Source organism: Peromyscus maniculatus, chromosome 5, assembly GCF_049852395.1.
Source record: "Peromyscus maniculatus bairdii isolate BWxNUB_F1_BW_parent chromosome 5, HU_Pman_BW_mat_3.1, whole genome shotgun sequence".
Taxonomy (NCBI): Eukaryota; Metazoa; Chordata; class Mammalia; order Rodentia; family Cricetidae; genus Peromyscus; species Peromyscus maniculatus.
The window spans coordinates 41955207-42027295 of record NC_134856.1 but is presented as its reverse complement, the minus strand read 5'-3'; the positions used below and the strand labels follow the sequence as shown (position 1 = coordinate 42027295).

At 40.3% G+C, this 72089-nt stretch overlaps 1 pseudogene; it reads right to left on the bottom strand.

The window, feature by feature from the left end:
* Positions 1–26790: 26790 nt before the first annotated feature.
* Positions 26791–34678, bottom strand: LOC102924509 (mitochondrial fission regulator 2 pseudogene; annotated as a pseudogene).
* Positions 34679–72089: the final 37411 nt, after the last annotated feature.

Genomic DNA, 72089 nt, shown 5'->3' with positions numbered 1-72089 from the left:
GTCTGGGTTACTTCACTCATTACCTTTTCTAGTCCCATCCATTACCCACAAAGTTCATGATTTTATTTTTCTTTAACATTGAACAGTAGTCAATATTGTTTTATGTAGCACATTTCCATTATCCACTCACCAACTGAAGGGCATTTAGAGTTTCCTTTTCTAGTTATGTGAGTAGAGCAACACTGAGCATGCCTGAACAAGTATCTGTGGAGTGGGATGTTGAGTCTGGTTATACGCCAGAGTGGTATAGCTTTCTCATATTGTAGATTCATTTTTAGCTTTTTGAGAGTTCTCCACTCTGATTACCAGTGGCTGCACCATTATGCAGTCCCACCCACAGTAAGTGAGGGTTCTGTTTTCACCATACTCCCTCCAATGTATGCTGTTGGTTGTTTTGAATTGTATGTATCATTAAGTCATTCATTTGTGCTTTTTCTGACTTTTTAATGCAGACATTTGGAGCCCAAAGTTTTTCCCTCTAGGTCTGCTTTCAGTCCCGGAGTTTTGGTTGTGTTGTGTTTTCATTCTCATTTACTTCTACAAAAAGTTTTCTTTCTTCCTTCTTTGGCTCATTCAGTAATTAGTTGCTTAATCTCCAGGAGTTGGGATATTTACTAGAGATTTGTTTACCATAAATTTTAAGTGTTATTGCATTATAGTCAGATAGAATACAAGGAGTTATTTTAATCCTTTTGAATTTGTAAAGACCAGGATGTCGTCTAGTTTAGAAAAGCTTTTATAGTAGCCCATCCTGATCATCTCAGCTGCCACCCAGGCCCACATCCATGGCCTTGGGTTAGCCTACCCTAACATCTACCCCATCTATATCTGCTGGAGTTCTTAAAGTAACTGGTCCTGCAGAACGATACTCACAGGATCTCCATGACTTGGGTGGCCACAGGATAGCTAAGAGGAGTTCCAATGAGGGTCCAGTGATGATGGTGTGCCAGAGGCCTTGAACCAGACCAACGACTTATTTGCAACTCACTTGCAATCAACATTTGCAAGTGAGGCTGTATAGAAAAAAGTATATACTGTGTGACAAACCTTGGCTCTCAATGCCACAAATCAAATGAAGAGGTGTTGGAGAGGCAGGAAAGACAGAGGAGCAAAGAGGTTCTTTTTTAATTGTTTATTTAGTTTGGTTAATTTTTGGGGGGGGACATTACAAGGGTGAGGGGAGGATATGGGGGTAGGAGGTGAGCAGAATTAGGGTACATGATATGAAATTCCCAAAGAATCAATAAAGAAATTATGTTATTGTTTTAGGGTTTTTATTGCTGTGAAGAGACACTACAACCACAGCAACTCTTATAAAGGAAACATTTAATTGTGGTGGCTTGCTTACAGTTCAAAGGTTCAGTTCATTATCATCATGGTGGGAAGCATGGCAGCACGCAGGCAGGTGTGTTGCTGGAGAAATAGCCAAGTGTCCTACTTCTTGTAGGCAACAGGAAGTCAACTGGCAGGCACACTGAGGGAAGGTATGAACAGTGACATACTTCCTCCAATAAGGCCATGCCTCCTAATAGTGCCACTCCCTTTGGGGGCCATTTTCTTTCAAGCCACTAATTTCCACTCTCTGTTCCTCAAAGGCTTAAAAAAAATGCATTTAGTCTCACATCAAAAGTCCTCATAGTCTATAACAGTTTCAAACTTGTTTCAAAGACCAAAGTCTCTTCTGAGATGAATGGCAATCTCTTAACTTCTTGTAAAAATTAAAATAAAAAAAGCAGATAACATACTTTCAACATATAATGGCACAGTGCTATTTATTTGTCGGTGTTATTTACCAAGCGCAAGAAAACATGAGGTACAATGGAACCCACTATAAGAGTTTTTATTAGGGAAGGGAAAGGGTGGAAGTGACCTACCGAAAAGAAAGGTGGGGAGGGTGGAGAGAGAGAGGTGCACTTTATCTCTGGCAAGAGGGAGAGAAAGTGGCCAACAGGTAGAGCCTGCTTCTATAGGTCACCTCACACATATGTATATGGGCTTATGTAGCTACACCATGCATGCACATAGATTACGTGATCACGCTGCATGCAGATTACGTGACCATGCTGTGCAAAGATTACATAGGACATAAGGCCCTGGAGTGACTAAGCATTTTGCCTGACTGCTGACAGTGCATGCGTGGTCATGTGACTCCAGAAGTGGCTAGGAATAATAACACATAAGATATGCATTACCATTCCAAAACACAGGGAAGGGAGCATAGCAAGGAAATACTGGACAAAAACAAGACCAAAAACCAGATGAGCAAATTCCACAGTCTGCATCTCCATGATGATGTCAAAATGCTCTTCAGATCTCCAACTCGGTTCAGCTTTGTTGACTGCAAAGCACTTCTTTCTCTTCTGCTGGTTCTGCTCCCTGTTAGCAGATCTCTTTGGCAGGTATCCCACAGCTCTGGCATCTCTAACATCTTGGGGTCTCCAAGGCAATCCAGGCTTCTGTAGCTGGAGTTTTTCTGGTCCTGCCTGGGCCATGGTCAGGACAAATCTCTCTCATCTGCCAGTCCCACAGCCGCTCAGACCAACCAAGTAAACACACAGAGACTTATACTGCTTACAAACTGCTGCAGCAGGCTTCTTGTTATCTAGTTCTTATATCTTAAATTAACCCATATCTATTAGTCTATAAGTTGCCACGTGGCTCATGGCTTACCAGTATCTTACATCTTGCTTTTCATGGTGGCGGCTGGCAGTATCTCTCTGACTCAGCCTTCCACTTCCCAGGATTGTCCTCTCTCCTTGTCCCACCTATACTTCCTACCTGGCTACTGGCCAATCAGTGTTTTATTTATTAACCAATCAGAGCAACACATTTAACATACAGAACATCCCACAGCAGGCTTCAACTTCACAGTTTCAGGCAATGGCCTCTCTACTAGGCCTCCATTCAGGGACACCCCTAACACATGCCTGGCCTCAGTGGCTTTCTTTAGGCGTGGAGGCAAATTCCATAACCTATTTCTTCTGTCCTTAACTCTAAAGTCAGAACCACCTGGCTGAAGCTGCCATGTTCTGCTACTTACTGGGGCTAGAACATGGCCCCCTTGTTCAATTACATCTTCTCCAGCTTTCTGTCCTTCATTGCCTAAGCCTGGCTGTCCTGAAACTTGCTCTGTAGACTAGTCTTGCCTCAGACTCAGAGATCTGCTAACCTCTGCCTTCCCAGTGCTGGGATTAAAGATGTGCCCCATCACACCTGGCTCTAAGCTTTCCTTTAGTTTCTTTTCACAAGTTAGAAACTTAGCTGGGTGGGATCTTGCCCTGAGGTCATCACTCCCATTATTCTATTTCTTAATCTGATTCTCTCCTTGAACACAGGATTTAGCTCTCTTCCACTTCCTAGTGCTCTTTTTCTCCTCAAAAATTTAATTTTATGCCGGGCGGTGGTGGCGCACGCCTTTAATCCCAGCACTCGGGAGGCAGAGGCAGGCGGATCTCTGTGAGTTCGAGGCCAGCCTGGGCTACCAAGTGAGCTCCAGGAAAGGCGCAAAGCTACACAGAGAAACCCTGTCTCGAAAAACCAAAAAAAAAAAAAAAAATTAATTTTATAATAGACTCTGCTCAGCTTGCTCCTTTTCATTATAAATCTTCATTAGAGCTACCACTAATAACACAAAGTCCATGCTAGGCTGTTTTGAGATTTCTTCTGCCAACGGAATTAATCCAAACCTTTCATTTTAGCCTCAGGCAGACACTTTGGGCAAGGGCAAAAAGCAGCCACTTTCTTCACCAAAATATCACAAGAACCAGTCTCTGGGCCAAATACTAAAATTCTTCTTCTCTGAAACCTCTTTAGGTAGCCCCCCACAGTTCATCAAATCACCCTCAGTACCACTGTCTTCCATGTTCCTACTAGTATGGCCCATTAAGCAGCACTTAATACATTCCACTGCTTTCTTAACCCATACTCCCAAAGTCCATATTTCTCCATACAAATGGTCAAGTCTAGCACAGCAACACCCCAGTCCCTGGTACCAACTTCTGCTTTAGTTAGGATTTCTATTGCTGTGAAAAGACACCAGGGCCATTTCAAATCTTACAAAGAAAGCATTTAATTGGGGTGGCTTGCTTACAGTTTCAGAGGTTCAGTTCATCATCATCATGGTGGGGAACATGGTGGCATGCAAGCAGATGTGGTGCTGAGCTGAGAGTGCTACATCATGTCTTGCAGGCAACAGGAAGTCAACTGAAAGTCACACTGAGGGAAGCTTGAGTAAAAGAGAACTCAAAGCCCACCCCCCCTCCATGGTGACACACTTTTTCCAACAAGGCCACATCTCCTAATAGTGCCACTCCCTTTTGGGGGCCAATTTCTTTCAAACTACTACAGTTATAAAAAGAAAGGAAGGCCGGGCGGTGGTGGCACACCTTTAATCCCAGCACTGGGGTGGGGGGGGCAGAGCCAGGCGGATCTCTGTGAGTTCGAGGCCAGCCTGGTCTATAGAGCGAGTTCCAGGAAAGGCGCAAAGCTACACAGAGAAACCCTGTCTGGGAAAAAAAAAAAAAAAAGAAAGGAAAGAAAGAAAGAAAGGAAGGAAGGAAGGAAGGAAGGAAGGAAGGAAGGAAGGAAAGAAAGGAAAGAAAGGAAAGAAGAAAGGAAAGAAAGGAAAGAAAGGAAAGAAAGGAAAGAAAGGAAAGAAAGGAAAGAAAGGAAAGAAAGGAAAGAAAGAAAAGAAAGAAAAGAAAGAAAAGAAAGAAAAGAAAGAAAAGAAAGAAAAGAAAAAGAAAAGAAAAAGAAAAGAAAAAGAAAAGAAAAAGAAAAGAAAAAGAAAAGAAAAAGAAAAGAAAAAGAAAAGAAAAAGAAAAGAAAGAAAGAAAGAAAATTGTGTACTGCTCAGTGTAATGTATATTCTTTGGTGTTTGGGTAGAATATTCTATAGATGTGTTAAGTCTATTTGATATCAATTCTGATGTTTCTCAGTTTATTTTTTGTTCAGATGACCTGTCTGTTGGAGAAAGTGGGTTATTGAAATGATCTATTAGGATGGATTGGTGTTAATCTGTGTATTTAAATCCAGTAGTACTTTTTTTTTTTTAATGAAATTGGGTGAACCAGAGTTTGATGTATATGTGTTTAGGAGAGCAGTGTATTTTTGGCAACTGTTCTCTTGATCAGAATGAAGTGTCTCTCTTTATCTCTTCTTATTAATTTTAGTTTGAAGTCTATTTTGTCAGATATTAGGACAGTGATGCCTGCTTGCTTCCTGGTCCCATTTGATTGGAGTATTTTTGTCCATACTTTTAATCAAAGGTGGTACCTATCTTTAAAGCTAAGATATGCCGGGCGGTGGTGGCGCACGCCTTTAATCCCAGCACTCGGGAGGCAGAGGCAGGCGGATCTCTGTGAGTTCGAGGCCAGCCTGGGCTACCAAGTGAGCTCCAGGAAAGGCGCAAAGCTACACAGAGAAACCCTGTCTCGAAAAACCAAAAAAAAAAAAAAAAATTAATTTTATAATAGACTCTGCTCAGCTTGCTCCTTTTCATTATAAATCTTCATTAGAGCTACCACTAATAACACAAAGTCCATGCTAGGCTGTTTTGAGATTTCTTCTGCCAACGGAATTAATCCAAACCTTTCATTTTAGCCTCAGGCAGACACTTTGGGCAAGGGCAAAAAGCAGCCACTTTCTTCACCAAAATATCACAAGAACCAGTCTCTGGGCCAAATACTAAAATTCTTCTTCTCTGAAACCTCTTTAGGTAGCCCCCCACAGTTCATCAAATCACCCTCAGTACCACTGTCTTCCATGTTCCTACTAGTATGGCCCATTAAGCAGCACTTAATACATTCCACTGCTTTCTTAACCCATACTCCCAAAGTCCATATTTCTCCATACAAATGGTCAAGTCTAGCACAGCAACACCCCAGTCCCTGGTACCAACTTCTGCTTTAGTTAGGATTTCTATTGCTGTGAAAAGACACCAGGGCCATTTCAAATCTTACAAAGAAAGCATTTAATTGGGGTGGCTTGCTTACAGTTTCAGAGGTTCAGTTCATCATCATCATGGTGGGGAACATGGTGGCATGCAAGCAGATGTGGTGCTGAGCTGAGAGTGCTACATCATGTCTTGCAGGCAACAGGAAGTCAACTGAAAGTCACACTGAGGGAAGCTTGAGTAAAAGAGAACTCAAAGCCCACCCCCCCTCCATGGTGACACACTTTTTCCAACAAGGCCACATCTCCTAATAGTGCCACTCCCTTTTGGGGGCCAATTTCTTTCAAACTACTACAGTTATAAAAAGAAAGGAAGGCCGGGCGGTGGTGGCACACCTTTAATCCCAGCACTGGGGTGGGGGGGGCAGAGCCAGGCGGATCTCTGTGAGTTCGAGGCCAGCCTGGTCTATAGAGCGAGTTCCAGGAAAGGCGCAAAGCTACACAGAGAAACCCTGTCTGGGAAAAAAAAAAAAAAAAGAAAGGAAAGAAAGAAAGAAAGGAAGGAAGGAAGGAAGGAAGGAAGGAAGGAAGGAAGGAAAGAAAGGAAAGAAAGGAAAGAAGAAAGGAAAGAAAGGAAAGAAAGGAAAGAAAGGAAAGAAAGGAAAGAAAGGAAAGAAAGGAAAGAAAGGAAAGAAAGAAAAGAAAGAAAAGAAAGAAAAGAAAGAAAAGAAAGAAAAGAAAGAAAAGAAAAAGAAAAGAAAAAGAAAAGAAAAAGAAAAGAAAAAGAAAAGAAAAAGAAAAGAAAAAGAAAAGAAAAAGAAAAGAAAAAGAAAAGAAAGAAAGAAAGAAAATTGTGTACTGCTCAGTGTAATGTATATTCTTTGGTGTTTGGGTAGAATATTCTATAGATGTGTTAAGTCTATTTGATATCAATTCTGATGTTTCTCAGTTTATTTTTTGTTCAGATGACCTGTCTGTTGGAGAAAGTGGGTTATTGAAATGATCTATTAGGATGGATTGGTGTTAATCTGTGTATTTAAATCCAGTAGTACTTTTTTTTTTTTAATGAAATTGGGTGAACCAGAGTTTGATGTATATGTGTTTAGGAGAGCAGTGTATTTTTGGCAACTGTTCTCTTGATCAGAATGAAGTGTCTCTCTTTATCTCTTCTTATTAATTTTAGTTTGAAGTCTATTTTGTCAGATATTAGGACAGTGATGCCTGCTTGCTTCCTGGTCCCATTTGATTGGAGTATTTTTGTCCATACTTTTAATCAAAGGTGGTACCTATCTTTAAAGCTAAGATATGCCGGGCGGTGGTGGCGCACGCCTTTAATCCCAGCACTCGGGAGGCAGAGGCAGGCGGATCTCTGTGAGTTCGAGGCCAGCCTGGTCTACAAAGTGAGTTCCAGGAAAGGCGCAAAGCTACACAGAGAAACCCTGTCTCGAAAAACCAAAAAAAAAAAAAAAAAAAAAAAAAAAAAAAAAAAAAAAAAAAAAAAAGCTTCATAAAGCTAAGATATTCTTCTTGTAGACAAACTAGGGGGATTTTTGTTTTTTGATTCATTCAGTCTGCCTATTTTTAATTTTTATTGGAGAATTGAGGCAATTTATATTTAAAGTGACTATTAAAATATGTATTTTAATTGCAGTCATATAATTTTTGATGTTTGTGTTATCAGTGGTGTTTTGTGTTTTAATAATTATGGTTTTGTATTTCTTCCAACAATCTCTCAGCTATACTCACTTCTCTCTTTAGCCTGAGATATTGCTTCCTATTGTTTCTGTAGGTTTGGTGTTAGATACAAAATTTTTCAGGAAAGTTTTTCTTTCTCCTTCAGTTATGGTGGATAGTTTTGCTGGGTAATATTAATCTAGGCTGGCCAGCATGGTCTTGTAGGACTTGGAGTGCATTGCTCTGGGCTCTTCTGGCTTTCAAAGTTTCCATTGGGAAATTATCTGTTATTCTGATAGGTTTTCCTTTATATGTGAGTTGTTTAACAATTTCTTCCAATATGAAAACATTTTGTCCTGCAGGGTGGCTCTATAAGCAAGAAGCCAAACAACTCAAAATAGCTTGAAGAACTCCCCCAAACTGACCAGATTCACTAAGCCCCTCCATGCCAGAGTAAGCAATAAAAGCTGAGAGTCCCTCTGAGACAACCGAGTTGTGAAGATGACTCAGAAAGCTAAGCTACACAGAAGACCTTCAGACAAGCTGCAAAGAAGACTCGGAGACCAGCCCAGCTGCCTGATGAAGCAGGAACCAGCTGAGCTGCTGGGAAGAGGTGTAGGCCAACTGAATCACTTGGAAAGAACACCCTCTGACATGTTGAGCTACCAGCGGGCTATGCAGTGTGCTCTGGGTTCCTAGCTTTTATGAGCTGTCACCCATGGGTGGGTTTTGATGATGCATGTGTCTTTTAATTATTTCTGCTCCTGCAAGTAACTGCTACCCATATTCCTGTTAATAACCCCAATAAAACTCATTGGCTCACCAAGTTGGACTTTGGTGGTATCCATACTTTGATCTGTTGTGGGATCCCTAGATGTGGTGACTAGACATGTTTGTTGCATCTCCCCAGGAAAAGTTTTGTTACACAACAATGTGACTAGTGTTTTTTTTTTATTTTTTCTTTTGTGGTGTTCAGTATACTTCTTTTGTTCTGTACACTTGGTGTTTTAACCATGATAGGCTGTGGGATTTTCTTTTCTGTTGTTGTCTATTTGGTGTTCTATGCAATACTTTTATCTGGGTATGTGTTTCCTTAGTTTCTACTTCTTTCCTACTTTAAGGCTTTGCTTTGAGCTCCCTAATTGAGTTATTGGGTTTTACAATTCTACCTTTATTTTAGTTTGAGTCTTCTTCAGTGTTTCTATTTCCTTATTGAATTCTCTTCTCAAATCCTGGATTGTGTTTGTCATTTCTTTATGTTTGTCTTTTGTGGGAGCCTCATGACTTGTAATTTCCTTAAATTCTTTTGTCTTAATTTGATTGGGCTAGTTTATTGTGTCTTCTTGAGTTCTTTGGGAAAGTTTATAATTATTCTTTTAAATTCTGCATCCTGGTGTTCATCTAGGTGATTCTCATTGGCAAATATTTCTACAGAACTGGGAGGTTTGGAGAGGAGGTACTGGCATGATCTATGATACTCTTTGTATTTTGCATTGAATTCTGGGCCTGTGAATTTTTATGGCCTCTCATAGTTATTGATTTAAAAGACTGTTTCTTTTCAATACCCTTACAAGAAAAAGACAGAGAAAGATTTGCTTTTACAGTGCCTACTTACAATAATTCTCAAACGGTTAAAAGATTTCAATGGAGGGTCCTCCCTCAGGGAATGTTGAATAGCCCAACTCTGTGCCAATACTTTGTACAACAGCCATTGGAAGTGATACGTAAAAAATTTCCTAAATCTATAATTTATCATTATATGGACGATATTTTACTAGCTGACACAAATGCAGATACTTTAGAAATAATGTTTGAAGAAGTAAAGAAAATTTTGCCTTGCTGGGGATTACAAATTGCTCCTGAAAAGATACAAAGAGGAGATTCTATTAATTATTTAGGATATAAAATAGAGCTACAAAAAATTAGACCCCAAAAGGTGCAAATTCGGAGAGATAGACTACAGAGTCTTAATGACTTTCAAAGATTATTTGGAGATATTTCTCATCTACGAACTATTGTTGGGGTAAAAAATGATGAACTGACTAATTTGTTCAAAACCTTAGAAGGTGACAAGGACTTAAATAGTCCAAGAGAATTATCACCTGAAACTGAGAAAGAATTAGCCTTGGTAGAAAAGAAAGTGCACGAAGGACACGTGGATCGTATTGATCCAAAGCTGGATTGCATTTTGGTTATTTTACCTTCTAGGCGTTCTCCTACTGGAATATTAATGCAGAGGGAAGATATTATATTGGAATGGATATTTTTACCAAATAAACCAAATAAAAAATTAAAAACTTATGTGGAAAAAATCTCTGACTTGATTTACAAAGGAAAACTGAGACTTCGTCAATTAGCAGGCATAGACCCAGCAGAAATTGTCATACCATTAACTAAGGAGGACATTGAAAAATTATGGACAGAAAGTGAACCTTGGCAAAGAGCTTGCAGTAATTTTTTGGGAGAAATTAACAGCAAATATCCCAAAAGCAATAGAATTGATCTTATAAAGAGAGCTGATTGGATCTTGCCTCGAATTGTACGGCAAAAACCCATATCTGGAGTTCGTACATTTTATACAGATGCCAACAAAGAAGGAAAGGCAGGTTACAAATCAGAAAATTTAAGTAAAGTGGTTCAAAGTCCGTATAATTCAGTTCAAAAATCAGAATTGTATGCTATTTTGTTGGTTTTAATGGATTTTTCAGAACCTCTCAACATAGTAACTGACTCTCAGTATGCTGAAAGAGTGGTGTTACATATTGAGACTGCAGAATTTATCCCTGATGCTTCAGAATTAACTTCACTATTTATTCAATTACAAGATACAATCAGGAAAAGGAATCATCCTTTATATATATTTATATATATATTATATATTTATATATATAATATATATTATATATTTATATATATTATATATATATATATAATTTCTGAGTCTGATATGGACAGAGCAGATGGAGCATTAGAGAGGATGTGTGGGAGCTGGTCCCAGAGCTTGGGAACTTTGGGGAAGAATCATACCAGGTGGACAAAGGGGACTAGGATGTGCCTCCCTGTCGAAGCCTGGAGGTGGGGGTGGATCTAGATGGGTGCAAAGGTTGGATATGGCATGAGAGGGTCCTGTGGGTTAAGTAGGGTGGGTTCTGTCAGGAACCTAGAGATTGGTTTTGGTACAAGCACAGGTAGTCAGGACCCACCCTGGACACTAGATTTGATAGGTTAGGGGCAAGTACCTGGAGGGAAGGGTCAAGTTGACTCTTTGGGATAGACCCTGGAGAAAGGATGTGGGAAGTCTGGCTGGGTAGAGAGTTGGATGGGATTCGGGAGGGACTTGTGGATGGTGGCAGGTAGCATAATCTTTAACATTATTTTAAAAATTGTTCTTTATGAAGAGGTTTGAGGGTAGCAGGTATAACTCAGTGGTAGAGTGCTTACCTAGTGTACTGAGGCCCTGGATTTGATCCCCACAAGAGCAGTTTCAGAGTAAGACAACTCCCACACTGGTGTGTTGTTTTTGTTTTGTTTTTCAGTTGTTCAGTGACATTTCAGGAATCCAGACTGTCACTGTTCCACACTGTAATCCTAAAAGCATTTGCCTTTGTTTTCAGACAAGGGTCTCACAAGGTGACCTCTTCAGTTTGTCTTTAACATGGCATCCAGCAATAGAAAATATCTCTTCTTATTTGTTTCTCACTAAGAGTAACGAGATCCTTCTCAGTAGCCTTCCAGCACACTTCTCTTCATAATGTATTCACAGGTCACACCCCTACCTCTTAATTACTGCTCATTTGGAGAATGAGCTCGTGAATTTTCCAGACAGAGCTTACATGAATGACAAATTGTCCCTGAGGGATGGGTTGTGTCCCTTGTATGAAGTATGGAAGCCCAAGCAGAATCGGTGCGTTCCTAATAGACGCCTCCACTGTTACTCTGCATGATAGAGTATTTGTCTTTGCTCTTTAATCTCCATGGGAAGGAGACTCAGGTTGGCTTTGACACTGCTTACTCAACTGTTGTCCGTTAACTCTTTGCCTTCAGTTTGCTAGACAAAGGTCAGTTTCATTCTTTGTCCTGTTTTTAATATACTTTGATGGTGAACTGCTTCTGCCAGTTTGTTTCTGTGATGGGTACAAAGTTCTTGACGCATCACAACTAAAGATGGCAAGCGCCGGTGAATATCAGTTTTACCTAAGGCAGATCACAAATGCAGGCGGCATACTAATTATAGTTGCTTTCTGTAGGTGGTTTTTATCCAGGGGCCAAAAGTAAATTTATAGTGTGATTATATATGACTTGAAAATACACATCCTTCCTCTCAAAACTTAAAGCAGTTAAAAAAAAAAGACACTTTTTGCTTTTAGTTCAGATTAGCTGATTTATTTATTAGTAGTAGAAACAAGTGAACCAAGTGTGGGAAGGGATGAAAGGAAGAGCCCTGCCTTAGTTACTTTGTATGTTGCTACAACAAAATACCGCATCCAAGCAGCTTGAGGAAGAGCTTTTTGTTGTTGTTTTTGGTTTTTTGAGACAGGATTTCTCTGTGTAGCTTTGCACCTTTCCTGGAACTCGCTTTGGAGACCAGGCTGGCCTCGAACTCACAGAGATCCGCCTGCCTCTGCCTCCCGAGTTTGTTCTGCTTAGTTTTAAAGAGGTAGAGTCCATCATGGTGGGGAAAGGATATCAACATCAGCATGAGCACAGCCAATCACATTGCACCGCAGACAGGAAGCAGGGAGAGACTGGAAGTGGAACTATGAAACCTCAAGACATGGTCCCCACTTGACTCTAACAGCAAATCTCTACCTCCTTAAAGGTTCCACAACCTTCTCTAACAGCACTACCATCCGGAGACCTAGTGTTCAAACATGCAAGCCTATGAGGAGCATTGCACATTGAAACTCCAAGCCAACAAGTATCATTCGTGAACAAAGGGGAATGCATACTCCTGTGAGAGAGAGGAGAGCCAGGTGGGGTGGCACACTCCTGTGACTCAAGCTCATGGGAAGAGACTGAGGCAAGAGGATCAGAATTGTGAGTCCACATTCACAAAATGGGGAGGATATTTAGGAACATGTATGGACATTTTTAATGTTCATGTTTGATCAGTCCATATACCTTCACTTTAAGAAAAAAGATCTGATTAACAAGAACTTGTCTTTCCACATTGGCTTCATCTAGAAATAATTTTTATAAGTAATTTACATTGTGTTTCTATAAATGCTATAAAATTGAAACAATACAGACTGCAGTCATAAAGGGAAGAAATGTGATGTAGAAGGAAAGGGTGAGAATTCATTGCAGAAGAAAACTACCCCCACCCCACCCCCTACCCCCCACCCCCCAACCCCCCCACCCCCGATCAACCAGCTCAATAGGCATCTTCTTGGTTTCGTACCAACATTTTCTCTTGAGTCTTGGAAGGCACTATTTAGAGTATTGCTTCTGGGAAACCTTGCTAAAAACCACTAATGTGGTTAACATGATAGAACAGATGGCAGACACTAGACATGTTTTTTGTATGTATCCATGATACATGAGATACTCAATGCAGACTTGTCTCTATTATATTTTTAATGTACTATAGTTCTATTTTTTTAATGCTTTGGATTTTTGGGCAATGTTTTAGCAAACATTTGGTTACATGTGCCCCATTTTCTGTTTCCCCTTGAAATACCAAATGTGAGTGTGATGGACTGCTTGACCTTGAGTGCATGTGCCGTCTAGGAGCTGGTCATTTTCATCAGTTTTTGTTTTCTTTGCCCGTCAATTTAGATAATTTCTGTTGAATCGTCTTCAAATTCACTGATACTATCCAATCTGCTGTTAATTCCACTGAGTGATTTTCTTTCTGATTTAAAAACAAAAATTGTAGATATAGAATCTTCCAATCATAGGGTTTCCATTTGCTTTTGACTTTATTTTCAGTTTCCATAACTCTGAAATTCTTTATATTTGCACTCCTTGTACACTCAGAAAGGTGAACAGACTCAATGGAACCTAAAGGCAACTTGTAAGGACTACACTGAGGGTGATGATTCTGGGAAGGAAAAGTATATTATCTCATTAAAGGGTTAATTATTCCTCCTACCTCTTTAGCATAGTTTAAGGTAAACCTAACCTCCTGGTGGTTGACCAGCCTAATTGTATTATCTCTTAAGGGAGGGAACAGTGGCATATCCCCACCTGGAGATAGATTCCATTGTTTGGCTACCCTTAATGGGCCTTTAGACTACTCTATTAGCCCTGACACCTGGGTGGTCAGTAGGTCTCTTCCTGTTGGCAGCTTCTCCTTAACTATTATATTTTTCTTTGCTTATACAGGTTTTTTTTTAAATTAGTTCTTTGAGAATTTCATATGATATATGTTGATGGTATTCATGTCCCTTCCCCAACTCCTTCCAGATCCAGCTCTGCCCCTTCCCTACTAACACAAATTTGTGTTCTCTCAATCTCTTTGTGTGTGTGTGTGTGTGTGTGTGTGTGTGTGTGTGTGTGTGTGTCTTTCTTTGTCTCTCTCCTACCCATCAAGTACAATTTGTGTTGCCCACATACTCCTGGATGTGTGGCCTTCCACTGGAGCATGGTCAACCTAGTTAGTGGGGGCCATACTCTTAAAGAAAACCAATGGGTGGTGGTGGCCCCTGCCTTTAATCCCAGAACTTAGAGGCCAGCCTGATCTATAGAGCGAGTTCCAGAACAGGCAGAACTGTTACACAGACAAACCCTGTCTCAAGAAAAAACAGGATGGTGGAGGAGGGGAGACCAACTCTCTCTCTCCCAGTGCTGTCAGTGGCCTTAGCAACCTTGTGCCCCGCTTCCCCATCCTGTAAAGTTTTATTAAATATTACCATTGTAAACAATGTATTTGGGAAATTCTTGGTTCTGTTGTGTTCCTCTGAAGAATGTTTGAAATTTTCTCTAGAAAATAAGTATTTTATAAGTAGATCTTGATTCTGTAGATTCTGAAGGTTTTGCTTCAGGTTTTTTGTTTTTGTTTTCTTTTGTTAGGAATGGAACTTTCAAATTAAGGTATGTTTCTTCTGGGGTTTCTAAAAAGTCTGAGAATATTTAGTAATTTTCTCACTCTTTAATGTGATTCATCATTGGGAAGCTGCTAAGTTTCTGCTGGTTCTAAATTTCTCGGACCTTAACTGCTTATGCACAGTTGAAGAGTCTACCAAGGATCTCAAAGGAATCCCTCCTCCTCTCCTACTGTTTGGGTCTTTTTTAGAGATTTCCTGCTTCAATTTCCAGCTGCTCCAGCAGCCTGACACTTCAACTTCTGACTCCCACCCCAACTGCCAGTGTTTGGGTAAGTTCTATTTCCTGTGTGCCCTGGAGCCCAGGGAGTAACCTGCTAGGAAAAATCAGATCAACAGAAATGCCATCTACTGGCATAGTGCTGTCTGCTTCTGATTGTTAAAGAATGTTTTCAAGTATTTTCTTATATTTTAGAATGTATAATTGTTATAAGGAGGGTTATCTAATTTAAGATATTCCATTCTTTATGAAAGCCAGAGTAACTAAAGTAGTGTTTATCTTTTATTTTTTAAACTAGCATATAAAATATTTGGTTTCCTTCTGGTATTTTCTTTCTTTGTTATGGGTATATTCTCTCTCTCCCCCCCCCACCCTCTGTGTGTGTGTGTGTGTGTGTGTGTCCGTCTGTCTGTCCGTCCCTAGGCACACGTGTGTGCCACTGTGTACATATTTGGAGGTCAGAGAACACCCTAGAGTGTTTATCATTGCCTTTTACCTTGTTTCTGACTGGGTCTTTCTTTTATTGTTCTCCAGGTAAGGTCAGAGGGAAGAAAAGCCAGACAAGGAAGTGAGTGACTCCTCCGCAGTAGTACAGGCGGAAAAGACTACTTAGGAGGTGTTTCTAGTCTAAGAACCAGGGGCCTGGCATCCACCTACAGGTAGGGTAGTTAGAGGGCAGAAAAGGCAAAGGGGGAAGGGGACTGAAATGTTTTCTTTTTCTTTTTTTTTTTTTTTTTTTGTCCTGTGGTCATTGCTAGGGGTAGCTAGCAAAGCAGGGTATGTGGTGAGATAGAGTGTTAGGTGGCTGATAAACGTTTCTCATGGCCAGCTGTTCCTGGGAGTGGATAGGGCAGGGAGGGCAGGAATGTAGAACATCAAGTTATTTTAGTTCAAGAATGGGCATTGTTTAACCAAAATGGAGGATCTGGTGTGATCGTGACTAAAAAATCTCTGCCCATGAGATTAGATGGCCCCTGATTTCTGGGTATTCCTCTGTCTCCACCACCCATCTCACCTAGGAGTACGGAGATTACGGAGATTACAGATGTGCGCTCTGGGAACCAGGGTTTGTGCTTCAGTATCGAAATAGCCTCACTGAGAATGCATGGACTAGAGTATGGAAATGGAAAACAGGCATGCCGCCTAAACCAGAGGACCAAAACACTTGACTAGTCGTGGTTAGGCTAATACCAAAGCCTTCCAGAATGGTGCAGTGAGAAGACTGTTGTGCATCAGTGGTACTTTTCCCATAGTTCTCATGCTGTGTGTAAGTGTTGACAAACCTGCTAGCACTCTTCAGAATTGTCAAGGTAATTGTGTCTTGGTCTTCTAGGGCTGCCACACAATATGGCAATACCAGCTAGTGGGTGCGGGGGGGGGGGGGGGGGCGCTTATAAACATTTCTTTCTCTACAGTTCTTGGTTTGGGAAGTTCATGGTCAAGGCCCTGGCAGATTCAGCATCTGATGAATGCCTATTTCCTGGCTCTTAGGCGTTCTCACCATGAACTCAATTGACTGAAAGCATAAAGGAGTTTTCTTCAGCCTCTTTAAAAAGGGTGCTGATCCCATTCACAAAGGCTGTCCTCATGACCTCCTCTCAGAGGCTCTCCCTCCAAATACCACTATAATCAGACTTCAACAGATGGATTTTGAGGGAAGCGCAAGTAATCAATAGCGATAATAAAAAGGGGAAACTGAGAAAGGGTCTAAGATACTGGAGACTCGGCAGACAAAACCACTACATGCGATGGCCCAGAAAAAAGCTTAAGGGAAATGGGGACAAGAAGAAGTCTCTAGTTAATGGTAGTCTGCTATTCTTCTGTTAACTCCTTGATTTTCGGGAACTTACATGGGTTTTGTAAGATACCGATACCAGAGAGAGTGGGAGAAAGGGATGAGAGAACTCTGTGACTTTTTGGCTAATCTAAAATAACTACCAAGTTAAGAAGATGTTCTCTCAGTAAATGCTTGTCATACACGATGATGAGAACCTGAGTTCCATCTCCCACCCATGTCAAAGAGCCGGGCACTGTGGTGTGTGTTTGGAGTCCCAGCACTGGGGGATCAGAGACAGGTAGAACCCTGAAGCTCACTGGCCAGACAGCCCAGCCTAAGCGGCAAGCCCCAGGCCTCAGTGGAAGACCCCATCTCAAAAGCCAAGGTGGACAGCTCCTGAGGAATGAAACCCAAGGCCTCCTCTGGCCTCTCCATGAGCGAATATATGCACAACAAGAAATACAGAAAAAAAAATAATAAGATCATTATTTTATTTATATTCACAAGAAAAAATGGCACAAATATTAAAAGAAAAGCAAATATACAGAAGTGGCTAGACTTATAAAGGTCTGAAATGATAAGGTTTTTAGATACAGCTAATACCTGTAAACCTGGAACTATGGTAGATGTAGTGTTTCTCAAATTCAGTGAAGCTTTTGATGCAGTGACTCTTGACATCTGTGCACAATTAATTCAAATTATCCCGGTTATAAGCAGAGTCACATGGACTCAAAACTGGCTAGAGAACCATAAAAAATATCGATAAACGATAAATGGCAATGTATCAAGTGAAGGAACGTGTCCAGGTGCTGCAAGGATCAGTGTTATGTCCTGTCTTATATGGCTGCTGCATTAATGATGTAGAAAACGGAGTAAAAAGCATGTTAATGAAACTCCCAGATGCCATTAAAGTAGGAGGTGGTGCAAGTGAGAAAGGGCATTAAAGCAATGTAAAGGTAGCAAGAGTGCGGAGAAAGATGGATGGAAAGAGCAGGGGGAGGCTCTGCCCCTCCAAAACAGAAGCTGCCACATTAGGAGGAAAACAATAAAAGAAAATGGGAATTCAAAGGGAGTGAGAGCTGGAAGTCATCAAATGGTCAGAGAGACCTAAGGGTGCGAATGAATAGCAAAGTGGAGAGGAATTTATGATATGGTGATTTGGGAGACTAGGGCTACATCCTCTGCATGTCACGGGAAGAATATTCTGTTCCTCAAACCTCTGGCAAAAGGACATCTGGAAGACAGAGCTCCTTTTATGTCAGACTGGTACCTAAGCACTGTCGACAAAATAGAAGTAGCAATAAAAATGATTAAGCCCCAGAACACTGCAGACAAGTATATTCATCTTCAGCAAATTATACTGAGCAGTTTTACACGTCTTTCCATTCATAACTGCTGATGTAGGTGACCCTTCCTGCCTCAGACACAAACTCTTACACCTTGCCAACCTTGTTACCCTCTCCATTATTTCTCAGTTCCGATGATAAGCTAATCCTTAATGTTCTTCATTTTTATTTACATTACTTACAAGCTTGGTTCATTTCTAAAACTGCCATGGCTTCCCTCGTATCTATATGCCAGTGCTGCAGACATGTGCCCACCCCAGCAGCTATAGAACAGAGTGTAAACAAGAATAACATCTGAGAAGTGTGTTAGAATTGAGACTTAAATGAATAACAACTAAAAGAAATTAACTACAGGTAGGAATTTGTAATGCCATATTCCAGTGGCCATATCATAAATCATTATCCTCTGTATAGGTGAACAGGATACTGATTAAATGTTAAATAATAGATTTTTTTAAAATGTTGCCTCAGCATGAAAAAAGCCTGTCTGAAGCTTTATTTTGTGGTTTAAGAATGTTTCTTTTTTAATGTTTTCACAAGAAAAAAAAAAAAACCTGAGGCCAATTTGAGGCCAATTTTCTGATTATTAAGCTTAGTAACTTTCAGCTAGTCGCAGATAAATGAACATTGTTAAAGCAGAAGGAGCACTGATGATGCCTCAGTCTCAGCCATGTGTGCACAAGGTTTCGGGGCATGGTGATGAAGGAGAACCTCCGCGTGGTTGGGAGAAGGATGCTGAAAGATGCATTCATCTTTTATTTAAGAAATGGGATCCTTACACTCGATGGAGGATTTAACCAAGTCGTTTCTTTATTTGGGTTTGTGTGGAGGGCAGTATATGTGTGTGCACATGTTTATGCAGGTACACACCTAGGGCAGTCCAGAGGTCAATGTTGATAGCTTCCTCTCTTGCTCTCCTCCTTATGTTTTGAGATAGGGTCTCTCTGAACCAAGAGCTCACTGGTAGACTGGGTGAGCCGACCAGCAAGCTCTGGAGAGCTGCCTGTCTCTTCACCATTCCAACCCTCCCCGGTGCTGGCCTTACAGCTGCCACAGCATCCAGCAATGACTTGGATGCAGGGACCTAACCCCCAGGTCCCCATGCTTATACAGCAGAAGCTCTTATCTACTAAGTTGTCTATTCAGACCTAACCAGGTCTTTTCTAAGGTCCTTTGGATGCTGTGAGGATATTTGCTGTTAGTCGTTTGGCTATTCACATGTCTCTACAGCCCATAGGTGGTTTGATTGTATCAGAATCACAAAAGTTAATAGAACAGCAGCCATCCATTTTTAAAATAGATATGTCTGTCTTCTATCAAATGTAACAAATTTCATATAATATGCAACAAGTCAACAAAACTGTCACTTCATGCTCTATTTCTCTGGAGTGTGTGCTTGGTTATCAAATCATTCATTCCTAGACAACCTGGAATCCACTTCTATAGAATGCTGAACTGTTCTCCCAAGAAAGGTAGAAAGGCTGTAAGTGACACATGTTGATCATTAATTCTTTGTAAAGCTTTGTGATGGGCAGTAAAAGGGGCATGATGTTCCTCTGTCTGCAATAGCTCAGAGTGTTCACATTCTTAGACATTTTTATAGCAGACCCCAAGAGGTTGCCTTCTTTATATTCCTTGAGGTAAGCATCTCATAATTTGATCTTTACCCATCTGTCAGAATCATAACTGCCATTTATACAGCTACTTCAGGAATAGATGGCAAAGTATTCATGTTAACTGACTATAATTCATGGGAAAATCCAGCTTAGAGCTATTAAACATTGAATTTCGATCACCTAGAACTTAATTTGTTTAGAAAACCATCTATTCCTTAGCATCATTATTGTAGGTATCATTAATTGCTGTTTCATGATTTTTTATTTAAGTTTTGAACATCCGTATCTTTGTGTTAGCATCCAGCCCTTTTCATTTGGCCTTGAGCTCTTTGAATCCTAACATGCCTTTTTTTTTTTTTTTTTTTTTTTTAAAGACAATTTCTTGTATTAGCCAGGGTGTCCTTGAACTCACTATATACTGCAGCTAACCTTGGACTTCTAATCTTCCTGTTTCTAGCTACAGCGTTCTGGGACTACAGTTGTGCAGTACCATGAGTGGTTCATGGGGACCTTGGGATCAGTCTCAAGGCTTTGTGTATGCTAGATAAACGTTCTACCAACCGAGCCATCTCCATCTCTGAAGCTTAGCCTGTCTCTTCATTCTTAAATTTTCCACATGTTGTTGCCAAAACATTGAATAATTTTGATTATTTGTATCACAGAAAGGCTCCTGATTTAAGGTGTACAGTCAATTGTCTTTCATTTTAATTGATTTCTAGATACTCTCTATGAAAATGGTACCCATGAACTCTGGCCCTCACTGCCTACCTGCATTGCCGCCAAATGATTTTAATTTTTGTAAGAGATCTTAAAACAATAAATACCTGAGCAACCAAGGACTTGTCTCCATATAACATAAGCATGAGGGCTGGTGATGTACCTTAGTGGTAGAGTGCTTGCCTAGTGTGCACAAGGCCTAGGGTTTGAGCCCTATCACTGGAAAACCAAGAGCAGTATTGATAATATATTAGTGGAATCACATGACTTTTGATTTTGTAATATCACTATTTGGTTGATTCATTCTGCAAAATTGTTGACTTGATATTGAGGTAGGTGGGACTGTGGAAACAAATGAGAAATGTGGAGACTGCATCTTTGAGTTTAAGTCCTGTGCAAACCTGGCCTGTGATTTCCTCCCCAGGTGCAATGCTTTAGCCTCTTGTTCTCACTGTCTCTGTTAGGAGTTGAAGTCCTCGAAAGTTTCCAGGTTGCCCTGTGTGTTTCCTTCATTTGACACTTGCCTCTCATGGTCCCTTTGCGTCATCCTCTTTGGTTGACACCCCCCCCACCCCCGTCACCACTTGTGATATATTGCTTTTTATAAAGGTGTGAACTGAAGTAATATTGTATAACTTTAGCACCTAGAATAAGTGTTGTTTTAAAAACATTTTATATTTGTGAACGTCAGGTTAGTTTGTGATTAAATGTAGTGTTTCCAACATATCTGCTACCATAGAGAAGAGCTCTGGATTCTTTATGATGTGCATAAGGAAGAGGAACATTTTCTTTAGCTACTATTGTAATAAGCATGGTCAGCAAAATCATTAAACTTTGGTCCTGACCATAGTAAACTCACACACACACACACACACACACACACACACACACACACACACACTCACTCACTCACTCTCTCTCTCTCTCCCTATCTCTCTCTCTCTCTCTCTCTCTCTCTCTCACACACACACACACACACACACACACACTCTCTCTCTCTCTCTCTCTCTCTCACACACACACACACACACACACACACACACGCACTCTCTCTCTCTCTCTCTCTCTCTCTCACACACACACACACACAATGTGATTTAGAAGTTAAAATCTAAGAAATGGTATGATTTAGTTCAAGAAGTTTTTCAATATACCTGAACTTTTTAGACTTTTAGTACTGATTTTTGGTGTTGATTTTGATATGTTTCATTTGAGTATAACAAATATGGTCTTATCTAAGAATCATTATTGTTTGTGACAAAAATTAAAAAAAAAAAAACAAATGCTACCATACTTGTCATACTGTGGCTCAACAAACATGGTATTTAACTTGCACAGGTAACAATAAAAATGGTTTGGAGAAGAGAGTAAATGTCTGCTATGCTCAGAATTCCAAGAGGTTTGAAACTTAGGAGAGTGGGGTCATAGTTCACTGGCAGAGGTCTCACTTAGCACTTGTGATAGCTCTGGTTCAATCCCCAGTGCCCTTCCCCTAAAGTTAAAGGTTTCTAAGATCTTTAAATATGAACCTGATGCTCCTGCTATGTGTGAATTGTTTCTTTATCAGCTTTACTTATCACTGATTTGGGGGAATAATGAATTACACGGGTTTATCAGGAACAACTGGCCATTACCTGAATTTATATAATTCTCACATGTGAATTTGTCAAGGATTCTGGAAAGTTTTATTAAGAACTACTTGGAAGATAATTGAGGATATTTTCTTGCTATTCCTTTGAAAGTTAAGGTTAGAATTATTGATTGCTTCCTTTTGTCTAGTTATTTCAGGCATTTATCATTTTAAAGATATTACTATTTCATTTTAATAAATGAGTAATTTATTCTGATTCTGGCTGCTCTATTGCTGCTTCCCTTTTTAGTTACTCAATTATGCTGTCTCTTCAGAGTTTCTCAAGTTTTTCCCACCGGCAGCTTATTGGCCATTTTCATACTTTGAAATTAAACTATCCAAATATTAAAATAATTATAGAATTATCCTAACTGTGGCATTAGATTTTCATGCTTTATTATTGTCATTCACACATCCTAATTGTGAAAAGAGACTTATATTCTCCCTTATTTTGTAATCTGCTTCCTATACTGTTGAAGAAAGCATGTATGCTAAAGATGTAAAATCATGTAGATATTTGGATAGCCTCATCTGGATTTCACTCTTTCATGGTAATATTCATTCAGTGAATTATTACACCTTTTTGTTGTTTTGGTTTTGACTTCTTTTTTTTTTAATTTTTTATTATTATTATTTTTTTAAAACAAGGTCTCACTCTATAGCTCCATGCTGGCCTGGAACTCACTATGTAGCCTAGACTAGCTTCATGGCAATCCTTCTGCCTCAGTTTTCCAAAGTGCTGGCATTGTGGAATGAGCCACCATGCTGGGTGCTTTTGTCTCTTCTTACTGTGATGTTGACACTTGTAGAGGTATGCATAGTAGAATCTGCAGTGTCTTTTAAATTAGTCTTCCCAAGTCACTGCCAAAGCACCTCCAAGTCCTGCAGATGTCTCCGGATGCCAGTCTTAAGATGTTTCCTTTGTGCTTCCCACCCATTTCCCCAGAGAATTTGAATAAGAAATTTCAAAGGGGTCAAGTCTTTCCTTTGTGCATGTCTTCGGCAGTGTTCTATTACTACAAAGAGACACCATGACCAAGGCAACTCTTATAATAGAAGGCATTTAATTGGGGGCTTGCTTACTGTTTCAGAAGTTTAGTTCATTATCATCGTGGTGGGGAGCATGGCCACAGGCAGGCGGGTGCTGGAGCAGTACCTGAGAGCTACATCCTGATCCATAGGCGGAGGAGGACTGGGGAATACCTGGGCTGACCTGGGCTTTGGAACCCTCAAAGCCCGCCGCCAGTGTCACAGTTCCTCTGTGAGGCCACACCTCCTAATTCTTCTGATCTTTTCAAATAGGGCCACTCCCTGGTGACTAAGCATTCAAACATATGAGCCTTGGGGGGCCATTCTTATTCAAACCACCACAGTCCATAAAACTTGGATATAGGATGTGTGTTTCATTAACTTTAAGGAGTCCTTGCTTAATTTTGATGTTGACAAAAAGAAAACCATATGGGATTTAGCTCCATTCCTTATCATTTTTCTGTTATCATTCCTTTCGCCATCTATCACTATTCTTTATTCCTGACCTATTAGTCAAATTCTAAAGTCGGTGTGGTGGGATTTAAGTTCCTCCTTTTGTACTGAACTCTTTGTCACTGGGTGTTATCAGGTAATCTATGACCAAAAGGAAGTAGTGAGGCTTTAATACCATTGGTACATACTCTATCATATCAAAACCAAGCCATAAAAATTTTTTCTTGGGATCTATCCAGTGTCACAAAGGTTCATTAAATAATAATTAAGGATTCAAAGATATTTGATGATATGGCTGTCTTTTTAAGTTGTCATTCTAAACTAACCCCTGGATTTTGAGAGAAGTCTATGGAGCTTGACATGAATTTAGTAAAAAAAAAAAAAAGAAAAAAAAAAAAAAACCCGAGGGCTGCTAGTAATCAGCTGGGCATGTTTTTCATGGCCAATTGAAGGCGAATCAAAGGGAGCGATGCTGAGTTATCTAAACCAAGGTCTCTGGCTGTTCTACCTCGAGAGCCTAGAGGAAGCATCATCTGGGTTGTTTTGGTGTTCTCTTTTGATGATGGGTTTGGCTTTGGACTTCCAGGAAACCAAAACATTATTGAGACTTTCACACTATTAATTATCTGCAATTGTTTCTCTATCTAATTCTATGTGTTTGTAGTTTTTCTCAAGTACCGTTTCACTTCCTGGCTTCTCGGTAATGATATGAGTTACCTTGGCTACTCTCAGCCTTTTAAAGTTGGAAGGAAAGAACTAGTTTAACGTTTTCCCCAGATATTCACTTGCTTTGTTTTGTGGTGATCCCGCATCTCTCCTTCATTGACATTTAACTTATGAAAGCCTCTCATTTTCCCTATTCTCTGCTCTTGATGCATTTTTGTTTGTTTGTTTTTTCAAGATAGGGTTTCTCTATATAGTTTTGGTGCCTGTCCTTGAACTCACTCTGTAGACCAGGCTGACCTCGAACTCACAGAGATCCGCTTGGCTCTGCCTCCCGAGTGCTGAGATTAAAGACGTGCGCCACCACCGCCCAGCTTCTCTATGCATTTTCAAAGTTCATTTCTTTCACCAACCTTTCCCATTCAACACGTGAGACCTTCTTGTATACTTGATTTGAGTGGAACAGTTTGCTTTCTGAAAACTTTGCAAACTTGTAACCCCCTTCTCTGTCCCCTCTTGTGTTCATGTACATTCATGTGGAGGCCATCAGTTTTCTTCTCTCTCTTTCTACCTTATTTCTTGAGACAGGGTCTTACTCCAAACCTGGTACTCAGCAGGTGCCTAGAATGGCTGGCCAGCGAGCCGTTGATACCCTGCTGTCTCTGAGTTCCAGTGGTGGGTGGTGGTGTGCCCAGATTGCGACCCCCAGAGAGACCAGCATACTGAAATGCAAAAGCAAGGTTTTAATTTGGGATATCGAAGAGCAATACAAGCCTGGGCAGGGACTTTATCCAACACATCCAATGCAGTGGAGACTGGAGGAAGTACCCAGTCTGAATTGTGCACAGCTTTTAAAGGCAAAAACTACAAGATTACAATAGCAGGGGATTTCCATACATGTACATTTCTGATTGGCTCATTTCTAGGGACTTTCCAGAAATCATAGTTTAATCTCACTTTTAAGGAGGTGATTGCCCATCACCGTTTCTCATTGGCTGCCCTTAGGGGACATTCTGTGGTTAAACAATCACCATGGAGACCAGGATTGGGACATTCCATGGTCACACAGTCTCCATCACATGATTAACTTATTATTCTGTAACAATGGAGGAGCTTTGGTCTCACTGGTGGGATTTCAGGCCCGTGCCATCATGGCCAGCTTTTAAATGGGTGAAGAGATGGAAGTGAGGTTCTCAGACTTGTGTGGCAGGCACCTTACCCACTGAAACGTCTTCCCAGCCAGTCTGCCTTGTTTCCTAACTGTGAAACATTTCACACTAGCCGTTGTGTTATTCATTTTAATTATTTAGTTTTTCTTAATTATTTTTTGAGACAAGATCTTACTCTGTAGCCCAAGAACTCACTGTGTAGACCAGGCTGGCTTGAAACTTGTAGTGATCCTTCTGTATCAGCCTCCAAATTTTGGGATTTCAGTGTGACCTACCATACTGTGCTAACATTTACTTTTCTTTTTTTTCTTTCAGTTTTTTAAAAGGTAATTATTTCCCAGCCCGATCACAGTTTCCCCTCCCCTCCTTCTTCTCCTCTTAGTCCCTTCACAACCTCCCCTCTTCCCCCCCATCCACTCCTCCTCCTTTCTCTTGAGAAAAGGGCAGGCCTCCCAAATATATCAGCCAGCCTAACATTTACTTTTCAAAAATATAATTTCTGTGTCCACTTGTTAATGAAGACTTTGCTTACAATACAAATTTGATTCATTTGTACCTTTAAAATAAACTTTCCTTTTTCTGTATAGGTTAAAAATATGAGATGAACGATAAGCCACAGGCAATTTATAATTGGAAATGGGGCTAATTTGGGAGTGGCAGCTATAGAGATATTTTTATGTGCTCCTGCTATAGTTGCTTGGGTGATTAGTAAAAGCTAAACAGGTGTTCCGTACTTTACCTAAGACAGTACTTACTGCTGTAAGTGCCTTTTATTATAACTCCTGCCCTTAAAACAGGTGCTTTGGTTGGGAGACACGGCGGATGTATATGTCTACATAAGAGCGTCTCTACTCTCAGAGCGCTGAAAAGGAGGAGGAAGTAGAGGAGTTGTGTCGTGGCCATTGGTTTAGATCTGAAAGGTACACATAATTCAAAATGCTTCAGTACCTTCCTGAAACATGTCCACGATCTCATTCGATGTGGTTTGATTGAAGCAAAACTGCTTAGGTTTGCATCTCTTATTGGTCAAGGCTAACACACAGGCTTGATATCACGTTCTCTGTATTTTGTCCTTGAACCAAAGCAGCTTCTACTCCAGAGTCACCTAGTAATATGCCTGGCTTCTTACCTCTCTTGAGCATCCTCTTGTCCTGCAGTTTACCATGGATTCTTCTCATCCTGACCCCAAAGATTCACTTTAAGGTCTATTCCAAGCAAAAGATTTGCCTACATATTTTAATCATGTGCTAACTGAGGCTTTACTTTTTTCCAAAGCATGAGATTCTAAAGTAAAATTTGGAGATGGTATGAAAAATAGAAATTCTATAATACTGTCTTCTATAATACCCATCTCGTGATGGGGAGGAGGACTATTAGAAAGAGGGGGTGAAAAGACATAGAAACAGCTTTTTAGAAGAATAAACACCAAAACAGTGAAGTGAAAACAAAAAGCAAAACCCCAGAACTCAAGACCATTAATTTCTACCAGGGTTCATCCAAAGCCTTGTTGATAGGTTAGAAGAATCAAAACCAGAAATTCTTTACAGTAGGATTAGTTCACTTGGAGAGGACCTGGTGCTGTGGAAAGTGGAAAGCTTAAAGAAAAACAGGAAATTATCTTCAGCCTTCTAAACGATTTCTGCAGATCTTATCGCGCGGGAGGGCAGGAGCGGAACAAATCGTAGGGGGCCTGCATCTGGCTGTCCACTAGTCACCTAAGGTGAGGCAATGGAAGGTGCATCTCTGTCCATTCTTCACAGTGCCATCCTCAGGTGTAGCATCCAGATGCAGACATCGTGTAGCCTGCTGCAAAGCTCAGACTCCTGCAGATTCACACAAACTCCCTGGTTTCAGATATTCCCCCACTACTTGAAATCATGCAAGGCTTTCCCGCTTATTTTGAAAGGAAAGAGTCATCTGATCCATTTTACCTTAGGTGATTTCTCAAGATGTAGGTGACTTTTGTTCTCCCACTGGAGTTACCACTGGATTTATGGGAGGTCTTGAAAGGCAGCTGTGACTCCCTGTCGTTGTCTCCTTGCCTTCAAAAGTATCAGTGTCGCGGATGCGGATTTAAACTGTCCTTTCCTGCCTAAGTTTTTGTTTGGTTTTGATGTTTGTTCCTTTGTTTTTCTGAGTAGAAAACGAATTGATGGGATGGCAGAATCCAAAAGTGTGTGTGTGTGTGTGTGTGTGTGTGTGTGTGTGTGTGTGTGTGTGTGTGTGTTGAATACAGACTATCGACCTTAGTCAGAAATTGCTAAGTGGTGAGTCAAATGAGTCACACTTGAATAAAAACCTCATGCTAAGGATTGGGCATGGGGCTTAGTGGCACAGCACTTGCTTAATACGCAGAAGACCCTGCATTTGATCCTAGAGTCACACACACACAGCACAGGGAGAAAGAGACAGACAGATACAAAGATGGAGATCACAGAGACAGAGACAGAGACAGAGACACAGAGAACAAACTGTACTAAATAGTGAAGTTATTACTGAGTGTGGATATTTTGGAATTTTTTTTTCAATAAGGGTAGAAATATTTATGCACCACTTTTCCATTCAGCTTCAGTAATCTTGCTCACACCCTTAGAAAATTACATTTGGAATAATATTTTTTAGTAAGTGGATCACTTTCTCATATTTGAGAAAAGAGATCAGAAAAAACATACTCATTGCATGGACAAGGCAACAGTAACATTATTGATCTTCTTTCAAAAATTATTCTTTTTTTCAAAAGATTCATTTATTGTACAGTCTATTTACAAAAGAAAATAAGGTGCAAACGTACTAGAAAACAAAGGGAACATGCCAGGCATATGTATGTGCAAAGCCAGTGTGGACAAAACTTATCAAGAGTCTACTTCTACATGCAGCACTTGGCAGTCAAAATAATCGATTACCTCAGGAAGTTTCAGAAAGTTCAATCCTATATGACTAAAACTATGACTATCTTTTTTTTTTTTTTTTTTTTTTTTTTTTTTTTTTTTTTTTTTTTTTTTTGGTTTTTCGAGACAGGGTTTCTCTGCGTAGCTTTGCGCCTTTCCTGGAGCTCACTTGGTAGCCCAGGCTGGCCTCGAACTCACAGAGATCCGCCTGGCTCTGCCTCCCGAGTGCTGGGATTAAAGGCGTGCGCCACCACCGCCCGGCAACTATGACTATCTTAATGGAAAAATTATCACCTTTTACTCATTGAAAATCTCCAAGTTGCTGAAGGCCAAATAAACCATATCACACCAACTTACAAAATTCAAAAGAGCTTAAGTAGGAAGCCGGAATTATGTAGGAAAATCACTAAAGCATGTATTTTGTTTTCAGTAGCACTCACATTAAGGGGGACAAAAACTATACACCCAACTCTCTTCAGTAGCCACTTAACTGCCAGGTCTTCTAAAAACAGAGACAAGTATTTTTAAATTCTTTCCTCAGGTTGGGCACAGATAGGTCCCAAGATAAGTCTTAGTCACCCTACCAGAGTTTGTGACCCTCTGAAAGGCAGTGAAGAATAACAGCGTATTTCTGGATCTGTCCTCCGAAGTGTAGGCACAGCTTTCACTTCTGATACCTTGGATAACTGCTTTTATATTATCAGTTCTTCCCTTACATCACTGACTTTCTGTTGGGGAAATGTGACATCAAAATCTTGACATTTCTGCACTAGAAAATGGAGAGCAATCTCAAGATCCATTTTCTTTGTCAAAGAAATCTTGAAATGCAACCTTCTGTTTCCATGCATTAGATATTAAAGACACTGGATCCCAATGGGAACTCTGTCTTCTCCTCTTTTGAATGGGTCTACCACCTGGTGACCTTATTCATGTCCTTTAGAACACCCACCATGGTTGGAACATCATTAACTCTCTGGCTTTTTGAATGATGACTATCATTCATCTTGTTAACCCCCAAGGGCTGTCTTTTCACTTCATCTGCCCAATTATCTCTGTTGCATGTAGGTTGCTTGGGAGGAAAACATGGAGGCTGGAGAGAAGACTGAGGAAAGAGAGGAGGAGGAGGAAGTACCAAACTTGGAAAGTGATCTGGTTCTGCACTGGGCCCAGAAGTCACTGATAATGATGGACATTCAGTCCATGCTGGGTTCATTACTGCAATGTGAGACTGCAGGAAAGTTAGGTCATCTTCAAGGGCAGCTATCTTTTTATGGTAGCCTTATGAGCAGATCATCTTCTCACTGCTTTGTTCTGTCTTAGAGCAGGTGATGATGGTTTCAAAATCAGTTTTGAAGGCATGAAAAGGTCATTTTCCCTTCCTCCTTTTTCCATATACTGAGATAACTGGCTTGTTCATCATTGGCAACACATAAAACATCAGCAGAAGATGGAACCATAGGTTGATAGTCATCAGAATACTCAGAGTTCAAGTGTGGGATCAACTCTAAATTAGGTCTTCAACAAGGTAATAAAGCATTCTCCCAATAATACGAATGAGACTCCCAGCAGACCCCGGTCTTTATTTTTGCAAAGTCAGCAAATCCTGGTCTATGGGAACACCAAAATATGCCAGCATGTTTCTTAATATATTCACTATGAGAGACATTGGTGAATTAAGTTCAATGAAACATTGTTCATTGGTACCTTCCTGCTACACTGCACACCATCAGGTTGTCTGAGAAGGGTCCACTGAGCCCCTTGAAGACTCTGAGGGACTGAACTCCCCCCAGGGCAGGCTCGCTCCTTCTGCCTCTCAAGAATGTTTTTTTTTTTTTTAATAGAGACCTTGAATTACATTATTAGTTTCTCATCTTTGTTATAACAACTTTCCCAAAGGCACAGAGTAAGAAAGGCCATTAAAATTTTTATATCAAACATGTATTCACAACTTCGATAAAATATATATGGAGATCTCTTCAAAGAAAATACAAATGTGTGTTGTTGTTGTTTTTATAATTTTTTCTCCTCACTTTAGATCTTACCTCTAATTGGAAAAGGTATGGGTATCTATCAAAACTTCACATTTTTTTTTTTTGCTTGTGTATGTGTTAATACATGTGTGTGACCACAGGTCAACCTTGGATGGTGTTCTCTTGTTTTTACAGATTCCAGTGAGCCACAGTATGGGTATTGGGAATTGAACTCAGGACTTCTGGGAGAGCAGCTAATGCTCTTAACTACTGAGCCATCTCTCTAGTACTGTCCCTTGTTTTTTAATTCAGAGTTTCTCACTGGGCCCTCAGGCTGACTGACTAGGCTAGGCTGACTGTGCGGCTGGCCAGCGAACCTCCGGGATCCACCTAGCTTCATTGCTGAGATGTGTTGAGAACGAAGCCAGGTCCTTATGTGTATATCACAAACACTTAACTCACTATGCTATCTCTCTACCCACCCCCCAACTACAATGTTTAATTCTCCCTTCTATTACTTCATTTTCATTGTGTTTTGGTTAGGCCATTAGTTGTAGCAGGCCATAAGCAGATTTAGGATTGTGGCAGGTGAAAATGTTAGAATTGCAGAAGGGTGATATATTAATTGTATTTATTGGCTATGGATTGAGTCTATGGAAAACACAGAAATGTTTAAATGGCTGCATATTTATTTATGCATATGCTGATATATATTTGAGGCCATTTAATGTAACATTTTCCATATTTGTAACAATATATGCAAAATATCTTTGAAAATACCATAATTAAGCCAAATATTTATTGTAGTATAAACTTGATGAACTTAAAGTTTATGTAAAACCAGCTACTTAGAACACTGACTGTATTTCAAGCTTTGGTTTTGTTTGTTTGTTTGTTTGTTGGTAAGATTTCATTCTATGTCTTAGGCTGGCCCCAAAATCATCATCTTCCCATTGTAGCCTCCTGAGTCCTAGGATTGCAGATGTGACAAAACATGGCTATTCAGCCAGCCATTGCAGGGCATGCCTGTAGTCTTGGTATTTGGTGTGCTGAAATAAGATGATTGGGACTACAGCCTGGACTACACAGCAAGATCCTGGTTCATTAAAAAAAAATGGAGACCAGGATATTGGTATTTTATCCTGTCTGTTGGCCCCAATAAAAAAATACCATTCCCAGAATATATAAAATAGACCAAACAAAAGAAATATGCTACTATGAAATATGTAATTCACAAAGTGTTTTAGGAAGTAGATTAAGTTAGAAGAACTAATTTTCTGGGTCTTAAGTTTCTATTTCTACTTAACTATGTAAAAAGGAACTTTTTTTCTTTTTTTTTTAATTTTTTTTTATTTTATTTTTTTGGTTTTTTTCGAGACAGGGTTTCTCTGTGTAGCTTTGCGCCTTTCCTGGAACTCACTCGGTAGTCCAGGCTGGCCTTGAACTCAAATGATCCACCTGGCTCTGCCTCCCGAGTGCTGAGATTAAAGGCGTGCACCACCATCGCCCGGCCTTTTTTTCTTTTTTTGAGACAGGGTTTCATGTAGTCCAGCCTCTAACTGGATAGATAGGTAATGAAGGATAATTTTGAACTTCTGATCTCCCTCCTCCAAGCACTAGGATCATGGACCTGTACTAGCACACCTGGTTTGTGCAGTGCTGACTATTGGACCCAAGGCTTCATCATACATGCTAGGCACGCAGTCTACCAACTGAACTACATCCCCAGCCCCAAAGGCACGTATCTGCAATAAGATTGTGGCTTCCAGTTCTGACAGTTTTATAGATTTGTTACCATTAGAACCACAGTCAGATATTGCTGTGTGAAGTGTAAAACAAAACAAATAAAAACCCCCAAACAGAGCTTTTGCATGCATAACTGAATTAACAAAAAAATAAGGGCCCAAATCTGAAAATGAAGAGGATGAGGAAACTGAGTGTGGGCCAACATTGTGGTTCTTAGAGAAGGTTGCCATTCTTAGCACTTAAGGATTTGGATTTGTGAAAGACAGGGATAAGCCTGGGACTCCCATATAAAATCAGGATTCTGAGGCCAGACAGTGGCTTGGCACTACACAGACTGTTTCTCGAATGCCTGAGTGCATGGGTTTAGTCTCCTGCACCGGAAAAACAACAAAACTCCTCACGTTCAAATGTCCTCCTACAATTTATCCCAAGTGAAGAACAAGGGAGTCTTATTAGGAGACTGAGATCAAAAAAAAAAAAAAAAATGTCCGACTACTGCTGGCTCTATGTTAAGGTCCATAGGGATGTGGTGTGGGTGGTGAGGTCGATGGAGGAAGGAGGAAAGAAGGGGGAGAAAAGGAGCATGTGACAGAGTTGGAGAGCAGACAGTGGCTTCCTCTAAACATCTGTGGTCACCTTGCTTCCTGAGAAATCAACGTTAAAAGTCACCAAAAACATCTCCACAGCACTTCAGCATGTGGCATACGAAACCAAGAATTTTAGAGTCATGCTCTCAACCAAGGATCCCCATGAACAGAATGCCACTAACAATGAGCTGATGCCCCAAAACGAGCAACTGTCGAAGAGAAGCAAGCCATCCTTTGGCACAGAACACCAGTCCTGGCTCAAGGATTTTTCAATAATAGTGCTATCAGAAGCCATAAACTACTTTTAAATAACAAAGACATAAAAGTAGGAATGCAAACCATGAGAAGAGAATAACTAATGTCAGGGCTGGAGGGATGGCCAGAGTGAAGAGTGCTTGCTGCTCTTCCAGAGGACCCACGTGTACTTGTTGGCAACCTTAAATCAGAAGCCTCACAACTGCTGCAGCCAGCCTGGGGAAACCCAACACCCTCCTCTGGCCTCCACAGGTAACCTTCCCTGCAATGGCAAATAGGCACGCAGACACATACACCTATTAATAAATATTTTTAAATCTTTGAAAAAATTATAATAATACTCAGTATTAGAGCAAGTGGGGTGACTCAGGGAGTAAAAGTGCCTGCTATGAAAGCCCGGTGACCTTGATCCCCCAAATCCATATAAATAGGGAAGGCAAGCATAGACTCCACACAGTTGTCCTCTGACCTCCGTATGCACACCATGACATACATACCCACACTCCCCCCTCTCTCTCGCACACACAGTTAAAAGAATGGGCAATATCAAATAACCAAGCAGATTTGAAGTGATAAGAGAGAGAAATCTAAAAAAAAAAAAAAAAAAAAAAAAAAAAAAAAAAAAAAAAAAAAAAAAAAAAAAAAAAAACGAAATTTGAAGATCTATTTTCAAATACAAAAATTCTGAAATTTCCCAAGAAACAAACACTGCCTTCTAAGTTGAGAAATAGCAGTCTTCTCATACATTCTCTGGGCTCAAACTGTGTGCCACTTTGCCAGTGACTTCTGGGTCTCAACACATGACTCTCTAATCTCTGAGACCTAAGCTTACTGAGTCTTAGCAAATCTGAAACCAAATGCCATGTGTTAATGACACCGAACAGCCTCATCAAAATAACCCACACAACACCAGTGCTGATCCTGTTAGATTAAGACAAATTAAAAACCTAATACACAGTTTTGCTGTTGGGTCCCCAGGGTCAGAGGTCAGTATAGTATATTGCAATAAGGCTATAGGTTACTCATGCCACAATATTTTATTGTAACAAACCAAATGGGGATGAAACACCCAGCAGTAGCCCATAAATCTATTAGCGCTCAACTGTCAATGTCCCCTATACCAGGGTAATTTGTTAATTCGGAACAAGTCCCTGTTTTCACTAGACCTTGTAAACTCCTTTCTGAAACATCAATAAGCCATCTGCTTTGACTTGTTAATCCAATGACTTTATTCAGTCCAAAGCAATTTTTTCCTAATAAAAACAGAGTATTTATCTCCATGGCTATAAAAGAGGAGTGTTTTCAACTGTTCACTTATAGTTAAGAAGCACATTTAGTTTGGATTGATTTCCAATGTCTCGGTCATATCTTGTCACTTTCCATTTCTTATATACAGCATCTCAGTTTAGCTGTTTAGGAGGGGGGGGAACAGCCAAATTCTGGATGTGTTACGGGGAAAGTACACAAAATCTAAAGAAGTTCAGAGAGGAAAATAACTCACCCAAAAATAAATACAGATACACATTTCCTATTACAATTTCCCCATTTGGAAGTTTTCTGGTCACTCCAGAGAGTGCTCATGCTAGCCGCTGTTTCTTTCTCCACCCTGGTTCCAGATGTTTGCCTCTTATTCAGTGTATGGCTGTGTCCTGAGCCCCAGGGTAAATAATGTTTATCTGTAATAGAAACTTTTATCCACTCTCCAGCTTTATTGTATTGGTATCAAGTCAGCCTCTGAGCTGGGATCATAGCATGCGAAGTTCTGCAAGACCACTCCAGAAAACTGACCCTTTTCTCCAACCCACCGGGCTGAGATAAAATGAGTATTTCCTAGGTGTCTGTGGGGGTTACTGCCCATGCTCTGTGAACGAGCATCTTGAGGAATCGTCACGCTTCGTGCACCCTCCGTCCTTGGAGCTTACTGCCAGCTGGCAAGTGGAACGGAGCCTCTGACCTTTGATCTTGAATCAGCTCCTCGAGGACTGGGCATTTGAGTCATTACTGCGTTCTGCCCTCTTAAAAAACAAAGAGGGAAGGCATAGGTGTCCTTAATGAGCAGAGGACTCAGATGTAGCACAGACCAGAGTGCATTATGGGAGTTGTCTCTCAGCAGCACAGCTCCCTTCCCCACTGCAAACATCTGGACAAAGGAAGAAGTAGGCAGCTAAGGGAAAATGTACGTAAGTGCCCAGAGTCTTTCACCAGGCTGTTTCGACTCTTTGTATTCATATGTAACAGTGAGCGCCTACTTGGATTTTTTTTTTTAATGTTTGAGATGGCATCACAGAGAGAAGCAGCCCAGATACTTCTGTGCCTCTCATGCCTCTTTATCCTCTCACTTTTACAGAGAAAAGAAAAAACTTTGTAAGCCCTTAAGTCAAATCTTAAATTGTTTTCTAGTATTTAAAAAAAATGAGAAATGTCTGAGATTCATGGTTAGAGCCATAGATTTCTAGCAAAGTTTTCCCAAATTTTTACTTTCATTAATTCTAACATTATTTTTCATGAAGCCTTGGAGACGCACATAATGGTCATGTGATCTTAGCACTTGGGAGATGGAGGAAGGTAGGAGGTCATCCTTGGCTATGTTTGAGACCAGCCTGGGTTATGTGAGGTGTCTCCCCTCCCTCCCTCCCTCCCTCCCTCGCTCCCTCCCTCCCTCCCCCCCCTCTCTCTCTCATATATATATATATATATGTATATATATATATATATAAAATACATAAACATTAACTGCCCATATGGCATGAAATTTTACCAAATTACTCTTTTTCACTTAGTAAATAATAATATTATTTCTTGATCCCTGTCCTTTGCCTCTCTCTGCATTATGTCTTCTGTGTGACTTAAAACATGACAAGAAGGGACTGACTGCCAGTCACAGTCTCTGCTAATGAGTTTAGCAGTCTCCGCACTTGGGTTTATCTTCATCACCAAAAGTAGAGCTTATTCTTGGAAACAGTGGTTAAGGTAGAAATAAAGAAATGGAGCCTTTGTGAGAGGAAATAACAGGCAGATTCCCTTATTTGATATTGGTAAATGAAAGGTGGACAAGAGCTGTGTGGATATCAGCAAATACAACAGAATTATATCCCTGACTTAACACATGTGTGAAAGCAATCATAATTATAAACTGCACTTTCACTTTCCAACTCAGTAGTGTAGGTGCTCAGGAATAAAGGGTTCACTTCCAAACCCAAGATAGAAAGCAGACCATAATCCAGTTAGAGCTGGAACTCAGAGTCAAATAGCCACTTCTTGTTAAAGTACAATATTGTTTTGACCTAAGTAATATTACCTGAGTAATAGGACAATCAGTGTCCCAGATCCCTGCTTCATAGGTTTTCTTTTAAGCCCTCTGACTAGCCTTGTTGTTTTGTGTTTTTCCAAGATAATGTGAGTTTGGAGTTTTTGCTTGTTTATTTTGTTTTTGTTTGGCTTATTTTTTTTTTTTAATGTTTCATGGAAACTTTTAGAAAGACAGTTATAGAGCAGAGACATAAAAAGAAAGAAAGAGAGAAAGAGAGAAATAAACAGAGGAAAGAAAGAAAAAGAAAGAAAGGAAGGAAGGAAGAGAGAAAGGAAGGAAGAAAGAAAGGAAGGAAGAAAGAAAACACTGCCTTGAAGACACAAACTAAACACATGACTGAAAATCTCCAGAGGACAGGTCAACCTAGCAAGAGACACGTTCTTACCAGAGCTTAAGGTTCTGGATGGAAGAACAGACTTCCGGGATTTGCTGTGGTTATAACGGGTTAAAGGATCAAGGACTATGCCAACATTTATGAAAATGGCTAAGCAATGGGAAGAGACACGTGACAGAGGTTAGCAAAAGCTGATGAAAGTGTTCCTACCAATGAAGCAATGATCATGGGAAAGAACACAATTGGAGGTGTGTGTGTGTAGGGATGTAGGTGTATAAGGGGGGGGGGGGGGGGCGCGTGCGCGCACGCGCGCACGCACGCACGCACACAAGCACGCACACACACACACATGCATGTAGGTATGTGCGTGTGCATGCTTTTTGGCATGACTATAGAAAATACGGTGTTGCATTTTGGAAATCACATTCAAGGAAATTAGTAATATTTTCATACACTGCTGGTCTAGCTTAGAGACAGAATACTTGCCTTGCATGTACAAGGCCCTGGGATTTGACTGTTAGGATGATTTTATATGCACATAAACATACTTAGTCAAATGAAGGGGTTAAAATAAATAATGCCTCAGTTGAAGTTAATAAAAGCTACTATATTTGTCTTGGCTAAAGTAAAACTAAGAACTGAGCACAAACCTTCATCTGCCAAGGAGCAGTAGAAGCAAGTTATGTAAGAGAATACACTCATTCACATTTTTCCTAAACTTGAAATTTTCGTTTCAATGGGAAATTTTAATTTTAATAGGAAATGTAGCTAAGAGCCATGATTAAGTTTAAATATATTCTGTAGTGTTCATCCTTATCATTTATCTTGATCTAGAAATTCTTTGATCTGACAAATCACGAAATAAGATTCCCAAGTTAGTAGAGAAACGATACAATGGTTTCTGTTGTTGAAGTTTCTGATTAAGAACTGTTATCTTAGTAATCAGATGAAATTTTCTTCATTTTTCTCTATCCACCAGATTTCTTACTTTTATAGATACAACTCTCGTGTTTCAGGCTAATGGTTTATGTTTAAGTAAAAGTCTAGAATACAATGATTTTGGTGTAAAGATGTTTATGTCTGTCCAGCCAGTTAAAAAAGACTGTTGTGCAAATGCAGAATCCTGTTCTACTTTGTCTTTCCTGGACTTAATTACACTTTAAAGATGCGAATTATACTAGGAGCTTTTCTTTAAAGGGCAGATATTTCCATTAATTCACCTATAAAGTGGTAGTTTATGACTAGTCAAGCATCATTATAAATAAAAGTACCTTTGCCATACACAAGACAATGAGAAACTATGAAAATGTTCCTTCCTGCCAAAGCAACACCCCCTTTATCAGGGAACTGGGACTTTGATGTAAAATGCAATCCTGAGTCAGCTACATTGGAGACAGGATTCAAGAATTTCCATTTTATTTAGTACTTGTTACTGCTGTATGAGACAGAGTCTCATACAGTTTATACAGACTAGCCTGGACTTAACTCTTGATAGCCCTGCCTTCACCTCATAAGTACTGGTACTATAAGCAGGTATCATCATGCCCAGCTAGAAATTTGCATTTTAAACCAACATCCTAGATGATTTTGATATAAATTGTCTCCTGACTTTTTTGTGAAATTTTACTTGGACAGTTAAATATATTTTCAAGTAATAGCCATGGCTTGAGGGATGGCTCAAATGGTAAAGTACTTGCCCCACAAGCACAAGGCTCACACTTCAGTCAGAACTCAAATAAAATGCCAGATGTAGTGGTGTGTCTGCATTCCTAGTACTAGGGAGGCAGAGACAGGACGATCCCAGGGGTGCCCTGGCTTACCAGTCTAGCCTAATTGGTGAGGTCCAGACCATCAAGAGACCATCTGAAAGGAAGTGGATGGTAATTGTAAAGATGACACACAAGGTTGTCCCCTGTCTGCTGCATGCACACACTCACACATACATTCACACCTGCATCCATAGTATGAACCTACTGATCCACAAACACATGTACAAGCAGACACACACAGAATTTTATAATCTTTTTAAAGTAACTTGCAGAGTTTGACTTCTACATTAAGTAATTTGGATTATCCCTCATACTGAAAATAGTTGGGTAAAGTGTATAAAATAGAATCCAAGGCTTAGTCATATTAACGAAATACTAGAAAATTATGAGGCCAACTTGTGAGACATCTGAGAGAGATGAGTCTGGCATTTAGAGGTGCATCTACTTGTAGAAGTGTCTATCAGTTCCTGTATCTCCAGGAATCTCCACTTAAAGACTGCTCAGAGGCTTTGAAATTTCAAAAAAATTAAAAAATCATGAAACATAGAAGCAATATTGGCATGCAAAGGCCACTACGAAGGATATAACATTTGATTATGTCTACAGGGAAGGGTAAACCTGAAATAGACCAGCCAAGGACTGATAATTAGCTTCAATTAATTAGAAATCCTGGTGTACTTTATCTGTTAGTGAGGTGTTTAGGTCCTTGGCCACTCCAGAGACTGTTGTTGTTATCTAAATTTATATCTTATGATTTTACCAATAAAGACTCTGGAGTCTGAGGCTGGGGTGAAAACCTGCTAACTCTGGGAGGTTAAGGAACAACTAGTTGACCTTCCTCCTTCCCCAGTATCTCAAAAAGAGAGCATCCTTTCACAGCACGAAAACAAAAAGACCTCCATACTCAAAGTCCCTCCTTACTACTTCCTATGCATCTCTCTATCCATATTCTGGACTTTCTTTGACTATAACTACTTTCTGTCAACTAGTTGCTGGCTCTGCCTTCTGACCCTGACCCAAGGTTGATTTTATTCAATTAACACAGTCTCGGGGGTCACACTGTGATTGAATATCCTGCAACAAGAGACAAACTTGAATAGGTCTTACGGGAAGGTAAAATTGTCCTAACCCATCAATTGCCTCATTAGAATTCTCTAAATAAATACTGGTACTCAAAGCTAAAAATGGACACAAGAAAGATCATATGTTAGATAGAAGCAAGAGAACCAATGCCCAATTGATGGGGGAATGTCTTTCTGTATGCTGAGAATATTTGTTGCTCTGATTGGTTGATAAATGAAGTCGTTTGGCCTATGCCAAGGCAGCTTAGCAGCAGGTGGGAAATTGAAAGAGAGACAGGAAGAAGGCGGTGGGGGGATGACGACGACACATGACAACATGCCAAGGAGCAACATTTAATAGGGCGCAGGTAAAGCCACAGAACATGTGGTGATACATAGATTAATAGTTACGGGCTAATTTAAGATATAAGAGCTACCTAGCAAAAGGCTTGAGCCATAGCAAAAGGCTTGAGCCATGGCCATGCAGTTACAATTAATGTAAGTCTCTGTGTGTTTACTTGGGGGATGCAAGTGGGAGAGGACATAGGAAAACTTCCAACTACACCCAATAGAAATAGGCTCATATGGATAATTCTGACGGTAGGATTGTTAGCCATGGGTTGTATTGGAATTGGTTGGGCTTCATGTGGGACACCTTGATATGTTTGGATATCAAACTCTTATTAGATCTGTGGTTTGCAAGTATTTTCCCATTGGTTCCTTTTTTACTTTTACTAATAATGTTCTCAGATGCCAAAAAGAGCTTCTGATTTTCATGAAAACTTTAATTTCATGAGGGAGTTTGGCTTTTTTCTTTTGCTGTCTGTGACTTGTGTGTTGTATTCAGGAAGTGCTTGTCTAATCTAACACATTAAAGCTTCCCCCCTGTGTTTTCTTATAAGAGTTTTATGGTTTCAGCCTTTACATTTGGGTCACTAACCCATTTTAACCCAATTTTGATGTCTGATATTAAATGTCCAAACTTTCTCTCTTGCATGTGGATATCTAGTTTTTTTCCACATGCTTTCTTGAAGAGAGTTGTCTTCTCTCTCACCCCCATTGAATAGTCTTGGCACCCTTGAAAGTAAAACATTTGGCCATTTCTTATAGTTTATTTTGGGTTCTCTATCCTGTTCCATTTGTCTCTATGTTTTTATGCTTATAACATAGTTATAATTACTGTGTTGTAATATACATTACTATAACAGTGTAGCAAAGTTTTTCTGGTTTTTGTCTTTGTTTGAGACACTGTCTCATAGTGTATTATAGACTGGCTTCAGTCCAGGCTGATACTGAACTCAACAATCCTCCTGCTTCAGCCTCCTGAATGTTGATTACAAGCATGAGACACCATGCCTGTCTTTGTAGTAAGTTTTGAAGTTAAGAAAATTTAGTTTCTTGGAGATTTTAAGAAAAGAATTTAATGGAGTTATAACTATATACTTACGGGCTGTAACATGATGCTTTTTTTATTAACATAAATTTTTTATTGATTCTTTGGGAACTTCACATGATGTACTCCAATCCCACTCATCTCCCAGTTCCTCCATGTCTACCCTCCACCCCAGTAGCCTCTCTACCCAAAAGTAATTAAAAAAAAATAAAGAAAAAAAAGGGAAAAAAGAAACAAACACTTTGTTCCTCTGTCTCTCCTGCCTCTCTATCACATATGCATTTGTTGTAGTGGCCTTGGGAGCTGCAGTGTGTCACACAATAGACTTTTTTGACCAAACAGCTGTTCATTGCAGTGAGTTGTTGGTCTGGTTCAAGACCTCTGGCTTCTGCTACACCATCAGTACTGGACCCTCACCAAAACTCCTCTCAGATATCCTGCTGTTGCCTTGAGTCAGGGAGACCCTGAAGCTATGGTTCCACAGGATCGGTCCCTCACACGCTCCAGCAGGCCATAGATGGGGGGTAGATGTTGGGGTGGGCCAACTCAAAGCCCTGGATGTAGGCCTGAGTGGTAGCTGAGTTGGTCAGTCCTGGCCTCCACCCAGACCAAACCCCTCAGGAGCGGGGCATGGTCAGCTCTCCCACACACATGGTGAGGAGTCCGACCAGCTCTCCCATGTGCAGGGCCGGCTTTCCTGTTGTGGTGGCCAGTGGGGGGGGGGGCAGTAATACAAGCGCTGTTGAGGGTTGGGACCAGCTCTCCTGTGCCCACATCACTGGGGCCATTTCTCTGGGGTCTGGGGGGTTCTCTGGCTGAAATGGCCAATGAGGGACAGGACTAGCTCTCTGGTGCCCAGGATACCAGGGCCAGCTCTTCCATCACCCTTGGTAGTAACATGGGCCACAGACATGAACACAGATGTCTACAGTAGGACACAGATGCAGACATGGTCCTCAGCCACAGCATCAATCCCCAACAATTATCAGCTGCCAACTGAAACCTAGCTGTTGGTCTGTGACTGGGATTAAGCCCAAGAAAGCTTTGTTTTGACCAGTGTTGAGAAGTATTTTCCCCATCAATCATTTTATAGTTCAAAGTTTTTAATTTTTAAATCTTTTTGAGATTCTAATATAATTATATCTTATATATGTAACATATGAACTGAGCATGTTATATTTATATATTTTAGAATACATACACATGCATGTGTGTGTATGTGCATGCATGCAACTAAGAAAAAGATTATGACTTTGAAAGAGAATAAGAGGGGGTACATGAGAGGATTTGGAGAGAAGAAAGGGATATGGGGAATCATGCAATTATAATTATATTAGGTTTAATGGTTGTATGATACACATGAGGCATTGGGTTTGCCCCAGCACCACAAAAAAAGTAAAAGCAAATAATAACCAGTGCCTTTTGAACTAATTTTTAGGTATAGATGAGAAAATGGTCCATTTTAACTCTTGTACATGTAGATATCTGGTTTTCCCAGGCCATTCATTGATGAGGTGGTTATTTTTTCATTGTATGTGTAGTTCTGGGCTTTTTCTCCTGTTCCATTAGTCGGATTGTCTGTTTGTATGACAGGACTGTGCTGTTCTGGTCACTGTGGCTTTGTTCTTTTACTCAAGACTGCTTTGGCTGTTGAGGCCTTTTGAGGTTTCATATGAATTTTAGGAATCTCTTTATGTTTCTGTGAAATGTAACATTGGAATTTTGATGAATATAACGTTGAATCTATAAATAACTTAAGATAACATGAGCATATTATCAAAATTACTTCTTCAAAGCCAATGACACAGGCCATATTTCCATTTACTTAGGCCATTTCTCATTCCTTTCATTGTTGTTTTGGGTGTAAAGATGTTTCTTCTCCCTGGTAAAGTTTATTCATAATTTTTGTTGGTGGTGTTGTAAATGGTAGCAATTTCTTAATTTATTTTTCTGATAGTTCCCATTGTTATTATAAAGAGCTACTACTGGTTTTATGCATTGGTTTTTATCTTATTTTTTTACTGAATTAATTTGTCAGTTCTAGTAATTTTCAGCTAGTGACTTCAGGGTTTTATATGTGTACAACCAGTCATCCTTGAACAAATTCACTTTATCCCTTCCGTTCAGATAACTTCTGTTTTCCTCTTTCCTGTGTAATTTCTTTTTGAACTTCTGGGGCTCTGTTGACTGAAAGGGGCGAGAGTGGGCATCCTTGTCTTATTCCTGGTCTTAGTGGAAACCCTTTTCAACTTTTCAGCATTGTTATGACCAATCTTGGTTGTTCACTTGACTACATCTGGAATCAACTAGAACCCAAGCAGCTGAGCACACCTGTGAAGGATTTTCTTGATTGAATCATTTGAGATGGGAAGGCCCTCTCTAAATCTGAGCCGTAGTTTCTGATGGCAGCCTACACAAAAGGACATTTTGCCTGCTTACCCTCACTCTAGCTGGCAAGTCCACCTCTCCTGCCTCAGCAGTATTCCTTCACTGATATTAGAACATACTTCTTTTGAATTCCAATGCAGACTGAAGAGCAGCTAAAACATTGAGCTTCATGGACTGAATAACTACCAGATTCTTGGCCTTTCTGGCTGGGAATCAACCATCATTGGACTAGTGGACCACAGCCTGTAAGCTACTCTGAATAAGCCCCCTCTTTTTATTTATATATATACACACACACACATACATACATACATACATACATACATATATACATACATTCTGTCAGTTCTATGCCTCAAGAGAACACAAACGAATACAAGCATTGCGTATGATGTTAACTATGGGTCTTTCATTTATGGTGTTTTTCTGTGTCGGGAGGTAATTATTTTTATTCTTAGTGTGTTGAATGTTTTTATCATCAAAGGATGACTTTTGTTGATGCTTTTTCTGTGTTGGTTGAGAGGATCATACTGGGTTTTGTTCTTTACGTCCGTTAATATGGTATATCATATTGATTGATTTTTGTTGAATAATTCTTATATTCCATAAATAAATCTCTCTTGATCATGATGAATGATCCTTTTAATGTGCTATTGGATTCAGTTTGCTAGTATTTTGTTGAAAAATTTTGCATGTATGTTTGCTTGTAATTTTCTTTTATTGTAGTGACATTGTCCTTTTGTGTAGAGGTAATAATTCCAACTTTATAAAATGACTACGAGCTTTAACCCTCCTCTTCAGTTTTCTAGAAGAGGTTGAGAAAGATTGGTGTGGTGATTTGAATGATAAATGTCCTCCATAGTCTCAGGCATTTGGATACATGGTCCTCAGTTGCTGGCACTGTTTGGATGTGTAAGTGTGGAGTAAGTATGCCACCAGGGGCAGGCTTTGAGAGTTCACGGACCAATAGAGAGTTTAGAGCCATTCTAGTTCACTCCCTCTCTACTTTATGATTTCAGTTTAAGATAGGAGTCTCAGCTTGCTACTCCAGCTATCACGCCTGCTGCTTCCCATCCATGATGAACTCTTAGCCCTCTGGAGTCATGAGCCCAAATAAACTCTTTCTTCTGTAAATTGCCTTGGTCATAGTGTCCCATTACAGCAATAGAAAAGTTAATAATACAATTGGGATTCTTTCTTTAAATGTTCCGTAGAAGTCCACTGTGAAGCCATGCTGCCCTAGACTCTCATTTGACACAAGTTCTATTGATTTTATCCCCTTACTCATTATTGATACATTCTCTCTCTTCTTGACTCAGTTTTAGTAACATGTTTGTTTCTAGGAATCTATTAATTGGTATGTTGTGTTTCCATTTTCATGTATCCACAGATATTTTTCAGTTTCCCTTTTAATTTCCTCTTTAATATGTTGATTGTTCAAGGGCGTATTATTTGATTTCCATGTGTGATTGTTAGTGTTAATTGTCAATGTGACAAAATCTATAATCACCTGGAGACCAATTTCTTGACATTTTTGTCATGGAATTTCTTAATTATCTTACTTAACATGGAAAGACCTGTCTTAATTGCTTGTGGGACCATTTCCTTGACAGAAGATCTTTGATTATAGAAATCACTTGTGCATTTAATGCTCTCTCTCTCTCTCTCTCTCTCTCTCTCTCTCTCTCTCTCTCTCTCTCTCTCTCACTCTCACTCTCACTCTCACTCTCACTGTGTTCGTGATTCAACCGTCTGCTTAAAACTTCTACTACCTTGACATCCCCACCATGATGAACTCAAACTCGGACTGTGAGCTGAAATAAAACCTTTTGCCCTAACATTGCTTTCGTTAGGGTGTTTTATCACAGTCACAGGAGAAGGAACTAAGACACCATGTATTATTGAACTTTGTAAAATTCTTCTGTAACTAATAAAAAAAGATATTTGGTCTGATTTTAATCTTGATTTGTTATGACTTTTTTGTGGCCTAACATATGCTCTGTCACAGAGCATTTTCAATGTGTGCTTGAGAAAAATGGATATTCTCTTGCTGTTATAAGGGAGGTCAGCCAGGAGACCAGGTCCCTTTGGTCCAAGTTTTGACACTGCCAATAAAAAATTTAGACACATTTACAGTAGACTAACAAGCAAAGATTTATTTAGAAGATGAAGTACTTGAAAGAAAGCTTAAGTACTGGTGAGCAGTTCAAGGGACCTAGTGAGTGAAGACTCCACATGGGCAGTTGGAGTGCTGCCTCTTAATATTAGTGAGAGGGGAATGTTTAGCAAGGAATCATGTGACTTGTTCCACTTTTTATGACAAATAAGTTATGTAATGAATTGCATAACCATGTCTTGAGTACACACACAGTGTTGACTTGAAGCTCCAGGACATATGCAGTGGCCGTTTTCTCTTGAATTTGTCCTGACTGGAGAAATATCACTACCAAAGGTCATACGCTGGTCCCAAAGGTCATACACTGGTCATAGAGTGGGAGGCTGAGGGAACTGCATGTGCTCAGACCTTTTGGAACTAGCAATGATTTTAAAGATCCAAGCTAGATTCTCTGAGAGCCAAGTTCCTTTCATTTCTCATTGTGTGTAAAATGAGGCAGGGTGGGGTGGGGTGCGGAGCATAATGGTGGAGTTGACAATTGTCTCTGATCTTGAATTCCCTATCTAGCAACTAACTTTTACTCCTGGTGTATAGGATGTGTATTTGTCTGTTAGGTTGATTTGGTCCAAAATAACAAGTGTTCCCCTGGGGATTTTCTGTCTACATCATTTGTTCGTTGTTAAAACAGTAGTATTGAAATCCCTACTGTTGCTGCTTTACAGTCTTTCTCTTCACATCTATTTATTTGTCGGGTATGCAATTAGGTGATCCAGTGTTGGGTGAGTCTGTGTTTAAAATTGGTAGATCCCCTTGATGGGTTGATTCTTTTATCAAAAGAACAATCTTCGTCCCAATTTTTTGTTGGATATAGATATAATCACTCATGCTTTCTTTCAGTTGCTATTTCTATGAAATATTTTTCTGTCATTTCATCAGTTGAAAACCTATTTGTGGCATTAATCCCAAGTGAACCTTGACGACATATAATTGGATCATGTTTTTAAGCCATTCTGCTAATCTCTATCTTTTGATTGAAATTTTATTCTATTTACACTTAAAGTAATTACTGATAAGAAATGTCTTATTTCAGTCTGCCATTTTTCACTATATGCCTTAGAGTTTTTGTCAGTTTTTACATTACTGTCATATTTTCTATTGAGTTAATTTTTATAGAACAGTGTTTTAATTTCTTTTCATTTTTTCCTGTGTGTATTCTGCAGCCATTCTTTGTAGTTACAGAAAATACATTTACTACCTTCAATTTTAACATTCTAATTTAAATTTCTACCAACTTGACTTAAAGTAGAATAAAAAGCAGTGCTTGTATACTTCTGTGATGGTGCTTAACATGACTTCCAGTTCAAGAAAAATAGGCCAAACTTAGAAAGACAAATTGTGAATGTTTCTCTTATATGCAGAAATTAGATTTAAAAGTGTATGTGTTGTAGTCACGAAACTAAAAAGGAGTTCACGAGAGAGGAGGAAGAGATCTTAAGGGAGGGGAATGGAATAAGTGAGATAAGAAAGGAGAAATGGGATTTCCATGGTAAGCAGAGGAGCTCTGGAGAGGGGACCAGCAGGGTCAGGAAGAGCCTTGGGGGAACCAATGAACACCACATAAAATGACGGAGAGAAATGAAAATGAAACCCATTGTTTTGTATGCTAACCTTAAAAACAATTTTAAAATGGTGCAAAAAATGTTTTAGTACCCACCAGAAGCTCAGAAATGTAGGGAAATAGTTGGGATTTTTTTCATGTGTTCGTTTCTTGAGTCATATAGCAAAGTAAAAGTAGAAGGCTGACCAGACTGCTCAGCTGTGCAGGCCTGATGACCCGGGTCCCATCACTAGAGCCCATAGTGGAAGAAGCAGAGAACTTTCCAAAGTTGTCCTTTGCCTTTCACACACATGCTATGGGAATTAACATGTGCGTGCACACAACAACAATAAAAAAAAAATGCAATAAAAGTGGAGTCTCAGCACGGCCTGGGCTGGCCTTGAGCTCACCGTGTAGCTATAAATGACCTTGAATTCTTGATCCTCCCAGCTCCATTTCCTAAGTGCTGGGATTACAACTGTGTACCACATCGCTGGCTTGTTATTTAACATCTATTTAAAGGCAAGTCTAGGGACAACAGATTCCCTCAGCTTTCCTTTATCAAAAAATACCTTAAGTCCTCCCTTTCTTTCTTGAGACAGGCCGAATGCAGCCGAGGATGACCTTGAGTTGGTGAATTTCTGGTCTTTCTGCCTGTGTCTCTGAAGTGCTGAGGTCACAGGCATGCAACCAGACAGCTATTCTCCAACTGCATCATGTCCCCGACTTTTCAAAGACAATTTTTGCTGAATAAAGGATTCTGCATTAATTGCTTCTTTCTCTTTCAGCCCACCATTTCTGGCTGGCAAGGTTTTTGATAATCCAATGACAGTCTTTTGAAAACCCCTCTTGCTGGTACTCTCTAGGTAGCATCTCTTGCTCCTTTGCAGAGCCGTGTCTTTGACAGTGTCCTTGTAGTGTTCCAGAGGGTTCTGTGATTTCAGAATCCTTGCAGTGAGTTTGGTAGATTTTCATATTTGTGTTTTTCATGACATTTGGGGATTCAGCCATTACCTTTAAATAATATCTCTCTCTGCTCCTTCCTTGGAGTAGTCTTTTCTCTTGAGGATCACAGAATATATACTTTTATCTGCCTAAATCCTTTAGCTTATTTTCATTTTTATATTTTTTTTCTTTCTGTTTTTCAGACTAGATAACTCCACTTGTGTTGAAATTCACTCATTGTACTGCCTGCTCAAATCTATTTCTGACTATTTTGGGGGGAATTTTTCATTTCAGTTCTTATACTTTTCAGGTCACAAATATCTTTTGCTTCCTTTGTCTATCAACTCCTTATTTTGTTCATATTCTCACTTTCTCCACATCTTCTTTGGGGAATTTTAGGCTCTGTTCGTTTAATCTTTGAATGGACCTTTCTTTCATTTTTTTTCTTCTTTTTTGAATATCTTGTGATTTATTTACGTCAGTACTTTTACAAAACTGAATTTGACTCTGGAAATCATTTCTTAGTTTTGGCTTTTAAAAATGTTGTAGGCTGTCTTTTTTCTAGAGGCTAGCTGGAAATTTCAAATCAAGAGTTCAGTTCTTCTCCGGTCCTGAGCTGACTTCGAATGTGACAGAAAAGCAATGGCTGTTGAACATTTGCAGTGGTTCGAATGAGAAGCATCGCCTACATTCTCAGGCATTTAAATACTTGGTTCCCAATTGGAGCTGCCATTTGGGGAGGTCTAGGTGATACAGCCTTGCTAGAGGACATTACTGGGGGTGGATTTTGTGATTAAAAGCCTCACACCACTTGCAGTTCACTTGTGGTCTCTGCTTTGGGTTTGGGTTTGAAGATTGGAGCATCATCTTCTCCTTCCTGCCCTCACATCTACAGTCCGCTGCCTGCTATGCCTGACCGCCATGATGGACTCTTCTCCCTCAGGAACCATAAGCCAAAGTAAACTCTCTTCCCTAAATTGTCTTGGCCATGGTGTTTTATCACAGCAACAGAAACGAAAACAATATCCTAGTTCTTAAACATCTGATTTCAATAAAGGAACAAAGAGACAAATTTGCAAGGAAAGAGAGTGTTGACTTGTTTGTTTGTTATAGTCTGAAATGCAAACCAAGGTCCTTCCACATGCTGTGCAAGCATTCTGCCACTGAGATACATCCCTGGCCTTTTGTTTGGCTCGGGCTGTCTTGTAATTTACTGTATAGCCCAGGCTAGCCTAGAACTTATGATAATTCTGCCTCACCCACTTAAGTGTGGGAATTACCGGCATGTACCACTATGGTTGGCTTTTAGTTGGCTATTTACATTTCTTAGAAGTTGCTTCTGTTATTATGAAGAGTTCCAGCGATGGCTGCCTGGCTCTGCATCTTTCCCTTTACTCTTGGGAGCTACAGTTGGTGATTAGAGCAGAGATACCCTGCCTGGTCCCTGATGTATTGGACAGGGTCTTTTCTTCCCATCTTGCCTCCCATATTGGTGTTTAGGTTCTTCCTGGAACATGTGTGTAACTATTAAACACAAGGCTGGTTGTGTTGGAAGACTAGAGACTGAGTAGCTAACATTTGACCAAAAACAGACTGAAATCAATCGCTGTCTAGCTCTTTCACTGAAAGGTGAAGCCTTCAAATTCAAAACACATACCTCAGGCAGGGTCTGCCGGGACAGTTGCTGTCCAGATGGTAAGCTGGATTCCTAGTGTTTCCTATTACACTGTTTTCTGAGAATCGTCTGCCTTGGAAACAATTCATTTATTATTATTACCATTTATTTATTTAGTTGTTGTTTTTAAAGAAAAGTCCCACACTATTGCCCAGGCTAGCCTGGAGCTCAGGACATAGGCTATACTATCCTGCATGGGAAGGTCAGAGGACAGCTTGCAAGAGTCAGTTCTCTCTTTCCACGATGTGGCTCTGGGGATCAAATCAGGTCATCAGGCTTGCCAGTAAGAACCTTTACCTACTGAGCCATCTCAATGGCTGATATCTAACTTATTTTAGTGAGTATAGTAAAAACTTCAGAATCTATATGAAAGCTACATGTTATTAAATATTGGCATTTTAAGTACACAAAGAAAGCTTTTAAAAACTGAGGCAGTTCAGGCTATGGTAACAGTATCACAGGCTGGATGGTTTATAAAGAACAGGAATTGGTTTCTCACTCTACGGTTGCTGAAGGCTCTCTTCCAGGCTCCCATGTGGCAGAGGGCCTGAGAGAGCTCCTGGGATCTCCTTATCAAAGCACTATTTCCAGTGTGAAGACACCATCCTCATGACTTGACTGCCAAAGCCTCATCTAATGTAATTGCACTGTAGATTAAAACTCAACATGTAGAGGGCACTGGGAGAGGGCAGATATTAAGTCCATAACCACTCTATCCTATCTATGAAGAGAGTGCCAGTATATTTCAAAGGAACAAACCCATGCAGAGTAGTTTCTCTTAGCACTACAGATTAAAAGTAAACTTTAAAATAGTCCATATTTTGAGGAAAAATAACAGAACAATAGAAAATGAAATACCCATGTATCAAAACATGGGAGGTTCCGCTTACACATGCAGAAAAAAAAGCCTTGGTTGTAAATGTGTATGTTAGAAAAGAAGAAAAGGTGCGAGCTAAGTTACCCGAGTATCCATCTGAAGGTAGGAAAAAGGAGAAACTAATATCAAAAGATACAACAACAGAAGGAAGAAAAGAGTGAAGGAGAGAAACTATAAACAGTATAGGGTATCAGCAGGCCGAAGACTCACGAGGGGGACATTCCCAGTCAGAGCCGCTGCAGAGGGGTGCTGGCTGTGCATTGTGTTGCCACTCTCTGACCCTTGTAAGGTTCACTAAATCAGTCCTGCATCATTATGATTTTAAAATGGACACCTGGGGTGTAGCTTGGTGGTGTAGCACCTGGCTAGCATGCATGAGGCCCTGGATTTGATCCCCAGTACTAAAAATAATAAAACATCCCTCCTGAGTTTATTGTGAAGAGTAGCTCAGAGTCACTCACCAGTTATAGAAAAACATATTATTTTGATGTCCTGTCAGTCTTTTTCCTTATACAGACACACTCCACAATTTATAGAGAGATATAAAAAGATAGGTACATAGGAAATAGAGATCTAGGGAGATAGATAGATCCCTACTAAATGTGAAAGTTTATCTTTTGAATTTACCAAAATATTGTGAACATTTTCCTATACCATTAAATATACCTCTGCAACTATGCTTGTGATAGCTGTGTAGTATTACATTATATGGATATATTAAAATTGATGTAACTCATACAGCATTGTTAGGCACTTAAATTTTAAGTAGTATAATCAGTGCTAATATATCTTCATATAATTTCATATATCTGTAAACACACACAGTAAAGTAAAACAAGAAAACAAAAGTGAAGCACAGAGTTCTTAAACTGAAATTGTATTTTCAAAGTTACATATAAGAAACATATTAACTTGAAGCTTGTGCTCGGCTCGCCAGATGACTCCCTGTGTGGCTGTTTTATCCTGTGCAGCCGTCGTTTAGTGAGTAGTTTATACCCTGCATCACATTTCGTCTCCCCCCCCCCACCTTATATACTGTACAATGTTACCATCTCCAGTTAGTATGTGTGGTTCCTGGTAGTGCGGCAGGCAGCAGCTGAAGGCCATAGAGTTAGCAAAAGGCAGGACCCAAAATTCAACTCTGGCCTTGCCGAAGTGGGAAAAAAGCATTCTTAGCCACTGTTACTCATAGATATTTTGTCATTTGGCTGCATCAAAATAATTTTTTTTCTTGGTTCTGAAATAAAAAAATTAATATTCTTATTATATAACTATGGAGAAATATTAGAAAATTCAGACAAAGAAAAAGATTGCAAATAATACCCATAATTCTGCTGTATTCAAATAGGTATTTGGGTTGGAGGGATATTTTATTTATTTTTAAGGACCTGAAACAAGTATGTCAGGCTCCCATAATCATGGCATTTTTCTGCACTCACTTTGAAATCTAGGTGCTTGATAGGCATGGAGCAGCAACACATCTCTTAGCTCACCATTACTTACTTGCTCTTTGCTCACACTCATTCTTAATATGGTCAAACATGTTGGTTAAACTCCGAGTTTATCCCAATCATTCTGCCCCATTTTGAGACTATAACAGTTATCAAAAACAGACACGGTCCCTGCCCTCAAGGAGCTCTCGATGGATTTGAAGGGGCTGACTTGCATCACAAAACGGCACAAATCACTGTAAATCTGCCACTGTAATAAGTGGTATGTGAGAAAGGAGTGTGCGTTTGTACGGGAGGGTTTGACCTAACCAGAACAGGCTCTCCTCGTGAAGTCTCCTAGTCGAGCATTGGTGCTTGAAGCACAGGTACAGCAGGGAAGGAGGAGGCTTCCCCAGAAAGGGGACAGTAGTGCAGTGTCCTGGACAAGAGAGCCCTGGGGCTGGAGGTCCAGCTCACAGCTAGAGTGTGTGCCTAGTGTGTGCAAGGCCCTGAGGACAGGGGAAGAGAGTGGTTGGCATGGCTAAGGTGCAGACAGTTATGGGAGGGGGGGCGTGGTATAAGTTGGGGCTGCACAAAGTAGGAGCCAATCCAGAGGTCACGTTCACAGTGGGGGCGGCAAGGATTGCCTGACACAGCAAGAGAGAAGAGCAGAAATGGGTGCCAGAGGGAAGGTCTACACAGACTCACAATGCCACACAGCAGTGCTTTCCATGGTGGTGGGAAGCTCTCTGTACCTCCTCCTGTGATGGTGACTGCTCTCTTGAAACCCAGTACTCTAAATGTGGCTAGTGTGCCCAGGATGCTGTGTGTCTAGCTTTGGTACTTGTATTAGCCTCCTGCTGCCAGGGACCAGTACAGCGGCTACACTCAAGTACATCTGAAGTACAGCTAGTGTAGCTGAAGGACTGAATTTTAATTTTTATTTAATTTCCATGAGCTTATTATTTTAAGTTTGCTTTATGTATATGGCATGTGCCTTGAGAGAGAGAGAGAGAGAGAGAGAGAGAGAGAGAGAGAGAGAGAGAGAGAGAGAGAGAGAGAGAGTTTGTGTGTGTAACCATCTGGGTGCAGGTGCCTGTGCAGGCCAGAAGAGGGTGGCCGTGAGCCACATGCTGTGGGTCCTGGGAACAGAACTGCATTCCCCTTCAAGAGCAGCCATCTCCTCAGCCCCTAGTTTTCATAAACGTAAATGTAAATGTAAACAGCATATGAGGCTAGAGGTTACCGTGTTTAGACAGCATGTAGGGCGTGGTTACCATATTTACATAGACCACTGACTTTGCTCCGAAGAAAATTTGAATTACGGAAGCCTCTGTCCATGCTGGTATTTTGTTTTACTTTTGAGGAAGTAAAATTGTCTCCTTCTCTAAGGGTAAGTTTTATCATGTGTTAAATTAGGTAGCTATTTGACTACTTAATATCTTCTTGGAAAGCTACAATTTCACGTAAGATATTTTATTGTTTAGAGACCATGTCTTATTCACATGGAATCTACAGCACATAGAATCATATTAATAATAGGCCCTAAATGAATATTTGATAACTAAATAAATGAATAGTGACATGAATGGCCATACAATAGTCTCCTCTTTACTAATTTATCTGTATCAACCGTCACTCACCTCTGGTGACCAGGGTTGGGGATGCCTTTTAACCACATATTTGTCCCAGTTGCTTACAGCTCTTGATAAAGTGAAGTCCCTCCACTCACCTGTGTCCATTAAGCAATCTTTGGAAAGAGCTTTTCCCATCCCCCCTCAAAAAGATACATAATATTCTAATTAATAGTTAACCACACTAAACGGAGAGCCCAAAGTGCGGGCAAAAAGGTAGCTTGATGACCTGTTTAAGACAATGACAATGTACCATTGTCCTTTGTGGCCTCTGATAAGGTTTGTCTCTGCTTCAGGTTTGAGATGGTAGTGATGGTCTGAGAAAAAAACACCAGTTTCCTTGTGGCATTTCCCTGCACCGGCTGTACCACGCAGTCATGAGGTGACGTCTCAAGGTTTGTTGGGTTTATCTCTGGGATCCATTCTCTCCAACAATGTCAGGTCTGCTGCTGCAACGCACAAGGGAAAGAACTTCTGTTACTTGGGGACAAACAGACTTCCTCACTGTGTTAGGCAGGTCAGTGAAGTCAGGGCATTTAGGAAGAGGTTTTGAAATGGAAACATGAGGTCTTTCCTCACATCAATGCATAGTCACAAGGGAGATGGAAGTGGGTGGCCAGAGACCCTGACTTCAGTCACAACTTGCCTCTAATCCCAGGTGTCCTCCAACAAAGAATTGAGCTATGTGCTTCAACCTAACTCTGCTGAGATTCTTCTCTGGAAACCCCCACAACCCTTCCTTTGGGGGACTTTAGAAGCAGTAAATGATTCGCCTTTGTGATGTTTTCTCAAATTCTTCTACAAAACAAATTCCGTACAGAGGTTGTTAACCCGTTGCTGTTCGCTGGTGTTGGAAGCCAAAAGGTCAGACACAGGCTTAGAGGGAAGAGGGTAAAGCAGGCTGACTCCACATTGTGTTACAGGGTGGATTCTTATCACTATGTCTTTTCTTCCCTTTAGCCTGGAAGGCAGCATTGATGCATTTTTCTAGAAAGCCAGTGCCATGGTGAATCATGGGTAGATTTGTTCTTGGAGTATATTTGGCAATTAATTTGGAATATTAAAATTTCATAATTTTTCCTAGGCATTTTTTTCTTTTGCTTCATCATTCTCAATGAAGAAACAAAATATTATAAAGAGAAGCTGAAGATTTCCCCCAAAACATGCCATATTCCTCTGGGGAGTAGTGTTAGGCGGTGCTCTGACCACAGTCACCCTGGCCCAGTGAGTAAAACATGGCCCCTTTGAATCATAATGCAACTATTCATTTCTCTTCCCATAGCTGCTCCCAGCATTTCTTATCTCTTGCCCTACTAAATCATCCAACACACACACACACACACACACACACACACACACACACACACACCTACCCCTGTCCAGTGCACCCAGTAGGGGGGAGGGGGCAAAGGAGACAAAGTCATTTATATAATGTGTCTCCCTGCTGAGCCCCTAATGGCCGAAGCTTTTGTTCTGTGTTCAGTGGCTGCCTGTGATGGGCAGGAAGCGGCAGTCTCCCTTTGTTCCATGGCCTTATTCAGCAATTTAGATCCATCATAAAAATCAAATATGCATGTTGCAATCGCCTTGCGTACAACAGCTTCAATTTTCACTTTTCTTTAATTTGAACTCCACAGGGGAAGAAAGAGAAGGAAGGAAAAAAGGGAAAATGAGGGTAAGAAAAAAAATTGCTTTGTATTTTTGCTTAGTGGACTGTGAAAATAGTCAGTAATGAAAAATATATATATTTTTAAATCTTATAGCTGCATTCCATTCAAAATGAGACAAACCACCAAAGTAGGCCAGTAGAATCCCTCCATAAAATACTCTGAAGCCATTCTGGTTAGTGCAGGCTCTAGAATGTGAATTGACGAGTAAAGAAATATATATATGAGCAGTACAAAGGAGGAGGAGGAAGACTCTTCGGGGCTTAAGGAGTCCCCCTGTTGAGAGAGGGACCTCTGCACCATTTCTAATTATAGCCCAAAAGAATGTTTCATGTTCAGAGCCTGTCACGAGTTTCTTGTGTTTAAAAAAAAAAATTAGGAAAAGGTTCAGAGAGGGAGTAAGCCATTACATTGAAGGACATGTTTTCTCTCCAAATAAAAATGAATACATCGACAGTGATGTTTTTGTCCATTTATTGATTTGCACACTATATTTAAAATTTTCTCAGAACTTCAAAGGTTGTGTTCCCCAGAGTTCAAATAAATTTACATCAGCAGCTTTGGTATTGATTATTCAGAAAAATACAGAACCCTTTACCTACTCCATTATTAGACTTGAACAGCGACTCTACTGAAGGGGCTTTGCCCTAATAAAAACAATATGGCCAATATTATTTGATTTATTAAAAAATAAAAGATCTGAAGAACCGCCTCTTTATGCCTGCTTTCACTTAATAATATAGTAGGGTTCCCCCCTTTTTTTCTCTTTCTTTTTTTCTTTGAGAGACAAGGTCTTACTGTGTAGCCCGGCAGTCCTCTTGCGCCAGCTTCCTAAGTGCTGGGATTACAGGTAGATGACATATGTTTCTAAGGCTCGGGCCAACCGTAAACTCGGGCAGGTTAAAGGTTCTTTGCCTGCTCTTGCAGCCTGAGATCTTACAAGGTAATTCCAGGGAGACTTGCAGCAGTCAGCGGAAGACACACAGAGTGCAGTGTGGTCAACATGAGGCACACTGTAGGGTGGGAAGCAAAGCGACAGAAGCATCACTCAGGATCACTGCTGATGGTGAAGGATTCCATCAGAGTGAAGCTTCCTCCTGAAGCTGGACCAGTGAATCTGGGATCAAAACCAATTTCACAAGTTTGATCCAGCTGTGATAGGAAACCCACCTGGTTGTGCTTGACTAATTAGAGATGGGTGAAGAGGGGTTACCTTCTCCAGCATGATTGATTTTTCTTTCAAACTCCCCAGTTTCAGACAGAGAACCTCTGGCATTTGCAAGTGTTCGCTTTAGTACAGTTCGCTGATGCATGTAATCCTTGCTAACTGAATCCCATTTTCTCAGAGTTTGATTTCTCTGCCTTCTTATGTTCTGGTATATTTTAGATTTACTTTAGACTTTAAGTGAAATAGAGGTATACCCTAGACATACTAGGAGCAGAAATGAATTTAATATTTGGATTTTTTTCAGTTGCCTCCATTGGAAATACCTATATCTACAAAAAAAAGTGTAATTAAAAAATGGATTCCACATGATTTAAGCTGGCATATGACTCGTGAAATTTGTTTTTGTCTTGAATATAGCTGTACTGGAAAGAGAGGTAGAATTAAGATGGATAAAAGCACCTGCAAATTTACAGCATTGGATAAAGTCTGTAATCGTGGACTATAACTCAGGGAGAAGCTACAATCCTGTGTTACCTCAGCCTTCTCCCTCCACCCCATCTTTTAACACTACTCCATATCTCTGAGGATAGTCGACAGATCTCAGCCCTTGTAACTTCTCATTAAAGTCAGGGCCATCTGCTGGCGTTTTATGTTTTCAACTTCCCTCATGTGAGGAAAGATACTAGACAGATGGATTAAATGATAAACATCTCATCTTGGAGGATGAAACCTCCTCTCTTTGAGTTTAAGCTAATTTAACATACACATACACGTGTGTGTATATATCTAATTGAACGTTTCCTCGCTACAATTTCAGTTCTGTCTTCCCAAGAAATGTGTTGTAGAGGACCTGGAGAAAAATTATTTTGGGCTGTCCTGTTTACATTTCAGGCCATTCCAGTTACTGCCATTGTTCTTGGGTATGCTCTGTTTTGCCTCACCACTGGAATCTTCTCGAATGCCCCTTTTCTTCCTCAGTATTAAGTGCATGCTGAGCTAGTAAATCTCAGTCGCTAAAGCCATCTCTTCTGCGTACAGTCACACAGATGTTGAGAACACATGCACACTCTAGAACTAGACAGTTGCACTAGTGATGTAGCTCAGAGCCCTGAGTTGGACGCCCAGTACCCTATAAACCAAGTATATACCTATAATCTAGGCATGTGCAAAGTAGAGGCAGAAAGACCAGAAGCTCAGGATTAGACAATCTCAGTTCCAGTCCTGGGCCCAACCACGACCAACTCTATCTTTGGCCAGGTTAAGCCTTTGTACTTTCATTTACAAAAATGATCATATGACGATAACAGTACCTGATACATAGCACTGGGTGAGTGAAGTATGATAGTGTAGTGAGTTGTTAGAGGTAGGGTCTCTTAGGTAAGTGGGCCCGGAGCAGAGAAGCAGAGAGAGATCCGGATGGGGGTTTTGTTGCTTGTCTTCCTTCTTGTTGTTGTTGCTACACTGGTGTATGCCACCACATCTAGCAACCAAGGTGTTCCCCCTTAGAATCAACCCCCGTGGAAGATGAGGGACAGGCAGGTTCCTCTCGGCTGAGAGCAGATGGTGGAGGTGAGCTTTCTTGCAACACTGCATTAGCTAGAGCAACAAGCCTTTGTTCCTGAAGCGGATCTGGATGGCATCTCAGTGTCTAGCAACCTGTTTGGTAAGGGCTCAATGTGTGTTCAGCTTCGAGACTCTTCTCTGCAGTGCCGCAGGTGATTGCTCCATCACCCATCCAGAGCAACCATGAAGCAGAATGGCAGAGAGACTAGGCTTTTGTCACCTTCAGTGACACACCTCCTCCAACAAGACCACACCTCCTAATCCTTCCTAAACAGTCCACCAACTGGTGTTGTGTGATATTTTGTTTGTGTTCTGACAAATAAAGTTTGCCTGGAGATCAGAGGACAGAGATAGCTGCTAGTTAACCATAGAGGCAGTAGTGGCACACACCTTTAATCCCAGCACTTGGAGGAGGAAGCAGGAAGATCAGGAGTTCAAGGTCACCCTGGGCTATATGAGATTGAACCAGTCTAAAAGAGAGATAGAGCCAGGAGGCTCTCGCCTTTAATCCCAGCACTAGGGAGGTGGAGACAAGCTCTCAGCCTCCATTCAGTCTGAGAATTTGTAGAGAAAGGATGACACTTCATTCGGTCTGAGATTTTGTAGCGGTAAGAAGTCTCTGGTGGCTGGCTGCTCTGCTTCTCTGATCTTTCAACTTTCACCCTCAATATCTGACTCTGGGTTTTTATTTAATAAGACTAATTAGGATCGTGCTTCAAACTGGGAACCAAATATTCAAATATATGAGCCTGTGGGGGTCATTCTCATTCAAACCACCACATTCCCCTCTTCCCTAAATATTTTGAGTGTTGTCTGATGGTCACTATTGAACTCTGTGCTCTAATGGTTTTTCAGCCCTGTTTTTGTTCTGGAGATGAGTCCAATTAAACATTACCTTCAGGTGTAGAAAGGCTTTTCTTTCTGAGCAGGCAGCTGCCAGTTCTTCTCCATGAAGCATGAACACAGCAGGAACTGGAGGAGGCAAAAGACAGAGGATGGTCGTAATTCGTTTTGAATGGATGTGTACCTGTTTTTCCAGGCAGAGGAAAAGGCACTAGTGCTGTCCTGTGATTCTCTGGCTGTGTTAGCCCCAAATGTTCTAACTATAGTTATAAGCTGCTGCTGTGTACCTTGCTTATAGCACGGTCTTCGGTCTTCTGTTGTCATATTCTCTTTCCTAGTTTCATAACAGCAGGAGCTCTTTATGAACTCATCAGTATTAGACTGTGGCTGGGCACAGCCATCTACTGTGTATAGACTTCTGAACTATGTCTCTGTGCAAAGCAGAGTGACGACTTCCTTTTGCAGCCCAGAGGAAATAAACAGTCTGAGTGAGTGTACCTTACTCTAAATATAAAGACATCAGTCGTTCTTACAAACCTAGACTTGCTTTTTGAGACGTTATCATAAAGCAGTTTAGTAAATAAAACATTTTCAGATATTCATTTTTGATGTAAGACAAAATTATCACATCTACTCATTCTTTGAACTAGTGTGACATCTTCCACCCAGAAACCTCAACTCCCTTAGATTTGATTTACATGTGAAAAGACCCTCTTCCTGCACACTTCCAAGGGACTCTGCGTCCTTTCTACTTCCCTTTGCGACTCCTTCCTTGCATTCTTCCTGACCATCCCACTGGCAATAGGACACCTGTGGGAAATTGCTGATTTCACGTTCTCTTTAGACTCCTTTCCTGAAATGCATGAGGGGACAAGATTGTTGTTGTTTATTCAACACTGTAACTTTCCTTTTTACCTTCAACCTTTCATCATTTATGCTTAGTATGTAGTAAGTGTTCAGTAAATAAGAGTTTAACCCATAAACGTCTGTTATCCTTTTTGTTATTTGTTTTCTTTTCTTTTTTTTTTTTTTTAAGGTAGGGTATTACTTTGTGGTTCACTCTAGACTTAAAGTCTCTTTGTAACCCAGGATAACATCTGACTTTCAATCTTCCTGCCTCAGCTTTCTGAGTACTGAGATCATAAACATGTACTGCCATGTCCAGCTATAATGTTCTTTTCAAAGCAGATTTTTTAATGCTATGTACTCTTCAAAGCACTTTGGGAATTTGCAATAGAACTTGTGTACCATCTTTTGAATATAACCCCTTTAAAATAATTTATTCATTCTTTGAGAACTTTACACAATGTATTCTGATCATATTCATCTCTAATTCCTCACCTTAATTCCTCTCAGGTCCATTCCCCCAATCCCCTCCAACTCAATGCGATTTTTAAAAAAATATTGTTTAATAACTCATTGGTTCCAATATGTGCTGCTTGTATACTTCTGGGTATAGGGCTGTTTGCTGGAATGTAGGTAATCTATCAGGATCTATACCCTTAAAGAAAACTAACTTAACCTTCCTCAGAAACCATTAACTGTTCATAGCTCCTCAGTAAGGGGTAGGGGCTCATGAACCCCTTCTTAATTCATGCTGACTGGCTTGATCTTATACAGGTCTTATTGTGGTTACCACTGCTGCTGTGAGTTCAGTAGTACAGCCTCCTGTCATGTCCAGAAGACACTATTTTGCTGTTTCTCTCCAGCCTCTGGCTCTTAGAATTTTTCTGTCCACTCTTCAGTGATAGCCCTGATCCTGGGGAGGGAGGGGTGTAACACAGATGTGCTGTTTGTGGCTGGGCACTCCTTTGTCATATTCTCTCTGTACTTTGACCAGCTGTTTAGAGTTTCTCTTTAAGCATTGTCACTGCACAAAGAAACTTCTCTAGTGAGGTCTGAGACCTGAACTATGGATATAGAAATACGAATTAAAAAGCAGCTTGATACTGTGTCCATTTAGCAGAATAACTGAAATAGTTTCATCCCTAGGGCTGTGAGGTCTCAAACCATGGGTTCTTGGTCAGATTTGCCATACCAGGTATGTGTTCCTCCTGTGGAGAAGATTTTCAATGGAATCAGAAGCAGGTTGGTTACCTCCATAAAATTCATACCATTGTTGTACCCATAGGGACATGGTACCCATGCCTTACTGGTTACTATTATAATTCACAGGGTGTCACAGCTGGGTAAGACTGCTAATGATTTTATTTTCCCAGCAGCCTAGATAGCACCTTCTAGTACTCTGAGAGCTATTCAGAGGGAGGAAGCTGTCAGGTCAGTACCATTTGATGTGTGTATGTCCTCTATACAGAAAATGTCTAAGATGTCTTTAGCAATAAAGACACATTTTGTTACCACATTTTGGTGGACAACTGAAAGCAATGGAGATAGCCTATATTGTCCTGGGGGATTTCAGGGATGAGTAATAATCTCTTAATTAACATTTACTGAGTGCCTATGTGTAGATTTCTAACGTAATAATTTCACCCAACAGTGGTAGATTGATTTTATTTCATTGCAATTGCCTTCCAATCTTCCTTTCATTGGTAAGCAAAGAGACAGTGAGATAATAAATTGTTCCACGTTACAAGAGTTATAGTTTTATAATGTATATGCAAAGTAATACAGTACAAGGTATAATGTTGTAGTAAAAATATGCAATGGAATGGACAAGATCCTCACCTAGCTTCATGGGAGAGAGTGAGAAAGGTATGGCAGACAGAAAAAACTGTGACCACAGACTCAGGAGCAGGAGGGGATGGTGAAGAGCAGAGGAGGCATTAGGAAAAGGCACAGGGAGATAGAACTAAAGTCAGAACCCCTGTGTACTCATCTCCAAGTGGGCACTGCACATTGTCAAGTGATTGATTCACACTCTGCATCTTGGTTTCCTCTTCTGTAGAATAAGGATGATGTTGCACCTGCTACATATTAGATACCGTTATGAAAGGAAAAAATATATGTATTGTGGAGAGAATGGGGGAGATATGAATGAATGAAGAGTACTGGAGCCTCTTTTCTGCTGTTTCCTGTTATACTGGAAGCCACTAAAGGTTATAATCAAGAGAAAGACAAGATAGGTGCTATGCTTTGACTGTGGCAGTACTGTGTATGATTGATTAGCGACATCTCAAAGAGAGCTTCTGTGGAGGAGAGATGGCAGCTTGGACTGGGGCATTGATTGGGAGAATAAAATTGAAAGGTAGAGGCAAGAGATGTAGAGTCCCTAAGACATACACACACTAATCTTTTAAGTTTTGGGTTGAAAGTATCTTTAAAAGAAATAAAAATATTTGGAAATAAGTATAGTGACCAATGTGTGTGTGTGGTTTTTTTGGGGGGAGGGGTTAATAAAAACCAAACCAAACAAACAAAAATGGTAACATCAAAAAATGAAACAAGAAAAATGTATTTTTAAAGTCATGAAACAAATTTTGTTCTGTCTATAGCTTGTTAAACTGTTAGTAAAGGCGATCAAAAGGACATTGCTAAAAATGCAAATATATAGTTATAATTTGTTATAATATATAGTTATAATATAAATATATATAATTAATATAATAATATAATAAATAAATGTATAATACCCCCAGGTTACTATCGTGTGGTTAGATGTTATCATACACAGGTAATCACTAGTAATGTTGCATACGCATTGCACTACCTCTTTAATGAAAAAATGAAGTAAAAAAGTAAATCACTAGTACACAATGAGAATTCCTTGCATGTATACTTCTGAAATGGAGATCAAGTATATTTAAAGATTAAGGACCAGAATTTATTCATTCACTTCTTAAATGCTGCCAAATCTTGTTGTTTTTCTTTGTTTCTATTACTATTTGTATATGGGCATCTACAAGTATTTGTTATTTCCTATGTTTCAAAACTCTGCTTCTTGAAAAAGAAGATAAGGGAAGAGAGCAAAGCCTGAGGTTGATTAACATTAGGGACTGTGGAAACAGAGAGAGGACTTCACGTTCCTGTGGCTAGTCTCGGATTTGCACGGTGTTTCAAGGGCGAGTGCTTGCACTACCACTTTCTGTAGTCAGTTACCAGCTCCTGAGACCATGATGGAGTTTACTCAGAACCTCTGTACCATGCAGTGTAGCCGTGGGCAGTCAGCTGCCGTTATAGAGTATGTGTGTGCGTGGAGGTCAGATGGCAACTTTGTGGAGCTGGCGTTCTCCTTCCAGCTTTATATGGGCTCTAAGAGTTGAACTCAGGTTATCAGGCTTGCACAGAAAGCCCTTCCCACTGAGCTTTCTCACTGGCCCCTGAGCAGTTTTCCATTACCGCTTCTACCTGCTCTGGTATAGCGATACGCCAAGAGCCTTCCCTAAAAACATTTCCCATGACTCATTGGACATTGTGTGTTATTTAAAAATAACCCCTTTCTAGGCAAGTGAACCACATTTTAAGTTTTAAGGTGAAGCTGATAGAAATGTTTCCAAAATAAGCATGTTTATGGGTAGAAATCTATATCATTAATTGTTGAATTCATGATGTCATATACATTTGTATACAAATATCACAAAATGAGTAATACACAGTCAGTTAGGAAGACCTACCATGATGAAGGAAGTGACTTTCCCATCACGTAGGAACAAGGAATGTAGCTATCTGTTCTTACTTCTCAGAGGAAAGGAGAGAAGAAGCAATGAGCAATGCCATGAAAATGAAACCGAACTCCTTGCTGGATAAAGAGCCGAAATCTAGATGGCCATTAGCGAGAACTTTAGTCTCGTGCCTTTTGCTAAAAAGAAAAGACTGTAGGAAGAGCCTTCGGTCATCACTTCAGCCAAAAGAAGGTCAGGACTCCATCAGAGAGGGCAAGTAGAGAACTGCAATGTCTAAGCTTGACATGGATTTTCTTAATGATGTTCATTAGCCAAGCTCCGTTCTGCAAACGGCAGTGACAACAGAAATCTTTTGGCAGTGGGGACAGCAGTAATGGAGTGCTTCTGAAATGTTTTCAGGTCTTCGATCAAAGTTAACAGCTTGCCATCTGTGTCTTCCACTCCACTGATAGCGTTGATTCTTGTCAAGCTACACAGAGATTGAGGAGGATGCGTTCGGGTACCAATTCTTAGGTGTAGCAGCAGACCAGTGGGACTGGCCTGGGATAACTCTCATGAAGGGCATATTCCTAATCCCAGGATAAATCAGGAGAAAAACATAAGGACACATTGGGGGCGGGGAGGGGGCAGGGAGACTGAATTTTCTACCCCAAAAGTGCCATGCTTTTCTCAAGTGCCCAGAACATCTTAAAACTTGGAGTTATAAACCAGCTCCCTGCTTTGGCCAGCTGTTTTTGATTAGTTAATCCTCGTGTTCTGTTTTTATCTAGATGTTCAGTGCAGTGTAACTTGAACGGTCAGGGAAAAAAAAATACAAAGAAATCCCCAAGTGTAGGCAGGGATATTTTTTGCATGTTCCTTCAATAAAGTGGGGGCTTTCTTGTCTATTGAAAATGGCATTAAACCTTTAAATTCATGAAAATAACAGATTTTTTTTTTGCTACCCTTCGTTCTACTAAGTCCTTATCAAAACTTCAAGAGGAGTTTGGATAGTAATCAGGCATGCAACTATGCTAAGCATTTATTACACTTAAATATTTGTGTGTATGCATGCGTGGTGTGTGTATGTACACATTTGTACACAGATACATTTGCCATAGTACACCTGTGGAGGTCAGAGGACAACTTGCAGGAGTGAGTTCCCTTCTTCCACCATGTGAGTTCCAGGGAAATCAACCTCAAACTAGGGTTGGCAAGCTTGACAACAGGTGCCTTCACCTGCTGAGCATCTCCTTGGCCCTCAAGAATTTCAATTTAGCTGAAGGCTTTCAGGAAATAAGGCTCTTTGTGATGGCAAGAAAAAGTCTCTGATATCTGCTTTGCTATATTAGTTCATATGCAGATTAGCCCCTGTGAGATATTGACTTTTTTATACAGTCAATATATATGTGTGTGTGTATGTATATATGTATGTGTGTATGTATGTATGTCTGTATGTATGTATATGTATACACACATATATATGTGTATATATATATATATATATATATATATACTTTGTAAAATGTAGAGTACTACAGAATAGATCCATCCCATTGGCTGATGTCATTGTGGTTATTCATTCAACAAGAATTTACTAAGTTTTTACTGTCAACTCCTCCTCTAAAACTGGAAATATATGATGAATAAGATTTTATATTCATATGAATAAAATGTCACACATAAGTGAGTAAAATACATAGAAATATACTCTTCAATTTTCATTCCGTTTCTTGGCAACATTTACAGAGAAGATACCAATTATTCTCATGCCTTATTGTAACCTTATCAAAGGAAACAGGAGGGAAAACACTGGAGAAATGGCTATGAACAGTCATTCATGCATTTTGAAGTGTATTTATTCTCTCTGTAATCCTAGAATGAAGTTGCTGAGTTCCGCTGGTGACATGCTTCTTTGAGCTCAGGTAGGTGGCAGCTTCTCTTGACCTTAGGTTTCTTCTCTCGTGTGTGGAGACCTGATGACCAGGCACATGAATTGTCGAGTATACCGCTAGGCACATGGAAACTTACTGTTGTTACGATATCATGAGCGTCCTCATGGGCACATGGAGACTTACTGTTACAGTATCATGAGCTTACTCATTCTTTCAACTCACTATCTGGTGAACCTTCTCTATACAGTTTTTTGAACAGCCTTAGTTTTTGTTTAACTTTTTTTCCAGCTCATGGCACTGATCAAATGTTTCCCCAGCGTACAGCCCCAATATGCTGTATATAAGGCCATCTTTTGGCAACAAAAATGCCAGGAGTCAGTTGTCCATTAAAAACATGGCATTAATCAGGCCCTTGTCAAAGCCTAATACACACTGTGCCGCTCTACCAAAGATTCTAGCACATAGGTGGAAACATATGAGTACACAGCCCTTGGTCTCCTGGGCTGCTTTTGGCAAATCTCCAGCCATTTATTTCTTCTCTGATTAATGTCATTGCTGGCATGTGGGGATCATATACCACAGAATGTGTCCACACACTGCCTGCTTTTCTTTACGGAGTCATTTTGAATGTCATTGTTCTCTCGACTTCCCTCTGCCTCGTCCTCCTTTCCTATCCTCTTTATTTGTCTAGTAAAAGGAGGAAGGAAGAGCTTTGGGGATTGGTCGGAGAGGAGGAAACTATCACATCACCTGAGCCAAGTCTACATTTTCTCTTGTTATTCAGGAGTGATTTGCTTTGGTGATGCTGACATGACCACAGTCCCTAGAAGTCTATAACCATCCCCACTGGAGCATCTTCACTTGCGCTGTCTGTCTGTCTGTCTTCCATGACCATCCCCATCAGAGCATCTTCACTTCCGCTGTCTGTCTTCCATGACCATCTCCATCGGAGCATCTTCACTTGCGCTGTCTGTCTGTCTTCCATGACCATCCCCGTCAGAGCATCTTCACTGTCTGTCTTCTCTGGGCTGCTCTTTCCTCTCTCTTTTCCCTCTGTTTTGTTTGTCCTAAGACTTCTTCCTCTTCTCACATCAGACCTTCATGGCAGTCTCAGGCCATTTGTGCTGCTGTAACAATGCCAGGCTAGTCATCTTTTAATAAATGGGGGTGTATTTGGCTCCCTTTTCTGGAGGTTGGAAAATCTGAGGTTGAGGGGCTATGTCTGATGACACATTTCATGTTGCACTGTCCTGTGGTACAAGAACAAGTTCCAGTGATGAAGGAGGAAGTGCCCAGAGATGAAGAAATGGAGAAAGGGGTGGGAGAAAGTCAAACTCGTCTCTTCTTTTCTTTCTTTTTCAAACCAAGTTTAATCCATTCACCTACAAGGTAACCTGACTCTCTCTTCCAAGTACCTCTCAATACTGTTGCTTTGGGGTTTGTGTTTGTAATGAAAGAACCCTGGGGATACATTCAAACCACAGCATAGACCCTGGAATTGGTGACACCCCTCACTAACATTTAGGCTCTTGTAGAGTTTCTGCTGTTTGGTTCCTATGATTGATCATTACTGGTGTATAGATTTTGAAAGTTGTCTCCCTCATTAGATTTCAGGTGTATTCAGAGAAGTGATTGTGTCCTTTATTTTTTAGTACCTTTCTGTTTCTGTCTCTCCCAGTCCCAACAGCATTCATGCTTTTTAAAAATGAAACACCCCACTTCCTCGGGGATAAGGGAGTTCCAGCACCCTAGGGCTTGAGAGTGAAATCAAAGACAACTGTGTAATTTATGAAATTACAGACACTGCACAGGGCAAAGATCACTGTAAGAAGCTTATCTATAATCAGACTAATTTGAATGCCTCACTTCATCCTCTAATTCACCCCAAATTTCTATGTGAATTTAAAGTGTCTGTCTGAAAATCCAAAGCAAATCTTGGAAACAGCTCAGAAATCCCTGAAAATAAAATTCCTTAAAGAAAAGCCAGGCCTTCTGTTTGTCCCATCGTGTGTACTCTGTTCATTTAGACAGCACCACCAGATGCAGTTAAGGCTGCTCATTCTTTTTTCTTGCCTTTCTTTTTGTTTTTCTGTCGATGGTTTTAGCAGTGTGGTTAGAGAAACAGGGAAAGCTCAAGGAAATGTAGAGGACTGTGATTTTTATTTATCCACCTCATGTTGTTAGTGAATGACAAATGATACAACAGCTAATACATAAGAGGAAGATTGCTGTATATCCTCAAAAAAAATGTTAAAGCTCGGGGTGGGAGGGTTAAGTGGATAGTAACTAATGAGCTCTGTAATATAAACCAAGGAACGTTATTGAAATCCAGTCTAAGCAGGACAGCCAACAGAAGATGTCTGTTCTTGGCAACTGTATTCTGCTTACTCTGTATGGCTTTCAAAGGGAAGAAAGCAGAGAGCACTGAGCAAGGAGTGTGGGTTCCTGGATGTGCACTATTAGAAGTGCTTGATTGTTCAATAATTGCAGAACTAGGCTCTTGGAGAGGCCTTTGTCATCCCTCCTTGGCTGACACCAAATGATAGTGTGGCTTTGTGATAAGAAACAGGACCTGTATCTCCATGGTAACTAACTTAGCTCTATATATTATACCTCATTACAAATGGGAGGCGATAGTAATATATACATATATATATATATGGTAATATTTGTGCACATGTATATTTATCATACCTTTTATCTATAAAGGAAAGAATAGAATAGATATGGTTGAGTTTGAAGGGTTAAGGTTGATAGATCTTTTCCCTCATTGATATGGGTAAATATTTCATTTCTCAGTTCCTCTGATAGTTTTGTTCTGAACCCACCTGGCTGTGGCTTGAAAGATTAATGATGGGCAGCAAAAGACCCCAAGAAGAGGCAGTGGATGAATAGAAACCAGCACCGGAGAAGAGAGAGCGCAGCCTGGCCTCTGGGAGAAATAAATAAGGACTTACTCAGTCTGCTAGTCTCATCTCCATAGCGGAGAAACCTGGAACCCATTAGAATGGAAGCCTGGAGAGTTTGATACATAAAGATCCCTGCGAATTCCCACCGTGCACAGTCTATTGACGAGAGAGAGAGAGAGAGAGAGAGAGAGAGAGAGAGAGAGAGAGAGAGAGAGAGAGAGAGAGAGAGAAGTCAGTGACTTCCTTTCTAATTTCCTCTTCCGTTGGTATTGATTTTACTTTAACACATCTAGATTCACTGTGTCTCCTCACACAGGGACCATTACTCCTATGTGCAGATCTTCATAAGGTTAAACACATTCCCTGAAAACATTCCCTCTGCCATGCATTTTAAAGAAAAAGGCCAAATTAAAGAAGTCATCAGTGAGTAAACTATTAACAGGAGAAATTAAAACTTTTTATTCTAGACACAGAATGTAAATATTTGCTCAAAGAACAAAGACCCTGGAGCTTTTGCAAGTGTTAGATTAGCTTTGCTGTGTTAGTCCATCTGCTCATGAGTAAATGATTTTAAACTATGAAGCAAGGACCCTTGGTAGCCCAGCAGGAATTTCTTCTGATCCCTCCCTCCCTCCCTCCCTCCCTCCCTCCCTCCCTCCCTCCCTCCCTCCCTGTGTCTTTTTCTCACCCAGTCTAATCTGTTAACATGTATTTCAGTCAACACTAGAAAGGGCACAAATACATATTTTTAAACAAAAAATGCTCTTCAAAACAAAAAAAGGCCACTTCAGTGGCCTCAGTGACACAATGTTCTTCCTTACAGATCCTTCTCACTGACTTCTTGCTTTCCTGCCTGGTGTGTGAATATTCTCTATTAGAATTTTGCAAGGTAAGTGTGTTGCACAGAGGTGACCAAAGGGAGGGGCACACATAGGTAAATACCCGCAAAGGAAAGAAAACATATCTACACCAAAACTTTCACACAAATGTTCATAGCAGCATTACTCATAACAGCCCCAAAGTAGAAATAACCTAAGTGTCTATCATCCCATGGATAACTGTAATGAGGTATAGCCTTATAGTGGGACACTCTTAGTGCCAACCCATGCTACAATGTGATTTAACTTTGAAAGCTCATCATAAAAGACTGCTTATCGAATGATTATGTTTATCAGAAACTCTAGGAATTGGCAGATCCACAGAGGCAAAATCAGTAAGTGGTTAAAGACGAAGTTGGTCAGAGGTGTGGAGGAGCTGGAGTGACTTCTAAAGGGAATGCAGTCTCATTTGGGAATGATCAAATAATTGAGATTTTTTTGGGTGATGATTGTGAAGCTGTATATACCAAAATATTGAATTAATTGGATACTTTAGGTACAAAAAAGTACATGGTGTGAAAATTTTCTCTCAAGCAACAGAAGTTGGTAGAAAGGGGGACAGTGATCCATGGGACAGACATATGTTCTGATTATCTAGAATTGTTTTGTTTTGTGCCAGGTGGGCCTATAAATTACTGATAACCAAGTTTTGATGTCTAGAATGCCCTGTTTGGATGATAAGCCACATGATATCCAGATTTATAACCAATATATTACAGCCATGTGCAGTATATTAATTAGCTAATAAAAATATTACCTGGAGTTATGACCAAGTTATCTTTGGGGAACTATGAAAAGGCCATTTTTAGGAGATTTCAGTTGTCTAAGTTTGGAAATGAATTCTGACTGGGGGAGATGGAGAGTACAACATTTTCATTCTCCAGTTTGTGAGGACTCACAAGAAGCATGGTCCATTTAGAAATTCATTCTCCAAGCGGCTAAGGTGGAGACAGGTGGGTCTGGGATCTCTCTGGTCACTACTGTCCTTTCTCAGAACTTCAGATAGATTGCCTTCACTCCGATTTCCCTGGCCAGTTCCATCCACCAGTCTCTGACTCAGAATTTTATCACCGTGAACTCTTTTACCTAGTTTTGGGGGGGGGGAGTGAAGCCCCAAAGGAGACCAAGCAGTTTCAGAAATACAAGAAATGTAAGAAAGTTGGGCCTTGTGAAAATTTTAATTAAAAGAGGAACAAAGGTAATTGGATCATATTTTTTTAAATGAATGTGAGCAATGGGCCATGTAACAAATACACACCGAACCTTGATCAAAGGTAACCTGTTATGTGCATACTACACATATAATATACAGATTATTATATATTTGACATGATTTGTGACTTATCTGAATACAGCATTCACATGGTTGTTTGCTCATGTGGAAAAACTTTTCACCATTTCAAAGTCTGAAATGAAATGTGTGGTGAAGAAGACTGCATTCCCACATGTACAGAATCGTCCTGCAATTTCTTAAGGAGGAGGAAAAAGCCATTACCAACCTGTATTCTCATTTGGCCAGATTGCTTTAATTCAGTATTTTTTGCTTCTTTAATCAATCAAGAAAAAGCTCTCCTGCAGATTCAGAGCTCAGAAGTGCAGTACTCTGTACCCTGTCCATGCCCAGGCCTCTTGATCTCTGGGGAAAAGGTTGACATCTGGGGAGATTTCTTTGTTTCTCTTTGTTCCAGCAAACTGTTTGAAACATTTAGGCTTTTTCTTTTTTAAATTGAAACTTGAGTCTCCCCACTCCCCTCTCTCTTAGGTACTAAAAAGTTTCACTGTTTTTGAAAGAGACTAGTAATTAGTAAGGGGCCCCAGGATGGTGCTTAGTATTATTTGGTAACAAAAACTGACCTTCTATGATTTCTAATCTGCTACTTTTAAATAGACCATCCTATGAATGTCTTATAGTCTCCTACAGGATATTTTTATGTCTGTTAATGCATCAGTGTGGCAGCATTAAGGGTCTAAATAGATGTCCAGCTTTGATGGTTCAGCACACTTGGATTCCCATGGACTGACAGCGCTTACAACAACTTAGCATCATCCCAAAGAAGATTTAGAAAGGCTTTCAGATGTTTTAACCACAGCGATCTTACTATTTACTCTCCTGATATAGGTTTACTAAGTCTTGGTGAGCAACAGGAATGAAAAGCATTTTCTGTAGGAAAAACCTGTGGTAAACCCCAGGCGGCCATTTCAGTGGAGATTCTTAAGTAATAAGATAGCAGCAGGTTTAGTAGATTTACAAACATGAGGTCCAGCAGGGCTCAAAGATGACAGATAGATGACATCAGAAACAAAATAAATACCAGGCAAGACCTGATAGAAACCTGATTGTAATCAGGAAGTGCGAGACACACTTTGAACACTGAGGACTTCAACCAAGAGAAACAAATGAACTTTAAAAAGTGGTTAATATATATTTTCCTTTCTCCATTTTCACGTGCATGTGTGTATGTGTGTTTCTATGTGTGGGGGCACACTTGTGTGCACAGGCATGTGGAAGCCCAAGGTTTTTCTTCTACTTGATTCACTGAGGAAGGATCTCTCAGTCAAACCCAGAGCTCACTGATGTGCCTGGTCTTGCTAGGCAACTTGCCCTGAGGATTCCCCACCATTGCCTTCTGGGGCTGGAACTGCAGACTGCCACAAGGGCCACCTGCCATTTATATGGCTTCTGGGGATCTGAACTTTGATCTCAGGCTTGTAAGCCAAACACTTTAACCACTGGGCCATCTTCCCAGCACTCAGATGTTTTTGAATAGCATTTTGTTGAAATTGAAATCAGAAAAGTAACAGTCTAATAGGTTGATGCTGGTGCTGATCCTGAATCAGTATTTCAGTCTTAGACTTCTTTCCATTTCAGTCAATTCCCAAAGTCAACCAAGAGCTAGTCTCTGACAAGATCTTCTATTTTAAAAATGGCAAACAACACTGAACACACCAAAAGGCACATAGTCAACCTACAGCATTAAAATCTCTCAGTGGCATCATGGTAAAACTTACAATCTCTTGAAATTTTATTTTAGTAAGAAATACGAGTTAGAGATCCACCCCACCCTTTAGATGCTCACTCAGTTTTCTAAGAATATTACCTACCAATATTTGAAATGCCACCTTTAGGGTATTAGAAAGATGGTTCATTTGGTCAAGTGAGGCTGTGAACTCAAGCCTCAGCGCGCGCGCACACGCGCGCGCACACACACACATACACACACATACACACACACACACACACACACACACACACACACACACACACACACACACACACGCTAGCCGTAATGGCACACAGTTGTAACCCTAGTGCTGGGAAGGCAGAGGCAGGCAGAACCACAGAGCTCTCGGGTCAGCCAGTCAGCAAGGCTCCAGTCCAGTGAGAGATCCTGGGTCACC